The sequence below is a fragment of the Cavia porcellus genome, unplaced genomic scaffold, assembly GCF_034190915.1.
Source record: "Cavia porcellus strain 051 isolate PalLab524CR breed Dunkin Hartley unplaced genomic scaffold, mCavPor4.1 scaffold_13, whole genome shotgun sequence".
NCBI classification, from domain to species: Eukaryota; Metazoa; Chordata; class Mammalia; order Rodentia; family Caviidae; genus Cavia; species Cavia porcellus.
Window position 1 is genome coordinate 22960292 of NW_026947496.1, and position 72089 is coordinate 23032380.

The 72089-nt window shown below is 35.0% G+C and overlaps 1 long non-coding RNA gene across 1 annotated transcript; it reads right to left on the bottom strand.

The window, feature by feature from the left end:
- Positions 1-1507: 1507 nt before the first annotated feature.
- Positions 1508-59911, bottom strand: LOC134478408 (uncharacterized). The gene is made up of 3 exons (XR_010051028.1): positions 59757-59911; positions 6282-6339; positions 1508-1598 (listed from the first exon to the last, which is right to left on the bottom strand). It is a non-coding gene; the product is annotated as an uncharacterized LOC134478408 (long non-coding RNA).
- Between the last annotated feature and the right edge of the window lie 12178 nt (positions 59912-72089).

The following is a 72089-nucleotide window of genomic DNA, read 5'->3' on the forward strand; positions in this document are numbered from 1 at the left end:
ACTGCCTGGCCTCAAGGACTTGTTTTTCCTATTACTAGCTCTGTGATTTTGAACAAGTGACTTAATTTCTCTGTGCCTCAATTTCCATCATATGCAAAATAGAAACAATGGCCTTGCTTTTTAACAGTGCAATGAAGTTTAATTCAATGCTGGATAAGCACTAGAATATAGTAGGTTCTATTTAAATATTTCAAAGATTATTTGAATGTGCCACACTAGACTCATGGTAGAGATAAATAGGTAGCTGACAATCAACAAGTAACAGTGAGCAATTGTTGAACAATTGTTGAACAAATTGTTGAATGAATGAATGGGAAATAAAAGATCTTAGAAATTTTCAGGTAGAGAGGATATATGAGGATATGATTTAAAATGAGCTAATTTCATAGTAAAGATATTTTGAATTGGCATTTCTCTGTATAAAAAGTGTCAGTGTTCCAATCTGGTTAAAATAAAGTCTAAATCACATGGTATAGTATATTAATAAGGAAAGGATAAGGTTTACAGTAGTAGCATATATTTCCAAATCTTAGTGGCTTAAAAGAATAAAAATGTATTTTTTCTCTAGCAAAATCTGATAAAAGAGTTCTCCTCTGTTTCATCACTAAGAAACTCAAGCTATATTTATCTTATGGTGCTACCATCTCAGATCACCATGGTGGGGGAAGAGAAGAAGGGAACTTAACTTAGTTGCTCTGACACATGTCATGCATTGTTTTGACCAGCGATTTATTTCTCAGGGTCATCATGACCCAATTGTAACTGAAGACAGAAATGTAGGAGCCAGACACAGACAGTAGAGAGGCAGCTATCTCTATTACACACTGTGTGTACAAGACTCTGAACAATCTTATAGTAAGTAATCCCACCTTATCTTTCAAACCTACTGATGATTTGAGGCCTGTTAATACCATCAGATAATCATTGGATGTATATAACAAGAATGTTCTTGCTTAATAGTCTCTGGTTCGGTGAGAGAAATAAGAAATATAGAATATAAATTTTATCCTCAAGGAATTTACAGAGTACAGTCAAGGAATCATGAATACATAGAGTATACATAAGGCAATGTAGAACTAACTTCACCTGAGTGCTACAAATAAGGTATGTATAACCTTGGGTTCACTACAAGAAGAAATTTAGTATAAAGTATATGTTTGATTATACAAATGCTTTACTAGATAGTCTTTTAGCATCAGAAGGAGAAGAGTCCTGGTGACCATCTGCTTGATCAGAAAAAGAATACAAAATAGCTATCGACATGCTGGAAGACCAGAAGACCAGTCAAAGTTCAAAGATCTGGAAGCTCACTGCAGAGTCCAGTGCAATTGTGTGTTGAAAAGCTGAAAGATCTGCCTTGGAAGACTGAAGAAACTGGAGATGACGGTCTGTAGATCAATGGCAGTGAAACTATGACACACATGTTATTTTTCTTTTAAGATAAAAGATATTAATAATGTATGAGTTGTTTTAGTCAAAATTTTTAATCACATTATTGGCACTTGGTGATAAATATGTGGGCTAGGAGTTGCAGTTCGGGCACTTGTCTCTAAAAGGTTCGCCATCACTGTTATGGGTAATTGTGAAGACCAAGGCTCCTGCAAAGAAAACAAAGAGAAGACATTTTTTACTCTTTCTAGTTTGTCCAAGATGCAAGCCTACCATTTATTGACAACCACTTCTAGGGTAGGGCTCCTCTCCTCAGTTTGCAGCCTATATATCAACCATTCACCGGCACACAAAGAACTTTACTCATCTGCTAGGTGGTTCTTACTCAAATTGACATATGGCATCTTAAGAAAATCACTAAATCTCTAACAGTATGTGTATCTAAGTATAATTTCTGTTTTTATAACATTTGAGGTCATATACTTTATAAAGAAAAAAGTTTTATTTTAGTCCCTGGTCAGGGCTTGGACAGAAGTTGGCCTCTACTTGGGCTCTGGTGAGAGCCTCATGCAGCTTTAACTCATGGTGGAATGTAGAGGAGCATGTGGCTGTGAGAAAAAGAGGTAAAATGCACAGGTCACGCTAACTCTATGTTACTTTCATGGTAGCTAATCCAGTCCCACAAAAGTGAGAACTCACATAAGAGAAGCTGTGATTCATTCTTAGGAGTTCTACCTGCATGACCTAGACTTTCCTTAGAGGTCCTTATATAACCTGTCAGTACCATTACTTTAGAATCAATTCTTCACATGATTTTTCGTGGAGATAAACCATATGTGTGTGTGTGTGTGTGTGTGTGTGTGTGTGTGTGTGTTTATCCTTAATAACTTGAATAACTCAAGAAATAGTACTGATTGCATTTCTTTTTGTGTAATAAAATATCCTAAGTGAAAAAATAGCTTCTTTAATACATGGGATTAAAATAGGATGTTCCCAGTTTTCCTCTTGGAAATCTATTGAATGGCAGACAAAAAATAAAAGTGTTGATAAATCTGAAAGAACTTTTTTCTAGGTGTGTATATCTAGGTGTCTCTAATAAGTGATTGCGATGGACTGACAACTGGTGTTCCACTTGTAAGACCCAGATGAATTGAATCAACAAGGTAGTGGGTATGTGTGACCCACCTGAGGATTGTTACCAACATAAAAAGAACTGGGGAGGAAGAATTAGGGGTTGATGGTTCTCCTGTTGCCATTGGTTCTCCTGGAGGAGCTTGTCGAGCTTCTTTCCTGATATAAACTTGGCTGTTATCATCATCAGAGGATCTTGGGACTTTATTGTTGTTGCTGGTAGCAGTTCACTTTGGGGGAGCTCTGGTCCTTTGAGCTTGACTTCCCGGCTCCAGATGGGAAGATGTGTGCTGTTCAATCTCCAGGAGAAGCTTGTCACGTTGGCTTCCTGACATGAATTCAGCTGTTATCATTGTCAGAGGAGCTCAGGACTTCATTTTTACTGAGGACAGCTGTGGTACTTTTTAGGGGAGCTGTGGTTCTTACTTTGAGCATTGCTTCCAGGTTCCAGTGAAAATCCCTCAATCTTCTGTCACAGATCCTTCATCCCTCTGTCAGAGACTTCCTATCTTCTGCCACTGATCTTCAGGCCTTCCCAGCACAGATCCATAAAACAGACATGCAAGAGTCATTGTCATAGGCTCTAGCCCAGTTGGACTTGTGGAGGGTATTGTCATGGGCTCTAGGTCTTCAGCTGGACTCATGCAGCACATTGCCATGGGATCCAGGCCCTCAAATGGATTTTTGGGTCTTTAGTGTGTGGTCAGATTGAGTGACTACTGTAAAATAATTCTGTAAGTTATGTGTCCTGTATTAAATTGGTTTCCTTGCAAACCCTCACTACAACAGTGAAAATTTTCTTTTCCTTGATGGAAACTCCAGAGCTCAAACTCACAAGACATTTCCTGGTGAGTTTCAAGGGGAAAAACCACACCACAAAATCTAGCCTACAACAAAACGGTTGGCAAGGGATGCTCCTGAAGTGGTAAGCAGCTCTAGATTTTACGCTTCACCCTTGCTGTCTACTAGCTCCCATGGGGCATCTTCTCAAAGCTATTGCAGCTGGGACTAATTGTGCAACAGACCACATAAAATACGCAAGTAGCTATTGAATTTTTCATTTTAGCAACTACCACCCAAATTAGCAGCCTCCTAGTCCTGGAGACAAATTCACCTTTTTCCAAGGCCATTTCTGGTTACCAAATCATACTTTATTGAATTAGTTAAAAATTTACAGAATAGGGGTTACTATGCACTTATTTCTACAAAATATTTGGATTTCCAGTCTCAATTTAGAGCAGCATCTATCCCATCTCTTTTCCCAAACCTTATCCAGCCCACATTAGAAAACCCAGGAAATGATTAAGGTGTTCACAGACACCCCTTTTGCATTTTTGTTTCAGTCATTTTTACATTGCCCAGACACAATACCTAACACCTGTGATTTAAGGGAAGAAAGTGCCAGATATGGAGGTGCATGCCTGTAATCCCAGCATTCGGGAAGCTGAGGCAGAAATATCATCACTGTGAGTTTGAGGCCAGCCTGGTGCTACAGCCAGACCCTTTCTGACAGAAAACAAAAAATGGAGCAGAGGATTTTTTTAAAACCTCACAGTTTATAAAGGTTTCAGTATGTTGTACACTGTTTCCAAGTTGGAAAGCATAACGGTGCTTCCCTCATGGCTGCCAGGAAGCAAAGAGAGAAAGGAGGAGTTGGGAAGGGAGATAAAACTCTCCAGGCCATGCCCCCACCTCCTGCCCTTGCAACCCTTCTCCTCTGATCAGACCTCTCTTCCCAACACCAAGTCATATATTCCACCTTCACAATTCAGTCACCTTCCAAACACATGAGGTCTTTGGGGGTCATTTGAGATCTAAACCCTAACAATTTTCATCTGTGATAAAGGGAGTCTGACTAAAAGTTCTGACTCTCTGGTATCATACTAACTGATTACAACAAACACTCATGGGTCCCTTTTTATTTGGAAAATATTCTCTACTATTATGAATAAGGCTATCCTCCTACAATCTCCCTAAGAGCACAGAAGCAAATAAAAAAGCATCCTATCATTTCCACTGCACAAAGCTATCCTGGGCTCTGCTCATCAGAGGGTTCAATTTTGCTGAATAATTCTCCATAGACATGAATGATAAAAGAGGGGATTATTACCCATCTGTTTACCCTCTTGGCTTTTGTCCATCCCTTATTGTCTTTTCAAGCTGGGTGCATCCGAGTGCTTTAGCGAATGCAGGAAGACATCACCAAATATGAGCACATTCCCAGGACCTGGGAGTCTCCTGCTGCACTGAGGCAGAGTGACACGGAATATTTTGCCTTGGAGCATTTCAGCACACTGGGGCTAAAATAAGATGTTGAAAGCTAAGGCCATGACATCTGTGGCTGGGAAAGGGCCAACACAGATCATTTTATCTTCTGCTGTACACATGCAATCCATTCATCACCAGGCATCAAGATCTTGACTGAGCAGCTAGGAAAGACACAGAAAGCAGAGCCTGGTTTCTGCTGTCAGGATTGCTGTTTATATTAGTTTGCTGTGTTTTTTTCCTGCAATCTCATGGAAAGTTCTCTCAGACTTGAACAGAGCTTTGCTAGGGTATTTGTGTCAAAAAGATAAATTTAAATAGGAGTTGGACAAGAAAGAGGAGAAACTTAAGAGTATTATTATTTCTGACTTCGAGGTTGTAGAATTCACAAGAAATTCCCTTTTTTGGGAAATGGGCACAACTGTCAAAGTGTATAAACTAAACCAGAAAACAAAATAATTGTTTGTGATCAGATCACTTCTATTTAAATCCCATTGAGAAGGACTCATCAGCAACTCTGTTATAACCTGTTCTTTGCAATTTGAGCAGAATTAGAGATTATTATGTACAGTTTAAATTATAGTCAGATCATTTTCATTGGTGAAATTTGCCTTGCATTTATTTTATGAAGTCTACCAGTATTTCTTTGAGTGTTATTATTGATTGGAAATTGGACCCCTGCTTAATGTTTTCATCTCATATTCTTATAGCCAAGAGATGTAAAAGATAAACAATCCTCAGAGGTGTTGGAGAGTCTGAGTTCAATTCTAGATTGTGAAACTAGCAATTCTGTGGCCTTTACGTCTTAGAGCTTCCATTACCTCTTGTATAAAATGGTACAAGTCAGACAAGATTGTTGTCTAAAATCTTTCGTTATTCTAAAATTCTCTTTTCCTCCAAAGCATTTACTTTCATTAGCATTTAAATTACATATTAACCATTTCTCTGTACTGATTTTACAGCTATCCTAGAGATGTGTTTATCTTTGTCTTCATAAATGTAGTAGAGACTAAATGGAGAAAATGGCATGACCTCATTCCTTTAAAGACACACTATGCTGAGAAACTTCTGGATCATGTTGCTCATCTACTTTTCATTATAACTCTTTTTGGCTAAAGACTTGGCAGAAACAAACTCAGAAAGAAGAAGTTTATTATGGTTCATTTCCCACTCCACCTATTTTCACTAAGAGTGCACTGCTCTGATGCACGTACTTTGTAATTTATGTTTAATCTCTGTGGCACCCCCATGACCAGGATTTTGGAGCATTTTCATAACATCCTTGTTTTTGTACAATGAAGTGTTTTGATGCAATCCATTTTCAAGGTGCCTGAAGCACACTCACAGTGAGTCATCGTGATCTGATATGAAAACAACTCAGCAACACCAGATTACACACCCAGACTTTCTTATTGGGATCTTGTTTTCCCTTTCAGACTCAAACAGCTGCACTTCAGGGCCTGAGAGAAATGTGTAATAAAGTATAAACATCTTACCTTTGCTTTGTTTTCCTCTGAAGTTCTTCATGATGATATTATACTTGTATTTATATTTCTGAAGAATTAAGGAGAAGAGACAGTAATATACATTTATTGATCACTTCCATTATATATTCCAAACACCATGTGAGATACTTTATAAACTTATCTTTTCTATTTCTTTCTAGCAGTCTTTAAAGTAAGGAGTGTTATGTCATGCTATGGATAGGACTTAAAGGCTTGGAGATACTTTGGAAATCTATGAGTATTATACAACAAGGAAACGAAACCAGTCTTGAACTCTTACCATTTACTTACCAAATGGATTTGTGATTTTTAATTTCAAAACTATTTGTTCTCTCTGTGTTTTTGTATCTTATATTCTCTATTTCAATATCTAAGAATTTGTTTCAATTTTCTGTCACAGAATCATGCACAAATATGTTTAGATCTTTTACAGTTTTGTCTTCATTCCCTTGCAATTTCACAAGGAAGATCAAGGTATTATAGATATTTTCATATCTACCAGCTAGTCTTGACTGAGTCAACAATAAAGGTCTGTAATTTATCAGTCTAGAGTCATTTCCTGATAAAGAGTGCATTTGCTCTATACTTTTCATGAAAAATTGAAGGACCTAGTTCTTCTGTCTTTCATTCCATCTATCCATCTATCCATCCATCCATTCATCCACCCATTCATCCATCCATCTATCCATTCTTTCATCCATCCATTCATCTAGACTTTATTTTTGGAGCAGTTTATTTTCACAGCAAAATGAAGAGGTACACAAAGAGACTCCAGAATGCCTCTACCTCCACACATTAACAGTATCCCATGTTAACAATATCCTCTACCAAAGGGATATATGTGTTACAATTGATAAATCTATGTTTATACTTTATCTCCTAAATCCATACGTTACATCGTTTTACTCTTGCTGTTGTACATTCCATGTTTTGAGTCAAAATAAAAAGGACATGCATCTACCACTCCAACACTGTACAGAGTACTTTCACTTCCTTTGAAGTCTTCTGCATCCTCCTACCTTTTCACCACTTCCTCCCCAACCCTGTTAAACTCTGATTGTGTTATTATCTCGGTAATTATCCCTCTTGTAGAATGTGCTATTGTTGGAGTCATGCTATATATAATCTTTCCAGGTTGGCTTCCTTCACTAGCAACTTGTAGTTAAGGTTTATTTCTCTGTCTTTCAGTGGCTTAATAGCTCCTCTCTCATTGGAGCTAAAGAGTATTTCACTGTCTGGATATGCTATAGTTTCTTTGTTCACCTACATTTTGGTTGTTTTCAAGTTTTTGCAATTATGAGCAAAACAAATATAAATATATGTGACCAAGTTTTGTATGGATATAATTTTTCAACTTTACTGAGTAAATACTAAGGAGTATGATTGCTAGGTTGTGTGACAAGAACATGTCAGTTTTATAAGAAACATAAATGTCTTCCAAAATGGGTTTATAAATTGTATTTCCACCGACAGTGATGATGTCTGTTGTCCAACACCACTATCCACATTGGCTGTTGTTCATGTCAGTACTTAAGATTTTGGGTTATCTACTACTGGGTGACTTCTGCTTGTTTCACGTGACATTCTTCTGATGATTAAAAAGTGGAATGTTTTTTCATATGCTTATTTACCATCTAGTTATCTTTGATAAGCTGACTGTTAAAGTCTTTTGACCCATTTTGTATGAAATTGATTGCTTTCTTATTGTTGAGATTTAAAGTTCTTTGTACAGTTTAAATAAGAATGTTTTATCATATGTGACTTTTGGAAGTATTTTCTCCCAATTAGTGGATTATTTTTTCTGTTGCTACCATATTTAGAAATATGAAGTTTGTTGCTGCTGTTGAAGTCTAGTTATCAATTTTTTTTCGTATTTTATGACTTTAGTGTTTCATCTAAAAAGTCATCACTGTGTTTATGACATCTAGATTTTCTGCTATTTTATCTTCTAGGAGTTTTATAGTTTGCATTATACATTTAGGCTTATGGCTCATTTTTATTTAATTTTGTAAAGGGTGAAAGATCTGTAACTTTTTTGTTTTGCAAGAAAATACCTAGTTGCTCTGGTACTATTTGTTGCAAAGCCTATCTTTTGTCTATTATATTGCATTTGCCCTTTTGTCAAAATTGGTCACCTACATTTGTGTATATCTACCTCTGAGCTCTCTCTTCTGTTTCACTGATTTTTTTAACTTTAAAAATGTATTACAATAGAAGATTCATCGTAATTAACCCTCCTCCAACCTCGCCCCACCCCTCAACTGGAACACACTTACCCCATCATTCTTGCTATCCTCTACCCTTTGTTTCTTCTCTCCAGATATTGATCTCCTCATTCGCAAAGGATCTGTCTCCCTACTTGCTATTGTCTATCTTTTATTTTGCTCTTTGTTTATATCTTAGCGTTCTTACCTAAGGAAAAAAAAACATGCAATATTTGGGCTTTGTATCTGACTCATTTCATTTATTATTAGTCTCAAGGCACATACACTTTCCTACAGTATATTCAAGTTTATCCTGCAGAGTGGTAGGTCATTTTGTATAAATACCAGATTTTCTTTATTCGTCTGGTGATGGGCATATAGGCCACTTCCAAGACTTTGTCACTATGAATTGAGCTGCTATAAACATGGATATGATGTATTACTATAATATGATGACTTTAAATCTTTGGGGGAAAATGCCTAGGTCCAATGGAATTTCTAGTTTTAGTTTTGTGAGGAATCTCCATGTTCATTTCCACAATGGTTGTACCAATTTACAATCCCACCAACAATGTAGAAACTTCCTTTTCCTCATAGGCTCACTAGCTTTCATCATTATTTGATTTCTTGATAATAGCCATTATTTCTGCAGTAAGATGAACCTTAGAGTTGTTTTAATTTGCATTTCTCAAGTGTCTAGAGATATGGAATATTTTTAATGTATTTATTGGCCATTGGTTCTTCTTCTTAGAAGTTTTCATGCATTTTATTTGCTAATTTTTGACTAGGTTTTTATTTTTATTAACCTATTATTAATTATTATAAAATCGTCTTGATCTCTGTAGCCTTAGAGTTCATTATGAAATCAGGTATATTAGTTCCCTTTAATACTACCTTGGAAATTTTGTATCATCTTTGCCACTCCTTATAAACTTTAGAATCAGTTTCCAGTGGGGATTGCATCAAATATAGAGGTCAAATTGAGAACAACTGTCATTTTGAAAATATTCAACCTTTCTATTTATGACCATGAAACACCTTTCTATTGATGTAATTCTTCTTTGATTTCATTTATCACAGTTAATTTTCCTTACATAGTTCTTGAACATAATTTGGCAGATTTGTATCAAAGTATTTCATTATTGAGGTCCTCATATAAATACTTTTGTCTTTCAATATCAAACTCTACCTGTTCATTGCTAGTATATAGGAAAGTGATTAACAATTATATATTAACCTTGCATCCTGCAACTTTTCTATTCTTGCTTAGTTGTTTCAGGATAATTTTTGTTTGCTTGATTTTGTTTTGTTTTGCTTTTGACAGTGCTTCTAAATTTTTATATGAGAGGCCATGTCATCTATATATAAAGCCAATTTTATCTTTCTTCCCAACCTCACTGTTTTCTGTCCTTTACTAGTACTTCTAGTTTTATATAGTATATCCAGTATAATATTGAAAATGAGTTGTTAGGGGATATTATTGTCTATTGTTGATCCTCAAATGATTAAGAAAGCTTTCAAGTTTCTAATGATTTAACATAATGTTGCTTCTAAGTTGTTATTGATATTCTTTATCAAGTTAAGTAAGTTTTAATGTACTTAATCATAAGTGGGTGTTGGATTTTATACAATGTCTTTTCTTCATGTATTAGTCTATTAATGTGGCAAATTACACCCACTGGCCTTTGAATGCTTAGCCAGCCTTGTACAAATCTTATTCAGTGATAGTACATAATTTCTATTATCCAGTATTGAATTTGATTTCTTATGATGTGTGTAGAGAGGATTGTGTCTTTATTTCATAAGACATATTGCTCTGCAATTTTTACATTTCTTTTTCTAGATTTGGTATTAGGGTGATTCATTCTACTACTTTTTAAAAGATTATAAAAAATTTTTAATAGTGTTTCTTAAATGGTTGGATTTAATATGCTCTGTTTTCTTTTTTCCTAAGGTGAAAGCATAGATTATAGGTTATTTTATAATGTATGTACTCAGTTCTATAAATTTCCCTTTAAACTCTTCCTTTGTTCCATCCACAAATTTCAATGTCACTTTTTAATTTTTAGCTTTTCTACTTCTGATATTCCCATTACACATATGTTATAAATTAAGTAACTTTCTCACAGCCTTTGACTACTCTGTTCATTTTTACAACCATCCTTCTGTTTGAGTTTTTAATTTTTGGAGTTCTTTTGTCATATCATTAAGGTCAGACATGTGTTACCTCAGTCCTGGAATGTATGATAATCAATCAATCATAGCCATTATTCATTTCAGGTACAATATTTTGGTAACTTTAGTATTTCTTTTGGTTCTATCTTAGGATTCCCATATCTTTGAATACATTGCCCATTTATTCTTCCATGCTGTTTACTGTAGCCTTTAGAAACCTCATCATATTAATCATAGTTGCTTTAAATCCTGTTTGGAGAGTTCCAGCATCCCTGCCATATCCTGTGCTTGCTTTGAGTCTTCAGGTTGGGTTGATTTGTCTTCTGATAAGCCTTGTAATTTTTGTTTTGATATGTGGATGCAATGCTCTAAGTACAAGGCCCTGCCATAAATAGGCCTTCAGTAATGTGGGTAGTAAGGTGTGTGTGTGTGTGTGTGTGTGTGTGTGTGTGTGTGTGTGTGTTTGTGTGTGTTGGGGGCCCTGGAAACATGTTTTGTAGTCCTATAATTCTCAGTCTGTAGTGACCCTGTGTGCTTGGATGTGAATTTTACACAAGCTCCTAAGTTTTTTGTGCCTTTTATTGGATAAGACAGAATGGCTAGATTGAGCTGGAGTTTAATATTTTGTTGTTATTGTTGTTGAAGTATAGAGTTGTCTGGAGTTCATTATTTGTCTTCCCTTTAGTCAATAAAGTAATAATAATATGCCATAAATTAAGCTTCCAGGAATGCTTCTCTGATATATACTATCGGAATGTCTTTAAGTTCCTGGAAATAAATCTCAAAAAAAAAAAAAAAAATCAAGGGTTCCCTATGGCTGTGTTTCCAGAAATTTTTAGAACTGTTTTTACTGAGCCTCCAGCAGTTCACATCAGGTAATCCTGCACAGGTTTGATGTTTATGCAAGTTCTACTCATGAATCTCCCGTAAGCCATGACTTCCTACATTTTCCTGTCTCTCCAGTCCTGGGGGCAGTGGTTTCCTTGTGCTTTCATAGATACAAGAAGACTTTTTGATGTTTCAGGTATCAACATTTTACTTACAGTAGAGTCAAGGTGGGGACTTCCAGGTTCTTTACAAGTATAAGTGGATAGCAATATAATTCTTAGGAATTAAGAACACAAACACGTATATAAGAATTTTTGGTGGAAAATAACTGTTGGAATTTTGTGAGCATAATACATCATTATAAAGTTTCTGTTTTTTAAAATTTTATTTTAGAGAGAACAAAAGCAAACAAAATAAAACAGAATAAAGCAAGGCAAACCAAGACAGTTTAAATGCCACAGGATTTCAAAGCAAATTAATAGGAAATCAACAATGGTTACCATGTCTTGTCTTCAAAATAGCTGCCCATACCTTCAGATATAGTAAAATCAAATAAAACAGAAACTGAATAGAATCAATAAAAACAAGCCAATGAATGCACTAAAACACTTCAAAACAAGTAGTAAATCCAAAATGGCTACCATAATATATCTTGTTATTTTCAAAATAGCTGCCCATGCCATCAGATGCAACAAAATCAAACAAGATAAAACAGAATAAAACCAAACCAAAATAGCAAGAATGATAGAGGATTTTGAAACAAGATAATAGGGAATTAGCAATGACCACTACCTTCAGAAGGCAATCCCTTATATATGCTACACTGTGTATTGTTATCCTCTGAATAGATGATCAAACTACTAGCTTTAGGCCTGCAAAGTCAATGAAACACTAGATACTATATGTATTAAGCTGTATCTTACCTCATTAGCTATCATCACAGCCTGTATTTCTCCAGATCAGCCAATTGCTTACAGAGTGGGGGAAGGAACATTGGCTCTCCTTGTTTCCCTGCCTGAGTGCCAAAAGAGGTAGTGTCCGGCTCTCCCCAGTTGGCCCATGAATGGCACTGACTTACAGAAGGTCTTAGTTTCTTGTTGACTTTTTGTTCTCCTCCCCCACAGTGGGCAAATGGTGCAGATTCACAGGAGAGGGCTGGTGTCTGGCTCTAGTCAGCCCGCACATGACACCAACTCCAAGAATTTAATTTTTAAAATCTTCATAAGTGAGATGAAGCTTTGGGATTTTTTCTGTCCTTCATATAATTTTTATGATACACAATTGCATATCAGTAAAATATAAATTTAGAGACTAAAAGACCTCATCAATAGGCCAGGCCTATGAAATGTGGAACTTTCTTATAAATGTTAGGCCATGGAAAATCGACCCCAAAGGCAGCATACAAGTTGTGCACACATCGAGAATACCAAGATCAAATGCCTATCATTTCATAAGATGCCCACGCATAGTATCACAAAGAAAACATCCTCCACAGTGACTATGATAGGATGCTCAAAGGGAAGAGAAACTTAGATTCAATCTACGGAAACTTCTTTTGTTTTGTGTCATTGAATATTCGGACTTAATATTCTTTCTACTCTTATTTATTTTCAATTAGAACATATCCTAGTCATAATGTCTATCTCTACAAAGCAATAACTTATTATTTTCACATGTATAGGAACAAGAAATTCTTTGCATGCTTCTCAGCATGCCACGCTCTAGTGCTGAAGCATGTTTTGGGAGAGGGTTTCTACCTTTTCAACATTGCTAGTTACACTCCAGATCTAGCAAGGACTTTCTATGGTCTGAAATTATTCTAAGGTTTAGTATTTGAAATATGTTCTTATTTTATTTCGTTTTTCTTCTTAACAGTCTTTAGTTGTGTATCTGAGATGTTTAGAAAGGAATTATTGGCACTCACATTAAATAACACCCCAAGGGAAATGCTCATTTCTTGCTATTTCTCAGAGATGATAATACATTGATTTTTTTTATTAAAAGTTATAGGAAAAATGCCAGATTTGTTTAAATACAGAATATGAGTGATTCAATATTAGTACATGCTGTTCACTATGCTAGGAACACGAAAATATTGTCTTTAAAATATTTTGTAGGTAGTTTTATTGGTAGAAAAAAAATCAGAGCAAAGTCCTAATTGTTAAATTGGAATTCAAAGCCCATTCACGAATTAAATAAATACCATCCTATTCTTTATTTCACTGTGGATAATCCAAAGAAAAATGCAGACTCCCTCAGTACTTCTAAAACTTGACTACACATTATAGTCATGTGGGGAATATTTTAAACATGTTATTTTGGGGGGCTCTTCTCATCTCCTAAGTTTTAGTTAAAAATTTCTGAAGTGGTGCTCAGGATTTTAGTTATAAAATTTGCCCAGGCCAGGCTAGTTGATAGGCAATATTACAACCTTAGGCCACTCTCATCAACAGATACAACAGAAAAGCCACAACTATGTGCATTAGCAAGAATGAGAGAGGAAGACTGGCAAAGCAAAGCAAATGTCAGTTTGGTTTAAATATGTGGACAATTCTGGGAAATGGATATTATTTTCTGCTCTAACTCCATAGCAATAACATGGCATAACATGACCTTACCTTGGTGGCAAATAAATCTCCAATTTCAGAGCCACGACAAGAGAAGTTTGGTTAAAAATTTAATAATACCATTTCCCATATTAATACACTGAATGATGAGAGAAAGGTCAGGTTCAAGTTGGCACTGAGGTTCAGAAACAATGAGCATTTTTTAAAATGTGTACTTAAAACTTCACCCCTCTTCCTCCAGTTTATACACTGCCGATCACCTCCATTCTTTCTCTACCAGTGGACCACAGTTGGTAGATTCCTCTTCTGGTCCTTTTTCATCTCTCCTCGTTTTGGTAAAAACTTACCCACCTTTATCTTGTTCTCTTTAAACCTTCTGATCACAATTTAAAAAATACATTTATTTCTTATAATTCCTTGGGTCTGAAATGCTGCATACTTCTTGAGCATTCTGTACCAATCCCTATCTTGTTTATTATCTTTTCCTATGTTATGTTCACTGGTCCATTTTTATAGTGTTTTTTCTTATTTAAGTTCACTAATCTGTCACTGAAGTTTCTCATTTAACTCTCATCAAACTGTCTTTCTGTGAGCAGGAAATCTGGCCACCTGAAGAATTATACGCTATCAAACAAAACATGTTTGTAAGACCAAAACCTGAGCCTGCCTTAAACAAAATATTAATAAAGTGGGAATAATAATGTCTGCTTGTAAATTGTTTTATAATTTACAATGAATAATGAATTCCAAGCTGCTGCCATACATCAGCACATTCCAAATTTTAGAATCAATGTCCCCTGTATCCTTTAAGGGCAAGTTGCTTGTCCAGATGGTTATAATTATTTAATATCTCAGGCTTGGAACATATGGGATCTATTCCCATGATACTGAAGAAAGAAGGGTGTGAAAGTTTTTCTTAATATTCAGAATTACTCAGGAGGCTTTTATAAAATTTGTACCTATGTTTATAAAATTTATAATTGACAAAATATTCCAGACTCTTTAACCTAGAAAAAAAAAGTTTCATAAATGGATTTAGGAGGTACTCTTTTATTGATGAAATATGGATTATATTGAAAATATTAACATCTACCTCAGGTAAACTTCATGCTAGCACCTACCTCTGAGTGCCCTTCAAAATAGACTTTTTTCTAGGCATTTTAGGTTTGCAGCAAATGTGAGGAAGATGGACTGCCACACATACACAGCCAGTACCCTATGTCAGCCAGCACAAGGCTGGTGCATTAGTTATAAACAGTGGGTCTGTACTGACTCATGATGACACCTGAATCATAGGTCACTTTTTTGTTGTGCATTCTATGAGTTTGAACAAATGTACAGTGAAACATATTCCTCACCATAGCCATAAAAACATCTTCTATGGTCTGCCAGTTAATCTTCCCTTTCTGTGAACCATAGAAGCTACCAATATCCTTTGTGTCTCCCTACTTTGGCTTTTTCTAGAATGTCATATTGTTGCAATCATACAGTATGCAGCCATCTCACATTGGCTTACTTCTCTTTCATGTATGTGTTTAAATTTCTTCCTTGTCTTTTCATGGCTTGATAACTCATATGATTTTAGTCCTGGATAGTACTTCATTATCTGAATGTATTAATAGTTTATTTATTCACCAAAGGACAAATTTGTTGCTTCCAAGTTTTGACAAACCATGTACAGATTTTTTTGTTGGACATAAGTTTTTAACTCCTATAAGGAAATATTATAATGTGCTTTTATTAGTTTTTTAGAGTACCTTTTGTGTTGTTTTAAAACTCATAGCTACTGACATTTACAATATAGTATGTTAAATTACCTTGGAATCATAACAAAACTTTCAACTGGTAGATCCAAATCTCAAGCAGAATACTTCACCAAAAAGTGGCTATTTTGATAAAAACAAGTGTCACAATTTCACACATTTTGCTAGTGCATCCTATGCAATGGAAGATTTCCAATGGATAAAATCATTTATTGTTTCTTAGATATTATGATCACCAAAGTGATGCATTGAAGTTGTATCCTGGTTATATTGTGGTGGCAAACTGACTTCAAATATAAACCATCAGAGAATGCTTGTGACCTAATAGGGACATATGGGGCTGGAGGAATTAAAAAGCATGTTTCTGGGAAGGTGAAAGCCAAGTCAGTATGCTTACTATAATAGAGGTTATGAGTGAGAAGATGCAATTGTGACTGTAGCATGGTTTCCCTTTCTTGTATCTTGCATTCTACTTCTCTCTAGATGCACAAGCAGAACAGTGGTGAGCAGGGATTATATACTAAAGCTGAAGTTACTTTTATTCAGTTAATTCTTTAAGCATTTTGTAGAGAATTGGAGTATAAATTACCTTACTTCAGGAACTCCAGGCTATATTGTAACCAAAAGAGAAAGAATCATGTTCTGCCACTTTGTCACAGTCAGCCACACCAGACTTATCAATCAAATGGCCAGGGGGTGGCAGAGCCATGTGGTATCATTGGTGCTTTTGTTCTAGCTACTGGGGATCTAGGAAGAACTAAATAGATGTACTAGGATGCTAGTAGGCAGGCAGACGGGTGCCTGACAGGGCAGGCTTGTTCAAGAGCACATATTTTGGAACATCTGGTGATTCCCAGCAATTAATGGTAAGAGTTAGAAGAGGGCAACGCTATAGGAAAGTGGAAACAAAAGATAGAGGAGCCTGATTCCTTGGACAAACTCATGAAGTTGATCCAGAATGATAGTGTAGCCATTCCTCTCTATACCACTCAATAAGAAAGAAATAAGAGTGGTCTCTGTTTCTATTGCCACTTGAGTCTAGTACTTGCAGCAGATGTTGTATTGTAGTCAACCTCTCTCTCAGAGAAGGGCCACTCAACCAGTATTCTCTTTTTATCATCTGTCCTCCCCTTTGATTCTCTTCTGGAAAGCCCATGTTTCAGTTATTTCTTAAACTTCTCTTTTCTGTGAAAACATTTATGTGGCTTGACAAATTCACTGATGACTCTAATCAGAGTTTGCCGTAAGATACTAAGATACTGAACTTTTACATGGAGTAAATCTTACATTTTAAACAAGATTTCTTGTTATGTTCGAAAAAAGAGCGATGATGTAGGAATGTTAACATACTGACAGATCTATAGAGGTGACACTTTTGCACCATAGAATGTGGAAAAACTTCTCAAATAACATCTTTCCCATGCAACCACCCTTACTCATGTCTATTGCTGACCTTGGAGGTGCAATTGCACAACCTATGCAGGTGTCCTGCGCAGCAATCCCAGTACATGTCCAATAGTATCATTAACTTGAGTTGCTCCTCTCTGAGAATTACATTTTCCACAGGTGAGCCTAATATCAAGGAAAGACATTTACATGGTCAATACCCATGAGTATTCAGGAAAATACTGAATACAAATATGAAGCCATTTGACTCAACCTTAAATTGAGATGGAATCTGCATGAGCAATGACTGTTTCTTTATCTGCACCATATATTTTATGAGCTCTTCCTCTGCATGCTTTACATTGTTGTAAGGTGAAAGAGTTACACAATCTGAAGAGAAACCAGAGTATTTCTAATTTTTATAGCAGTATATTTCGCATTGATGTGATAACAAACACTATTAAGTGAATGGCTGATTCTAATATGAGGTCAATATCATTAGCTAAGTAAATATTCACCTGTTAAACTTTTTATGCATTTCTAGTTTCTAAGAAATACACAAATTACATAGAACACAGGTCAGCTACAAACATTTAAAAAGGGAAGTAAAGCAGAAAAAGTTAAGAGAAAATTAAAAAATCAATTGATATATTTTTGTACTCGGTTCTGTTTTCCTAGAAAAAGAATTCCTTTATTCAGCCTTCTAAGCTCAGTTAAAGAACCAAAGGTAGGGAAAAGCAATAGTTAATAATTGCTTTATTTTATTCAAAAATGGGAAAGCTAACATTGATAGAATTTTCTAGTAGTAACTTAGAATGTGGTAGAAAGCATTCCAGGTGACTGTGAGAGTCATTTTTGTTTATGACACTCTATACAAACAAGAAGGTCCACTGAAGTTAACTCAAGCATTGGTAGGTACAAGGGATGGATTTTCTAACCTTAATAACCCCCCAACGTGTCCTCCCCAAATATTTTCATATTTGTGATTTAGGACATCAACATATGAATGGGAACGACACTCTTCAGTCCATTGTTCACTTCTGTAGTTCAAATAATCACTGTCATAGAGCAGAATTCAAAATTTCTTATACTTTTATAGTACGAGGCTTGTATTTCTCTTTGCCAACTTTTTAAAAATTTTATTTAAAGAGAAAAAAATAGGAAAAGGGTACAAGTAATACAGAATTTTAAAAAAGTAGGAAATCACTAGTTAACAGATTACATATTGTCATCTTAGAAACAGTTGTGCAAGTTACAAAATTAAAACATACAAAGTGAATATTCAAACTGCAAACGGTTCTGTTCAACGATCCAACAAAAACTCAGCAATATGGTTATCTATCTTATACACCTAAATATACATGCAGTTACATCCTTTAGAGTACTTTCTTTTCCTCTGTTTTTTACAATGACAATTACACATTCTGGGTTTTATTATTCCCACAGTTCTTATTACTTTTGTTTGTTTGTTTGTTTGTTTTTGAAAATAATAAAACCAAATGTGACATAACAAAACAGTCAGTCAAATCAAAAGGGTGGACATAGTACATGATGTAAAAACAGAATACAAGGTAATCAACAATGGTTACCATCATACCGCTTGCTATCTTAACAAGAATTGCCTGTATCGTCAATTATAATAAAATTGAACAAAACAGTACAGAACAAAACCAATAAAACCGAAACATTGGAAATAAACAACCTGATGTTACACCTCAAACATCTAGAAAAAGAAGAGCAAGTCAAGCCCAAAGCCAAAAGAAGAGAGGAAATTATAAAAATCAGAGCATAAATTAATGCAACAGAGACTAAGAAAACAATCCAAAGAATCAATGAATCAAAGAGTTGGTTCTTTGAAAGAATAAATAAAATTGATAAGCCCCGAGCCAACCTTATTTTAAAAAGGGAAGAAAAAGCTCAAATTCATGCAATAAGGAATGAAAAAGGCAAAATCACTACAGACTGTAGAAATACAGAAGATCATCAACACCTACTCGAAAACCTCTACTCTCAAAGGTTTGATAACACAAAAGAAATATACAGATTCCTAGAAACAGATGAAGTACCAAAGCTAGGTCAAGAAAACTGCTGAATAACCCAATCTCTAGTAATGAAATTGAAAATGTAGTTAAGTCCTTACCTACAAAGAAGAGCCCAGACCCAGACGGATTCACTGCAGAATTCTACAAGAAATACCAAGAAGGCTTAATGCCTATACTCCTCAAACTCTTCAATGGAATTGAAAGGTAAGCAATCCTTCCTAAGTTATTCCTGGAAGGAAATATTTGCCAACTTTTTAATCACTGCGTATAGACATCACTACCTTAACCCTCCAATCCCTCATGTTGATATAATAATACTGGTTTCAAAATATCTCCTAAGCTTGATTTCCATACTTCTCCTGAAAGTCACCTGTACTCTTCTAATAACTTCAAATCAGAACTTGAAATCATCTTGGAATGAAATTTCTCCTATTTCTTGATTCTTTCTCTGCAAATCCTTTGCACATAAGCTTTTTCTGTAAGTACTTCAATTACTGTAATTCATTCCATTTATTTTTTCCAATAACATTTCTACATTGTATGAAGCATCCAAATTCCACATTTGCCTCACCACAGTGCATATACCTGTGCTATGGGAAAGCTAGAAAGGCAATCCGAGGCCAAGTTCTCCATGCACATTTTATGGAGAGCTCAATGGGACCAAAAGTAGTCAACAGACTCATATGTCAGAGTAAGAGAACAAAACTGAACCAAGGGGCCAAGTCTCATTATCCCTAGAGTGACGTTTCCCATTATACAGGACTCAATTTCTATCCTACTGCTGGATTTGTCTTTATCATTGCTGCCTCTGGTCACATCAGTTTATTTATAGTCTTCTATTGCCGGTTATGTTATGTGGGTGAGTATTTCTAATATCTAGTCACCTACATCCAGTTTCCCTTCAGTTTCAGCCTTTTTCTTCACTGCTCCATGTATAAAAGTATATGCTTATTATATAGATTTGTTTCCAACTTTATTTTAGACATGTTGATGTGCATATCTAACACTGCCTCCTTATCTGAAATGACCTACTCTTTTCCTTACCTATCCTTGGAATGTATTATTAATTATACCTTCTCCATGCTGCCTTTTGCCAGTCCCTTAATGGATGCATGCTTTCTTTAACTCACCTGCACCTTCTGTCTATGATTTGTTAGTGAAAGTTCTTAAAGCCACCTTGCAGAATGCCCAGTGTGTATTTGCCTCTTTCCATTTCACAGTCTCTGTTTGCTTACTCACCTTTATGTCTCATATGACTCGGCCCAGTTCCTTGTATAAAGTGGACATTTGATCATTGGTGAAGAACAGTAATAGAGGGTAATTTAAGGTATTGAGTGTATTTCATATATTTGCTTACTTATTTTTGATATATTTTCTTTAATCTCTTAAGATGTACATCTCATAAATACACTTGAAGGTAACCTTGAGGGCTGATGTACCATCAAGTTGTGCTGTAAAGTCTCCTTCCTCCAATGCACGGCAGGAAACAACAGAAACCATGAAGTAGAAAGCAATGGGGAATGACTATAAAATTCCAAATTTATGAACAGTGAAATAACGAAAGATTCTGGTACAAATGTCAAGGTGACAGGATTTCCATCCTTGTTTCCTCTCCAGAAACGGCATTGAGGATGATGAAATTGCAGAAATTGTAAGGATATGTGAATACATTAGCCCCATCGACCCTCCTCCTTGTTTTTCAAGGCCATGTTTCAAGACTTCCAGTGAATATCTATCTGAAGTCTCCGGATTAAACCCGAGCTGTAGATTGATAATATTTTCCTGTGATTACCTTCCTACACGATTTAATTTATAAATCACACTCCAAAGGGATTAACAAATGATTCATGTATACTCAGTACTTTCTAGTGTAATGCACTACTGTTAATCAGAATTCATTTTCTGTTCGTGTCTTTCACCTATGAATTGAATTTATTTTTGACTTTAAGCATTTATCATGCACTATGTTCTTAATGTTTTCAGTTTAGGATGTTATCACAAAACTAGTATTAATTTCTTTTTCTCTCTTTACAATAGCATGGATAAGAAGTTTGTTCTTATCATAAATCCAAGCAACATCAATATGTAATTTTTAGTTCATTCTCCTTACATCAAGAATTTTATTTTTTCACTGATAAAGAAAAACTTCATGGCATCTTTTTGTTATATATGAATTTCCAATATCAATCTCTGCACTTTGTGGTCACTTCAATAAGTAAAATAAGCGTGACTGAACTACAAGCACTGCAACACTGTGACAGCTGACCTAAGAACTGAGACTAATAAGTGAATACCAGAAAGGTAGCATATACAGAAAAGATACAATGGTCAAAAAGAGGCTTCACATTGTGGGTGGGAAGGCAAGACATCATGTTACACTGCTTAGAATGGTGCACATTTTCAAACATATGATTTGGCTTTGGGGTTTTCTGCTTAACATTGTGCACCCTGGTTGACCACTGATAACTCATATTTATGAAAAGAAAAACTACAGATAAAGGAAGATTACTGTGCCTTTTCACATCAAGTAGAATGAAGTAGACATGTGTGAGAAAATCAAGGCAAAACACTAAACAGATGCTGTGCTAACTACATCTGGACCTTGGCAGAAGCAATAGGGTCCCCAATTCTTTTGCTCCAGTGCATAGTGCTAAATTGAAAGAGTACGCCAAATCCCAGAAAAACTGAATTCATGCCAGGTTGAGTGGATTGGAGTCCAATTGCTGTTGAGTGCTTAGTAATAACAAGTGAATCGAGAACCTCAGCAAAGACTGCAACGAGCCCTAGCTGTTCCTCCCTCTTTCTGCACCCTGCTCTCTGTGCCTGTTCACAGGGAAGTTCACAGAGCTCCTAGAGAAGATGTGTGATCGTTGGTGAGGTAGAAGTAGGTACAGAAGAAACTACTGGTGCTATTTCAGAATAAGAATAAGGTGTGATCAAAGACAGAAGAGGGAAAAAAGCAAGGGCACTATTAAAATACACCCAAATATGAGAAAGGCACTGATTTTAAAAGATAACACAGATAAATCTACATTGAAAGGAATATAAAATCCAAGGAACCAATGTGGGTTCCCTGCCAGTGCTCTAAATTCACTGACTAATCCAATAAAGACACGGATTCAGTATATCTCTAAATTATTTTGAGCACATAATTATTTAAATTAATTTGAGTGGTTTTTTCTTAAATTTAGAGAGATCTTTTAGTATCTATAATATCATAGAACATGAAAAACCCGAAGTTCTGCAATTCTTTCAGTACCCATAATTATTTTTCTCCCATTATGTTTATTAAAATTAAAATTGTTTTAATTTTAATTTTGAAATAATATTATCTAAGCATTCTATTTTTTATTTAAAGAGAAAAAGAAAGGAAATAAAAAAACAGCAGTAAAAGGGTACAAATAAAACAGAATTTCAAGAAAAAATACAGTAAGATATCACTAGTTAATAGGTTACATATTGTCATCTTAGAAACAGTTGTCCAAATTATAAAATTAAAGCATATAAAGTGTACATTCATACAATGAGATTGCAGACAGTGCCATTCAGTGATCCAACAAAAGCTCAGTAATATGAATTTCCATCCTACACACTCAAACATAAACGCAGTTATATCCCTTAGACCACCTTCTTTTCCTCTCTTTTTAATAACAATTATACTTTTTGGGTTTTTTTTTTTACTCCCACAGTTCTTATTACTTTTTTTGAAAAGAATAAAACCTAACATGACTAAACGAAACAGAGTTGGTTAGAACAGAAGGTTGGGCATAGTATAAGATACAAAAATAGAATATCAGGTGATCAAAAATGGGTACCATTGTGCCTCTTGCTATTTTTAAAAAGAGTTGCCTATATCATCACGTATAATAGAATTGATCAAAACAATACAGAACAAGACCAATACAACCTACACTGGAGACCTTACAGGATTTCAAAAGAAGATAATAGTCAAACCATAATGTGCATCATAGTGAAACTTATTGCCTTCAAAGTGGTTGCCTATACCGTCAAACTTGATACTATCAAACAAAATAGAATATAGTAAAATCTGACAGAACAAGATGGGAAGAGCAACACGGTGGTTCATATCAGGTTAATAGGAAAACAAAAAAGTTACTATAATATATCCCACTATTTTTTCATTTAGTTTTCCCTTAATTGAAAAAAAATGTAAGAAAAAAATAGGTTAATTTTAAAAAGGGTAGAGATTGAGATAAAAGAGGACATTGTATTAGAACAACACAGGTCAGAACCGAACAATTTAAGCTTCATTGTGTTTCACCCACAGATAATCTAATAGTAGTCACCATAGTGCCCCCTTCCTTGTATTATTTGAGTATAACTTCATATACTGTAGCATCAAGCATATCAAGACAATCTGAAGCTATTCAAGAGAGTGAAGAAGTTACAGGGTATTTAGAACCAGTTAACAAAGAATAAATAACGGTTTCTATACTTTCTTTTTTCCTATAAAAATTTTGTTTATACTATCACAAATAGTAAAATATAGTAAGATACCACATGTTAAAACTAGCGTAAACAGATGTACAACAGCTTGATGGGACTTCAAGACAAGATGATATTAAATCAGCATTAGCTTTTATGATGCATTGTTTTCTTCAGAATAGCTATTTGTACTATCACTGATACTAAAATCGAACAACCCAGGTTAAAACCATTGCAATTTAATGAGTGATAACATTATATGGATTCAAACCAATATGATTGAGAATCATGATTACTGCATACTTTTATGTATTCTTATCATTTCTTACACTAGGGAAACTATTTGGTATTTATACATGTGAGTTTTATTTATTTCACCTATGAGTATGGCCTCAAGCTGTATCCATTTATTTATAAGTATCTCACTGTGATCATTCTTTATAGCTGAGTAGTACTCCATTTTATAAAAATACCACAACTTTTTTATCCATTGCTCAGTTGATGGACACTTGGGTTGTTTCCAAGAACTGGCTATTACAAATTGTGCTGCTATAAACATGGGTGCACATGTATCACTGTGGCATGGTGCTTTCAATTCTTCTGGGAATATGCCTAGAAGTGGAATAGCTGCGTCAAATGGTGTTTCCAGTCCCAGCTTTCTGAGAAATCTCCAGACTAACCTTCACAATGGTTGCACTAGTCTACACTCCCACCAACAGTGCAGGAGAGTTCCTTATTCCCGTCTTCTCTAGCATTTGTTGTTGTTGGTTTTCTTGATCTTGGCCATTTTTTCAGGAGTGAGATGAAATCTCAGTGTGGTTTTAATTTGCATTTCTCTAATGACCAGTGATGGCAAACATTTTTTCATGTATTTATTTGCCATTTGTATTTCTTCATCTGAAAATTGTTTATTCATCTCAGATGCCCATTTTTGGATTGGGTCTTTGAATTTTGGGGGTCTGATTTTTTAAAATTATTTATATGTTTTAGACAGAAGTCCTTTCTCTGAGGTGCAGTTCACTAAGATTTTTTCCCAGTTTGTGGGTTTTCTTTTTACTATGCTGGAGATTTCTTTTGACATGCAGAAACTTTTTAATAAGATGTGATCCCAGTTATAGACTCTGGGAAGTATTTCCTGTGCAGTTTGAGTCCTGTTCATGAATTCTTTACTTACTCCTACATCTTCAAGATTTTTACCAATTTGTCTTCTAATAGATTCAGTGTTTGTGTTTTAATATCTAGATCTTTGATCCATTTATATTTTATTTTAGTACATAGTGATAGACATAGGTCTAGTTTTAGTTTTTGGCATATGGAGAGCCAGTTTTTCCAGCATCATTTAATAAAGAGACTGTCGTTCTTCCAGTGAACATATTTGGCCCCTTTATCAAAGATAAGGTGGTTGAGTGTGTTTGTAGTTGTGGTTGTATCTTTTAATCTATTCCATTGATCTTTGGCTCTTTTTTGATCCCAATACCATGTTGATTTTACTACAGTTGCTTTGTAGTATAACTTCAAGTCAGGGATTATGATGCCTCCTGCCTTGCCTTTGCTGCTTAGAACTGTCCTTGCTATTCTAGGTCTCCTTACTCCAGATGAATTTTAGGAATGCTTTATCAAGTTCTATGAGGTATGTTGATGGTATTTTTATCGGGATTGCATTGAATCTGTATAAAAGTTTTGGGAGAATGGCCATTTTCACAATATTTATTCTTCTTATCCATGAGCAAGGGATGTCTTTCCATTTTCTGAGATCATCTTCAGTTTCATTTTTCAATATGTTGTAATTTTCCCTGTGTAGGTCTTTCACTTCTTTCGTGAGAGTAATTCCTAAATATTTCTTTTTTTTTTTTTTTTTGGTTGTTAGTGCAAAGGGTGTGGCCTCTCTTATTTCTCTCTGTGTGACTTTGTTGTTAGTGTATAGGAATGCTATTGATTTTTGAGTATTGATTCTGTATCTAGCTACATTACTGAATTTATTTATTATATCTAGGAGTCTTTCAATGGAGTTTTGGGGATCTTCTACATAGAGTATCATGTCATCTGCAAATAATGATAATTTAACTTCTTCTTTTCCTATCTTTATGCCTTTTATTTCTCTCTCTTGTCTAATTGTTCTGGCCAGTATTTGCAATACTATATTAAACAGGAGCAGTGATAAGGGACATCCTTGTCTTGTGCCTGATTTTAAAGTAAAGGCCTTCAATTTTTGGCCATTTAGTATGATATTGGCTGTTGGTTTTTCATAGATGGCCTTAATTATATTGAGGTAAAGACAATTTATTCCAATTTTCTGTAAGGTTCTTATCATGAATGAATGTTGGACCTTATGAAAGGCTTTTTCTGCATCTATAGAAATGATCATGTGATTCTTACTTTTGGCTTTATTGATATGGTGGATTACATTTATTGATTTATGTATGTTGAACCATCCCTGCATGCCTGAGATGAATCTCACTTGGTCAGGGTGTATGATCTTCTTGATGATTTGTTGCATCCTATTTGCCAATATTTTATTGAGGATTTTTGTATCTGTGTTCCTTAGGGAGATTGGTCTGTAGTTCCCTTTTTCAGTTGGGTCATTCTCTGTTTTGGTACTAGAGTAAGGTTTGCTTCTAGGAACGATTTAGGAAGGATTGCTTCTCTTTCAATTTCACTGAAGAATTTGAGGAGTGTTTGCATTAGGTCTTCTTTGTATTTCTTGTAGAATTCTGCAGTGAATCTGTCTGGGCCTGGGCTATTCTTTGTAGGTAAAGGTTTAATTACATTTTCAATTTCATCAATAGAAATTGGGTTATTCAGTAGTTTACATCTTCATGATCTAGCTTGGTTCTTCGTATGCTTCTAGGAATCTGTCCATTTCCTCTGTGTTATCAAACCTTTGAGAGTATAGGTTTTCGAAATAGGTGTTGATGATTTTCTGTATTTCTATAGGATCTGTAGTGATTTCTCCTCTTTCATTCTTTATTGCATGAATTTGAGCTTTTTCTTCCCTTTTTTTTAAAACAAAGTTGGCTAGGGGCTTGTTGATTTTGTTTATTCTTTCAAAGAACCTGCTCTTTGATTCGTTGATTTTTTGATTGTTTTTTTTGGTCTCTGTTTCATTGATTTCTGCTCTGATTTTTATAATTTCCTCTTTTCTTTTGGCTTTGAGCTTGACTTGCTCTTCTTTTCATAGATGTTTGAGGTGTAACATCAGGTTATTTATTTGTATTCGTTCTTTTTTCCTAATATGGGAACTCAGCGCAATAAATTTTCCTCTGAGGACAGCTTTCATTGCATCCCACAGATTCTGGTAGTTGTATTTATGTTTTCATTTGTTTGTAGGTATTGTTTAATTTCTTCTTTAATTTCCTCTGTGACTCACTGATTACTTAAGAGTGTGTTATTCAGTTTCCATGTTTTTGTGGTATTTTTGCAGTATCTTTTATCATTAATTTCTAATTTCATAGTGCTATGGTCCGATAGCATGCAAGCGATGATTTCGACCCTTTTGCATTTATTTAAATATGTTCTGTGAATTAATATATGGTCTATTTTAGAGAATGACCCATGTACTGCTGAGATGAATGTGTATTCTGTTGTTGTTGGGTGGTATACTCTGTATATGTCTATTAAGTCCATTTGTTCACAGGTGTGATTCAGTTCTTTTATTTCTTTGCTGATTTTCTGTCTGGTTGATCTGTCCATTGATGTCAATGTTGTGTTAAGATCTCCTATTAGAATTGTGTTACTGCTAACTTGGTTTTTCATTTCTGTTAGTACTTGTTTTATATAACTGGGTGCTTTGAAGTTTGGTGCATATATATTTAAGATAGTTATCTCTTCCTCTTTGAGTTTTCCCCTAACCAGTATGTAGTGACCTTTTTTATCCCTTCTGATCATTATTGGCTTGAAGTTCACATTATCTGCAAGCAGAATATCTACCCCCCTCTTTTTTTGGGATTCCTGTTGCATGAAGTATTGTTTTCCATCCTTTGACTTTCAGTTTGTGAGTATCCTTTTCGGTTAGATGGGTTTCTTGTAGACAGCATATGTTTGTATTTTGTTTCTTGATCCATTCTGCCAGTCTGTTTCTTTTAATTGATGCATTGAGACCATTTACATTAATGGTTATAACTGTTATATATTAGTTTATTGTGGACACATTATCTTTCTGCTGTTGCATCTTTATCTTTCTGTTCTGTTTAATTGTCTGCTTTGTTTAGTGGTTTTTTCCTAGATGTATCCAGGCTGTCTTTCAGTATTCTTTGCAGGGTTGGCTTGGGGACCATGTAGTTTTTCAGCTATTCTTTGTCATGGAAGTATCTTATTTCTCCATCGATTGAGAAGGACAGTTTTTCAGGGTACATCAGCCTAGGTTGGAAATCATTTTCCTTTAGGATCTGAAATACTTCACTCCATGCTCTTCTTGACTTTATTGTTTATGCTGAGAAGTCTGCTGTGATTCTGATAGGTTTTCCTTTGGTGATCTGTCTTTTCTCTCTGACAGCTTTTAATGTTCTATTCTTTTGTTAGATTTCTGGGATGGTCATTATTATATATCTGGGTGTAGATTTATTTTGGTTATGGCTATTATTTGGAGTTCTGTATGCTTCATTGACTTTAACATCATTTTCCAATCTTGTGTTTGGGAAATTTTCAGCTATTACTTCTCTAAATATCCTCTTGATATCCTTTATGTTGTCCCCTTCTTTTTCATTTATCCCTATCAACCTTATGTTATTCCGCTTTGCGTCTTCTTGCAGGTGTTGAATTGCTATTTCCTGATTTCTTGTTATTTTTAAAAGATCTTTCCTTTCCTGTTCACTGGCTGCAGTCTTGTCTTTGAGGTCTGAGATTCTATATTCACATTCATTGAGGCAGTTTTTACAACTTTCAATGGAGTTTTTGATTTTCTGTATATCTCTTTGCATCTGTTTTATGTATTCTGTTTGTTTCTTATATTGTTCATCCAGGGATTCTATCTTTTTGTTTAGGTCCTCCAATTTTTTAACTGTGTCTTCTTTAGATATGTTTAGCATGTCCTTCATTTCTTTTATCATTTCTTCTTTTACCTGAGAGATTATTTCTAGTTTGAATTCCTTTAAGGTTTCCCAGAGTTGCTTCTGTATATCAGTTACTATTATTTCAGGTATTTCAGGTTTGTGGCATATGTTTTCTTCTATGTACGTGGTTCCTAGGCTTTCTTGGGATGGGCTGGATGTTTGATGTTGCATTTTGGTCTTTCATTTTGTCATTTTCCTATATTTTTGAGCTTCAAGTGTTGTTCCAAGTGAGGGAGAGAGTTCCCCCACATGGGGACTGGGTTCTGCTCTGTGGCCCCACTCGCTGGGCATGGCAGGAAATCGCTGCCTGGCCCCCAGGCAACAAAGAGAATTACCCCAGACTGCGGTGAGATTGTGTACCTAGGCCCCACTCACTGGTCCTGGAAGCAAACCGCGCGCTGGTCCCCAGGCAGCAAAGAGAATTCCCCAGACTGGGGCAGGATTCCATGCCTACTCCACTGGCTGGTCCAGGCAGAAAACTGCGGGCTGGTCCCCAGGAGATGAAGAGAGTTCCTCCAGACTTGGGCGGGATTTCGTGCCTACGTTCCACTTGCTGGTCTCAGGAGGAAACCACACACTGGTCCCCAGGAGATGAAGAGAGTTCCCCCAGACTGGGGCGGGATTCCGTGCCTAGGCCCCACTTGCTGATACTCAGGAGGAAACTACACACTGGTCCCCAGGAGATGAAGAGAGTTCCCCCAGACTGGGGTGGGATTCTGTGCCTCAAGCATTCTATTTTGAAATTTGTCTTTTTCTCTTTCATCTATTAATTTTTGCTTTATTTTTATGTCAATAATAACAAATATGTCAGTTCTTTCTACTATTATTTATTATTTCTGTGTTACAGGTTCTGGTCATGTCAATTAGACAATGAAATTCAAGGCATCTAAGTTGGAAAGGATAAATAAAACTTCCTCTAAAGACATGGTGTTTTTATGGAAAATCCTACTGGGTTCACACACAAACACACAAACTTTTACAACTAAAATAATCTATGAAACCTAAATATTTGTGACCTTACATTATGCAATATCTTTCTCTCTTCCTCTGTATTTCCTCTTTTTCTTTTACATTTACTCTCCCACCCCCCACAAAATAGATTTTAAACCATCAAAGTTTCCAAGTCTTGTTAAAACAGATCAAAAATTTTCAAGAAAGTGAGAAGATAACTTATTTGCAAATCATACCTCTTCAAAATCTAGTATCCAGAAAATTCCAAGGAGTTTCCAGCAGCTTTTACATGTGAACTACAATATAGTTAAAGAATATGGCAGACATGTTCTACAGAGAAACACAAATGTCCACAAGATTACAAAAGATGTTCAATGTCATTAGCCATTAGGGAGACAGAAACCAAAACTATTATAAAATACTACTTCACTCCCACTAGAATGGCTAAAACTCAGAAACAGAGAGGATATCAAGGTTGAGATTATTGGAAATTTCATATCTTGCAGGTGGGATTATAAAATAGAGTGCCACAGTGAAAAAGATTTAGCAGTCACCTTATGCCAAAGTGAGTATCCCTATATGACTTAGTAATTTTAATTCAAGGTGCATATGCAAGAGAAATAATAACATACAAGCATATATTCTCACAAAATATTGCATAAATGGTCATAGTACCATCATTCTCAATAGCTAAGAAATAAAAACAATCAATATTTCTACTCATTGATAAATGAGTATACAAAATTTTATGTACTATAGAATATTCAATGTTAAAATTAAGTATTAATATATGCTACAAAATGGATAAAGGATAAAAACATAAAACCAAATGAGAAAAGGCAATCCCGAAAGACCATAGACAACAGTCATACAAAATGTCAAGAATGGGAAAATCTGTATAGGTAGAAATCAGATAAATATTTGTAGGGATTACAGGAAGAAATAATGGAGAGGAAACTGCTTTAGGAATAAGTAGTTTCTTTTTGGGGTGATGAAAATGTTCTATTATAAGTGTTCTACAGTAAGTGTTATTGATGACAGTACTGTACAATGTTGTGACTATAGTAAAAACTATTGAATACTCAGAGTAAGTTTTGTGATGCATGAATTATATTTCAGTACACTATTATATCAGTTTAAAAACCCAATAAAATATACTCAATGGAAAAAAAGAAAGTTACAGAATACAATAGTGTCACCTCTACTTCAAAATGTATGTTTTGCCATATATATATTTATGATTAAAAATGTGTATCAACTGGAGTGATTATACTGAACCTTTGAATACCTAGTTCTGAAGAAGAAAGCTGCACTGAGATTTCAAAAGGCAGACTTTTTACTCTTCATTGTTGATGCTGAACTCTGTGGGGGATTATTTCCAGGATCCCGATGAATATAAAATTTGGAGGGTAATCAAATCCCTTACATAAACTGGCATGTTACTTGTCATAACCTGTGTACACCCTCCCCTATACTTTAATTTGTCTCTAGATTACTTATAAACGATATGCAGTGCCAATGTAACTTGTTACATTGAATGTTTTGGAAAAAAATTAGAAGGAACAATGTCTGCATATGTTCAATACACAAAGTTTTGATCTACAGTTGGTTGAATCCTAAGACATGAAATCTGCAGATACAGAGAGGCAGCTGTACATACATCGTGACCTTTGAGTGTCATGTAAGGAGAGCTTATTCGTACGTTGCATAAAAACTAAACAAACATTTAAAAAGTTAGAAGATTTGGAAAATGAACATTTTTTACCCAGTTTTCAATACCAAGCAAGTTTTTTCCATTCTATGAAGCCATCCCTGAATTATAACATCATTTCCTGATTTGTTTTATCTGTATTCTTACACTGCTTCATTATATGCTACATAATTTAGAACTTAACTGTATAAATAAACCATTTACATTTGAGAATATTAGTAAACTGTAAAATGCAAGATAAATGTCATATCAACATGTTGAGCAATGTCTTTTGACAATGTCACTGTGAAATTAAAGAGAGTCGATAATGGTCAGAAATTAGCAAGAACCAGAGCTGGACGCCAAATGTAAGTCCTTAGAATAGTGACGTCAGAAGTCAAAGTAAGATTACTTTAGGTTGACATAAGTGCAAAACTCAAATTTAGCAATAAGTAAGAAGTGTTTGATAAGATCTGTGGCAAATGAGAAGGGGACTAAGAGATATTGGAAGTGGTAAAAGGGAGGAAAAGGGAATGTAAAAAGAATTAAGATGTATTATATACATGTTTAAACTATCCACAATGAATGTATTCACTTTGTACTGCAAACATGCACTAGCAAGCTTTTATTAAAAATATTTTTAAAATAAAAGAAAGCAGTCACTAGAAAGTCCAGAATTCACACAGAACAACCACAAAGCCCTAACTCGATAAGTACATTTCCAAATAGCCTTTAAGGCAACATCTTTTATACAGAGTCTTGTTTTTATCTCTGTATTCATGTTGTTTTTTATATGTTATTCTCTGCTTCTCAGAGCATGCAAAATTGAAGCCTATCAAGACTGAAAGATCCAGGGAAAATGTACATATCTATCATGCAGCGTCGAGATTATTGGATGGCATATTTGATGCATTTTTATTGATTTTATGAATAGATAATGACAGCAAGGTGGGGAATGGAAATTAGTTTTCTAAAAATATTATATATTGCTACAACTAAGGCAATACATTGAAATAGACATGATCAGCTCATAACACATGTAGTACCAGTCTCACAGAAATCTTTATATATATATATATATATATATATATATATATATATATATATATGACATGATCAGTAAAATAAAAGATGAATTTTATTGGTGCCTAGAATTATGTGACTGTTTTAAGAGGCCTGTATTATTAGACTCTTAAAAGTAAGCCCTCTTTCTAATGTTATTATAAATATCAAAGCACTAATGACAGAGTACATGTGCTGAGGGTAAAAGACAGAAATTAGACGATTCCAAAGAAATTAAAGATTTAAAATTCAGAAGTGACACTAAATAAAGGAAAAATACTGATTTACACAAATCAGAAAAGAAAAATGCTGTTAATGAAGAGAAGCACAGAGACAGAAAATGTAGTGTGCACAGCAGTTAATTACCCATTCTCCTACATTTTGAGTAAACCACAGAGAGCAAAAGAAAAATCGTCAGCAGCACCGTAGCTGAAATAACTCTTGAAGGAATAAAGTCGTCTTTTTCTCCACAGTACATCTTTGCCTTGATATCCCTCCTGGTATAGAAGAAGGTAAAACACCAGCTTTACCTTTCATCGAGTTACCTTGTCTCTCCACAGTTCTCAGATATTATTGAATATATTCATAGGTTTCCTTCTACATCTTTTTGCTGACAGTTGAAATGCACCCACCTCAAAGCTTCTGAAAGTCCAACCTACATTCATCAGCATAGATCTGTAGAATATATTACTGTGATGATGTAGTACATCTGTTTTCTCTTACCCCCATACTGATAAATGTTCAAAGTTATATCTACATACTATTAGGTGTAGGAGTAACAAACATCCTATGTACCCCTCTGTCCCCACTTCCTTACTCAGACATGTTTCTACTACTTAAATTATGACGCCATTCGTAAGTTAGCAATGGATAAGAGATTATGGACATTATGGTTTTGTTTTTCCCTTTTTTCCCAGTGGGTCTAAAGCCAACAGGAAATCTTCAATAAAATTCACCATGAGGCACATTTGTATGTGATTTTCCTTCCTCCAAGTCCCCTATCCTTCCTACCCTGCTGAGCAGTATACAGAGCAAAGGAATGACCCGTGGAAATCTCACTGCCATGTGGTGTCACAAAACCTAGAGAATGACAAACAAAAATGACAAATATTTAGCATCTCTGGACACCCTGTCAGGTACTTTCATATTCTCAATATTATTTTATTCTCTATTTTAGGAAATAAAATTTCTTTTCTTCCAAGCAGGTGCAAATACTGCTGACATTTAGAATACTCTTCAAAGACAGAGACCAAGGGAGCATCCAGTTTGTGCAAGGTCAGTTCTTACTAGAAATCAATATCAGAGGAATGTTTGGTGATTATTTCTGTTGTTGGTAACTGCATCTTCCTTTCCATCCCAATGAGACATAACCATATCAGAGTCATACTTCATATTCATCTACAGGAACATCTGGCCCATGTCTAACATTTAATTTCCACACCATTAGAGTCAAACAATACATGTACATCAGTAGATAATGTAATGCATTATCACGCAAGGCAGAGAATAGCAATTTATTAGCCTCATTTAAAATAGCCTTCAGCAAAAAGTAGTGCATCTTAATTCAGAGTTCTGAATAGAATGACATGTTTTCCAGTAAAATTCAAAGGTATATACTCAGGCATGATTTGGAAAAACTTTCCTGCATATATTATCTTCAGTATAATTCAAGGCTAAAAAAATCAATTCTGTTTTTTTTATGTTTTAAACCAATTCCATCCATAATAATACAAAAAGAGATAACTGCCTTTGGAGAAGCAAAAAAAGAATTCCTTGGAACACTAGTAGACCCCACATCTTTATTTCTTAGAAATTACAACTTCAATATGCAGGTTAGTCAGAATTTCTTTGGATATACATAAAATCACAGAAAATTGCCTGCTTTGAATCTAGTGTGAATTTTGCCTCTATTTCATCTCATAAAGAGATTTTCATTATGACTTTAGGTTTACAGACAATGCACGTATCTCAATTCTTCATGGGCCTTTGAAGAAGAATATTATAAATTTTATAAGGATTTAAGTGATAAAATCTTAGAAAATAGCTTAAACTATGCAGCCTGAAAAAATCATTGTAATTAAAAACAGACATTCAAATATCTTCTCTGTTCTTATTAATTAAAATCAACCTCTTATCTCTTACCACACACACTGATGTAGAAAGACAGACAGAGCTTATAAACATGGACAGAAAATCTTTCCATCTCCTGAAATATTGTAAGCCATACTATGTACTTACAGTGTGTATATGTTAGTATTCTGTAGCTATGAATTCTGTGACTCTCACCAAAGCACAGTCCTAACAGCTCAACCTCCAAAGTGATGGGAACAGTTCATCATTATGCTGTCTAGGTAGCAGTTAATCTGTCATTTGAACCTTCTTCCACCAGAGATGTGCAAGGACCAAAGCCAAGTTTTGTGTTCCTTTATAAATCATAATTTTTATGATATATAAATTTCAGAGTCATGGATGAAGTAAGACATACAAATACCTGGAGAACATAGTACAAACTACCCCACGCCATTAGAAAACTGAGGGAAAGTGCTTTGGACATGAAAGATTCTTTTTGGATATGGACAACAGAAAGTCTTCCAAAAGTGTCAGCTTTGTGCTGAAATTGGGAGGACAGGTTGACATACACAGACTGTCCCTGGCTCGAGATGGTTCAACTTGATTTTTTGATATTACCATGGTGACTGTACTTTTGTATTTTGCATTTGGATTTGTTCCCAGGCTCATGATATGTGTTATGATACTCTTTCCAGAGTCCAGTAAAATAATTAAAGGAACCAACAGTTATTGAATTCTTATTAGAGATTATATATTTTTCTCAAAACAATCCTAGTAGTTAGATTCCAGTATAAAACCCGTTTTATAAGTGGTGATGGGAATGTTGAACTAAAGAAGATAATCAAGATTAACCAGCTTCACCATAATGTATTTAAGACTCAAGCCAAGACTAAGACAGTATAATGCATGTTAACTAAGGAACATGAAAGTCAGAGTATCAACTGGGCCCAACCTCTTATAGTACATTTAGCTAATAGCTTCATTGGATTAATCCACTGGTGAGTACCTGTCCCCATGATCCAATTGCCTCTCCAGGACTTCCTTAATCCAGTCAAGATGACAGTTAAGGTTAGCTTCCACCAAAGGGTACAGCCTATACTATGAACTACTATTCACTGTACTTGGTAATGGCAGAACACACATTGGAATAAAGGTTTTCAAGGAAGAAAAATTTTTTTGATTAATCATGTCTCAATATGTACTCCCAGAATCCCTTACATAAAATAAATTACTCAATGATTCTTGATAGTATGGCCACAGAGAACATTTTACTTAGAGTTTTTGTGGAGTAGATTCTACATCATTGTATATATACAGACAGTGATCAAAAAGTACAGTGAATGTTTAATTTAAAAAAAAATACTTATTACAATAAAAGACACATTGCCAAGAATTATGGGGTGTGTTCAAAGTGAAGAGAAGTGTTTTGAGGAAGATTAATGGCAATGTGTCATTTTCTATAATAAATTTTTAATACTTTAATCAGTCACTACACTTCATAGTCACTACATTTCATCTCTATCTCTATCTCTATATCATCTATATAAGCTAAAATTGCTGAACATTTACAAAAATCTAGGAACTTTGCTCATTTTATCCTTAATCCTTATCACCCTATATTTTGAATACTATTGTTATTTTCACTTTACAAATGGGGAAACTGAGACTAGGGAATTGTAGATAACATGCTTAGGTAATACAGTTACCATGTAGTAATGTCAAGATTAAATTCAAGTAGTCAAATACAATTTTTAATCAATGTTCTATGCTGCTGCCTATGATCAACATATCAGTAGTAGGCTTGTAGAAGTTTTTTGGTGCTATTTCCTATAGAACTACTAAATATAAACATATTCCAAAATACAAGATAGATTTTCAGAAGCAAATAGCCAATATAATGGAAAGTGTCAGGAAGTTTTCAGCTAAATTTAGGGATAGATTTTAATGTTCAGAGCAGGAGTTTTCAACATGGGGTCTACAATGCACAAATGTGATGATGAAAAGCCAAAAAAAACCCCAACAATTTAGATGTTCCATGCTTTCTGGCAGTTCACAGGGCCAAATGACAGAAAAGTGTGTGTTATTATGTATCAATGACATAAAAATGACCAGGGTGAAAAATCTTTAAAGTTTCCTCTAGATAATAATTATAAATATAAAAAGTTTAGAAACAATAGCTCTGAAAAATAGATGGACTACATGTTCTTTAGATTATTTTCATAAGTGTTATTTCTCCAACCTGGAGATCTGATAATTATGGAGCATGAGCACATTTCAGATCATCCTCTCTGAATTCACTGAACTTACAGTCACCATTTGAATACAAATAAGTATCTATAATGGGGTAGATTTGACATTTTTACGTGAAACTGAATTGCCAAAGCTAATAAGGACCTAATGTATCTTTTGCTAAAGGGTGGCAAGTCCATAGAATATGTCAATATTCTGCTTCTGATGGGTTCAAAGTCAATAACATTTAAACACAAGAGTCATCACAGGCTCAAAATTCTGTTTCAAATAGGCTAATGTTTAAAGTACTAAGTTTACTTACTCTTATGACTTGTTTCTATGTGTTGCCTCATCCCTAGAGGCTCAGGCACTCATAGATGGGCTTTCTGGCAGTGTTTGGATCATGAACGTGTGATACTTGCTCATGTATGTGTGATAATGACTTAGTCCAGTGATTAGCTTAGCATAGTTCTGAGTGTGATGGATTTATTGAAAAGGGTCCCAGTTGGTGTGTTGAAGGCACCAGACAACAGGCTTGTAGCCTGGATGGAATAAAAATGGAAAGAGAGAAGGAAACTTGCTGCCTCCTGGTTCTGCCTGCAATTCCATGAACAATTTCTCCCCTGCTGTGCTGCACTACCTTGAAGTCAACTGACTATGAACTGAAAACTCTACATACTGTGAGCTAAAAGAAACCTTTTCTTCTGTAACTTGTGGATGTTGGGTATTTTTGTCTTAGCAAGGAGAAAAAAAAACGCAGAAATGTTTAAGTAATGTTTACCTCTTTTTAATATTGTGTATGTGCTTTATTCTAACTTGTCAGTACTAGAAATTGAATGCAGGGCCTTCACACTGAGCTAGCCATTTGTATGTTTTATTTGAAACAGACTCTTTATGATCCTTCTATCTCATCTTCCATGGCATATGGTTAACAAAAGTTTTGCTTGTTTAGGGAACATCATCTACTAATATAATAGCTTCTGATTTAGAAAAATTAAATCTTAGCTTTCTTTTCTGAAATGTTCATGTTATAATTTTGTGGTCATTAAAGCTAATTACTCATCCTTGAGTGAATATAGTTTTCTTCTCTTTGGTCTGGAATCTTAACCTTATAAACTAATAAATAAGCCTGTTACTGTTCATATACTGACATAAGAAACAAGAATCCTGAATTAGATGTGAAGATTTTGATTACGCCAAAGCAAGTTGTATAAGCCCAAACACATTTGCCTCAGTTTCTTTTTGGTTCCAAAATCCACAGGGGTAATTCTGAGAGTATTTATTGGTTACACATGCCATGGCTTTTCCAAGGAAAAATACAATTAGAATCTTGCTGTTTTATAGCAAGCTAAATCTCTTTCTCAGAGAGACACATTATCTCTTCAGAAAGATTGCTTTCCAGGGACAGAACACTGAAAATGCTCAAATAAAAAATGCTTAGATGTTTGAGTTATTTGCATAATCAGGGAAAGAGTAGGGTCAAAAGACACTCCATGTTCTGAGTTCAATGAGTTGTCCTTCCAAAGATAGGTTATAGTTCATGTCTAGATGTCCCCTCAAAACTTCATGTGGTTATAGAATTTTTTAAGAGGCGGCTAAATCTAGAGTGTATGGTTGATTCATAGTGCAATGCTGGGGTTAAGTATGGGTATTTGCTGGATCACTACACTGATTGGATTGGCATCACCTTTTTCCTAGAAGACTGGATACAATAAAAGGGACAGAAAAAGGCTTGTCTTAGTCTCTCATTGCTTTTTCTGTCTTCCACATCACCATGAACTCTTGCCCCTTTGTCATGGCCCCCTGTGTTGAAACCAGCCAGCCATTGTGAACTGAAATCTCTACAAACTGTGAGTTAAATAAACCTTGATAACTTTAGGTATTAAGTATTTTGTCCCAGCAATGAGAAAATGAACTAAGACATCCTCCATAGAGTAAACTGTCATAATTACTCACTTGGTTATGATATTCATTAAGTAATCAATTATAAATTATTGGCCTTGTATAGTCATGTTTGGAGACTTGGGAAAGCACATAGCATGCATATCTGAGTTGCAATGAAATTCAAGAACACTGACAAAGTAACAGAAGCATATTTTCAGATTAATTCTAGGCAATACTGTAAAGGGGAGCTCTAATTGCAAAGGAAGTTGGACAAGGTCAATTTTAAGCTGTGAATTTCGGGTTTCTTTGATATTATTAAGGGTCAATACCACCTCTAAATTTTCAAACTGTTATTTGTGATTATTTTTAACCACTTAATCTTTTGGAAAATGACAATTTTATTTAGTAAGAAGAGAATTTTTGATTAATAATATCAAAATTATTTCTTTACCAAATCATGAAATCCTTTCCTACATAAATACAAGTTATAACTCCTCTAATTTCTTGTTGATCACTATCAATTGTTGTATGTTCAATTTTAATTTAAATAGGTTTACTAACAGTTTAAACATAAATAGCTAAACAACTGACAGAATTTTTGTCTGTTAGAAGAAAAGAGGTCGAAAGTGAGTTATAATAAATTTTTTGATCCTATCCAATATCTCTGCACCAGAACATAAATTACTCATGATAAGTGCTTGAGTCAGAAAGGAAAACAGGGCTCATAGAATCCAAGAGAATTTCTATTTAAATTAAAATATGTGTCCCTCTTGTTCACAAGTGTATTTATCATGACACTCTTTGTGGCTCCTGTGTTTCTAAAATGATTTCTCTGCAGTGTACAGTGAATTGATGAGGTCTGGTGAAACCAGATTATCAAAAGTTGGGCTTTGCTCCTTGTGAATATCTTAGGCATAGGTTTATGTAGAAGTTTTCATTTGTTCTTCTTGGAATGGAAATTATTTTTATCCTTGCCTTGTTTTTATAATCATTTTGAGGTCCTATTTAGGTACTGAGGTCAACAAACCAAAGATTTAAGCTCCAAAGCACATTAGACTTGTAAAACCTTTATGGTCAAACACTGAAGCCTTTGCACTCAAAAAAAAAAAAAGTGCTTAAATTAAAGCTGTCTTGGAGCACCAGCAAGTTATGGGTTGGTGGGTTTTATAAGACTACTTACTATGCTATTCAATTAAAAAAGAGAAGTTACCATAGCAACATCACATCTAATGGTGCTTATGCTACCTCTGAGATAGAAAACACCTTCTTCTAGGGACACATTGACCAATACAGCCTGTTTTGGCAAGTATTATATCTAATGTTAAATGTTCAGAAAGAAAAAACGCATTTAAATAATATGAGAAAAATGTGTACATACTCTCCATTTCCAGCATCCAAATATTAAAACATTTTAAACTCATTTTCTATCTTTTTTTCAGTATTTTTAAAGATAAATCATTTTTGCTGAACTTCAGAGAAAATAAATTTTATTTTAAAAAGATAGCTATAAATGGAGTTCTGCTGATACATGTATGTGGAAGTATTTTTAATTTTACTCTGAGAGTCATTAAATTTATATAGTTTTCTATAGGAGTGACATTTTGATCCTGTGACTATTAATATGGAATTTGGATGCTAACTGTGGTGGAGTAAATTGTACATTAATTTCTGGTGAGAATGATCATGTTAAACTTTCATTTATTTGTTTAAAATAAAGCATTTAGTTAAATAAAACAATTAGTTAAAAATAGTTTAGGCAAATTTAGAGAATATAGAACTAATTTTCTCACAAATATTAAAGGAAAATAGAATTACATTATAAAAACACATATATTTTGTTGTAGAAAAGAGTACCTCTTCTGCCTTGTCTCTCAGATGATTCCTAAGTTACTGAATAGAACTCAATCCATTCTAAATTGTGTTCTAAACAGGCAAATGTGTGTTAATGAATATTTTTAATGGTGTTTTTAAAGAGTTTGTTGCAAAGAGGTCTATGTAGAGGCTGTCATTATGGCTTTCCAGATATCTTCAAGTATTGCAACCAAACATGATGGCACAGCAGGAAAAAAATACACAATTAAAGCTGCAATTATATACCACATATCTTGCTCATTGCATAAAAGGCCATATTTCCCTTTTCAGCATTCATGTCTTCTGAAAATACTTTTGAAAATAAGATATAATGTAGTTGTTGCATAAATCTTAGGATGTTCTTAACGTGCAACTGCTAAGAATTCATACTTAGGGCTCCATCAATAGAAAAATATCTTTGAACTAATAACTTTTTGGGAAGAAAAACTTTTGGTATTTTGACCATGCATCATATTTTCACAGAGAAATAATGTAATAAAAACAGTTTAGGCTCCCTGGAAGGCTCATAAAACCTACTTGATCTAAAATATAACAGGACTGCTTTAGATTGGCAATAAAATATAATTTGCTACACTACATATGTAATCAAAATATAAATCTGAATAATAAATCATTTTTATTACAAATGCTGATGCTTAATAAATTTGATTTTATTTCAGCAAAGTAATAGATTAATTAGAAATGTCTGTAACTTTAAAGGAAATTTCAGAGCTTTTGAAAAACTTACTTATTCAATAATTATTGGGGCTGGGGATTTAGCTCAGTGGCATAAGCACCTGCCTTGCAAGTGTGTGGTCGTGAGTTTGATCCCTGGTATCGATAAAAAAAAAAAAAAAAACTTTAAAAAAATAATTATTACCAGAATATCTTCTCTAGATTGAATAATACTCTAGGGGCTACAAGGATAAACAAGATAGATGAAGCTCCCAAAACATTTTTACAGTGGTAGAGGCAAAAAATATAGACGGAAACAGCATCTATCTATCTATCTATATCTATATCTATATCTATATCTATATACATACACACATACATACACATACAAAATATAGACGGAAACAGCATCTATCTATCTATATCTATATCTATATACATACACACATACATACACATATTTCATGCTGTCATATATATATATATATATATATATATATATATATATATATATATATAGAGAGAGAGAGAGAGAGAGAGCAAAGTAAATAAGCTATACGATCTAGGAGATCTGGGAGAGGCTTCTTCAGATAGAGCAGAGAGATGACTGTTGAATTGATGTTAGAGGAGGAAGCTGAAGAGATAAGTATGTAGGATTCATAAAGAGTAGGCATGAAGCCAGTTTCCTGTAGTGAAGGTTATACTTGGGAGGTGCAAGCACAGTGGCAGAATAGAAAGTTCCAGTCCTGAAGCTCCCATAGAAGTGCTTGTTTAAACAACTACTCATGGGAAAATACGTTTATGGGAGCTCAGCTGTTCCAACTGTAAAGTTTTAGACCAGTAATTAGAGTAAATTTGAAAGCCAGTTGCATTGACGAAGGTAAAAAGAATGATTTCACTTTAACTATGTTACCTCTCCTCCAAGGCAACTAGCTCAGTGCTAAATCCTAAAATTTCACCTTAAGGCAGGATGGGTGGTGAAAGCTGAGTGTAAGACTTACGTGTTCTGTGGGTCCTGCCCAATGCCCTGCCTAGGATGGAGTATGATTGAGTCATCTGGGGGTAACGAGGAACAGGTAAGAGGAGAAGAACTTTGTAGAAACTGGCACACAATTCTGAAAACCAACTGCAGGTCTCTCTGATTCAAGGGTTCCACCGATTCATTCTCATGAGCCTCATGAGTGTCTCACCAAAGTGTACACCAACTAACTGATGTGCCTCCAATCTAAGTGATCTACAGCCAGCTCCACTCTGCAAGACTGAGAGAAGGCATGCAGCTTTGAACTTTTGGGTTATTGACCTAGAGAAAATGAACAGAATGTTCTAGGAACAAAGCCTGGGTTTGAGAGGTTGAGAAAATCTCAAGATACCAAGACTCCACCTCATTTGGGAGGAATAAAACAGTTCAGATGAGTTATGCACATGTACCAACTCTCCACGAATATTGTAATCATTGTGAACTGAAACATATACTAGTAAAAATAAAAATTATAAAACGAAGAATCTGGAATAACAGCAGTCTCTTTAACCACTCTGATTACTGAAGGTATTTCTCACCCGAAGATGGTCAGTAAATGTTGGAGGTAATGTAAAGCAAAGATGAATGTAAACAGCAAAACAACTCTTTGAAGAATATGAAAAATAAAAGAAATAAGACAATAGCAAAGGAAAGATGTGAAAAATAAAGGAACTGTTGACAACAACAAAGGAAAAATTTCAAGCATCTGACTACAAAGAAATGAAATTTATATATTTATGAGTTGTGTAGAAGAAAACAAAATAAATGTGTTAAATAAACTCAGTGAGCTATAAGAGAACAGAAATTGGTAAATAAAATCATGAAAAATAATATATCAACATAAGGAGAAGTTCAACGAGGTGATGTAAAACATGAAAGGGAAAAAAAAAGCAGAAATTCTGTGACTGAAGAATACAATGACTTGGGTGCAGCTTTAAATTCAGAGTGTCAACAACAAAGGCTGTCAAGAAGAAAAAATAAGTGAAATTAAGGACAGATAATTAGGCAATAAAAAAGAATTATAAGGATTACAGGGAGCCTACAACATTTGTGGAACAACATCAAGCAAACAAAAATGTGAATTATGGGACTCCAAGGGGAACACAGAAAGAAAAAGGGTAGAAAGTTCATTTCAAAACAAATAATGGCTGAAGCTTCTCAAGTATGGAGTGAATATGGGCATCCAGATATATGGAAAAAGAACCACAGATTAGTACTAGATCTAAACAGGCCCAAAACAAGTAAGAAGGTTGAAACAATAATAAAGTGTCTCCCATCAATGAAAAATCTAGAATCAGTTAAATTTACTGCAACATTTTAACAAACATTTAAAGAAATAATATTGACTCTTCCAACAATTGAAGAGAAAATCTCTGAAATTTGTTCTGATATATAGCGCTAACCTTACACCAAAGCTGGAACACTACAAGAATAAAAAACCCTCAATAAAGTATTAGCAACATGAATTCAGCAACACATTAAAAGAATTATTTACTCTAATCATACAGAATTTATCGTTAGAGTAAATGTGATTCAACAAAAAACAATTAGTAAATATAATATACCATATTAACACAAGAAGAGTACAAATCATATGGTCATCTCAATATATGAAAAAAAGGAGCTTAAAATCAAATGTCTTTCATGATTAAAAAAAAGCACTCAACATATTAGATATAAAAGGAATATTTCTCAGTCCAATAAAGGTCATATGTGTGACCAACCCAGAGCTAACTTCATACTTAATTTAGAAATTATGAAGGCTTTCCCTTAAGATAAGTGTAATGAAAGGATTTTTACTCTCACTATATCTATTAAACATTATATTTGAAATCCTATTCAGAGTGACTAGCAAGAAAAAAATACAAAAAAGACTTCCAAATAAAAATAGAGAAGCAAAATTATCTCCTCTTTGGTGATAACATTATATTATTAGGCATAAACGTTAGATACTATAAGTTAATTAATTTAAAAAATTGTTAGAAACAGTTTTAAAAATCCAGTAATGATTAAGGATACAAAATACACAGGGCAGGGGATTTATGCTCAGTAGCATAAGTGCCTGCCTAACAAACAAGAGGTCATGAGTTTGATCCCCAGTACAAAAACAAAACAAAACAAAAATAAACAAACAAAATAAATATGTAAAATTAATAATGTTTTAATGGCCTAATAATAGATAATATCTTACAAAAAAAGAGAGAGAAGCCCCATTTATGATGGCATAAAAGATATTTGCAAATTAAATTAACCAGGGGTGTGAAAGACTTGTACAGTGAAAACTATAAAATTTTGATGAAAAATTGAAAGACACACAAGTGAATAAAGAGATCTCCCATGTTTATGAATTGGAATAATTAATATTGTCTAAATTATCCATGATAACCAAGATAACCTACAGATTCAAAGTAATCACTATAAAAATATCAGAGACATTCTTCCCTATACTAGAAAAAAATCTTTACGTTTCTGTGGAGCCACAAATACCTCACTGAAGCAATCTTGAGCAAAAGAACAAAGTCAGAGGCATTACTCTATCTGATTTCAAAATATATTGTAAATCTGTAGTGTGAAGACACCATGGTCATGCATAGAAATAGACACAGTGCAACAGGATAGAGAGCTCCCAAATAAATCTACGTATTTGTGATCAGTTGATTTTTGGTAAAGTTGCCAACAGCATACAGTGGGGAAAAGACAATTTGATTGTAAATTAGTGTTGAAAAATTACACATTAATATTTACGAGAATTAAATTATATGGTTTTCTCATATAAAGTTCATATAAAAATGAACTCACTATGGATTAAAAATTTAAGTGTAAGGCCCAAAGGTATAAAACTACTAGAAAATATGCACACTACACAAGGTGTGGAAACAACTTCTATGTTAATCAATAGAAGAATGAAAAGAATGTGTTCCTAATGACAATAAAATATTGTTAAGACTAAAATTAAGGACACCTTGCCTCTTGCAACCATGTGGATTAACCTAAGTGATACTACATCAAGTAAAATAAGTGGACCCAGAAAAAGGAGTATTGCATGTTATTTATATGTAGATCATTGCAACCTGAGCTCACAGAAACAGGAAATAGAAAGATGATTACTTGGGATCGTGGAATGAGGGAAATAGGGAGATACTGGTCAAAAGGTGTAGTGATAAACTGAACATAATTTCTAGAGACCTAACTTTCAACATAGTATTTATAGCTAACAATACTATATTGCTAGTTCAAAATTTGCTGAGAGATCTTATGTTATGGGTTATCATCACAAGTACTACTACTACTACTACTAAAGGAAATGGGAGATGGTAAGAAACTTTGGAAAACAGACATGTATGTCCTTGATGCTCGTGATGATTTTTACTTATCTGCAATCCACTAAATTTCATGTGTCAAATATATAGCACTTTTTACATGTTAATCAATCTTCACTGGTGTTTTTAAAAAATAATTACATAAAAATGGAATAATAGTGTAATGGATCAGAAGTAAAAGAGGCCAGAATGACAGGTGCTAGATGAAGAGGAGAGTGGTTTGTATAATATTGGCTAGGGAGTAAATCAAGCAAGGTTGTTGTATAGGCCATAGGGAGTATTTTATACTGAGAAGATACTGAAGTAAGACATAAAATTACTAATCAGGGTAGCAGTGCCATCAGACAGAACACAATATCACTTCTTTGAACACACCACTTACAACTCAGGGCCCTCACTCATGTAAAAAACTTTGGATTGCTTCCTTTTTGTAAATATTTCTCAAGTTACTTTCTGTAGTCTCAGCTCACATTCACAATCCTTGCATTTTAGGAATGATCGTTTTGGAGCTATGTAGAGAATGGACAGCTTCATGTTAGCAAGTTTACAACAACCCAGGTACAACACTACGTTCTATTTCAAATGTGAGGAAATGAAAGAATTCAGCATGTATTTCCAGGGCAATGGAAAGTATAGACTCTGATGATGATGCTTAGATTTACTTCTAGCAACTAAGTGGATGCTGGTGTCATTTAAAATCAAGAAATTAGCAGGACTAATTTAAGAGTAATGGATATGGAGAGGAAAAACAAAAGTTTTGTTGGTGCTATATTAATCAGGAAATTACTGTTAGATTTTACTTTTTATTGGTAATATTTGTGATGCATAATATTCATGTTTATTCTAGGAGATTTATGCATATATATCTCATCTTGATAAATTTTTATTCCCCTCTCCCTCATGCTCCTTCTTTTCCTAGACACCCTTCCCTATATCTAAAAATCCTGCCTCCCTATTTTTTTTTTTACTATTTCACCTTTATTTTGCTCTTTAACCTATTTGGGTTTCTCATGTAAAAGGCACCAAGTGGTAATTAACTTTTTGCACTTAGCATAATGGTCTCAAGATTTATCCATTTTTTCTGAAAAACACGTGGATTTCTAGAGCACATAGCAGGTATGCAGTAGGATAAAGCAGTCTGGAGCTATGTTAGCTTTCCATAACTGTAGCAAATAATCTGAGTTAATATGCTTTTAAAATGAAAACGCTTATTTGGCTTATAGTCTCATAGATTTTTAGTCTATGATCAGGTAGCCCTATAACACTGGGCCAATCATGGGGCAATATAACATGATGTGACCCACAGTGAGAATAAAGACGTTAAGACATATTCATAGTTACGAGGACTCAAAGGGATACTAAGTCCATCCACAATGCAGGTTCATTTGAACAAAGGCCTTGATCCAGGACCCAACCTGAATTTTATTAACCCATGAAGAAGGGAGAGTCTTGAGGATGAGTAACTGAGAGAAAGGCTGAAAGTACACGAGTGCTATGAACAGGGTTAGATAAGTGGCCTGAGATCACCTCTGCAATATTTAGGGGGAAAGATATGCAGAAAGAGTAATCTGCATAACACAACTGAAGTAGTAGCTAATGTTTTGGGGTCTGTGCTTCAGTTCTGATGTGTAAACTTTCCTGCTCTGGGAGCTCATAGCCTCTTACCTCAGTGCTGGATCCCAGTTGACAGCATACAGCAGTGGTTTTTCATCCCACCTGGCTCAATCATTTTTTGGGAGTCAGAGGGTGGGAAACTTCAAAGATTATGCATCAGCCCCTCAACCAGCCCTACTTACGTTGCTTAAAGCCAACTGGAGGGATGAAGAAATGGTCTACCCCCTCTATATGTTTCAGTACATGGAAATAGGGCCAGGTTTAGCCAAAATGGAGATAATTGCTTTTTATTCAAGACAGTCATCCAGGTGGTCCTCCACATAAGGTCCCACAATCCTTTCAAGCACATAGCCCCAGTGAATTTATCCTTAGTGACCTAAGGATCTCTGGCTAGGCATTATTTCTTAAACATCTCACCACTTTTCAATATAATACTTTCTTGGGACCAGGTCTTTAATACACAGCTCTTTGAAAGACATTAAAGGCTCAAATTACAACAAAAATTCTAAGGAGGTGGCATATATGATTCAATGAAGATTAAGATTAAAAGTTTCCTAACTGTGGATAGCTAGTGTATAGTAATGTAAATCACTTCAGACTAGAATAATTTGGAGGACTAAATGATGCTGCTCATGGGTACTTAAGGATAACTGGCCAAAATCCAGAACTGTGCTGTCCACTATTGATGGAAAATGGGGGGCAAAATGTCTTTGAAAGGAAATGCTGGTAGTGGTGAGTAGGAATTCTAATGAGGGAAATGAAGAACAAAGTTGTGATAATTTAAAGGTGACAGAAAGGATAGATCCGAAATCTTATAAGTCCAAAAAGCATTATATTTGCATGACTTTCACATTGCTGAGAGAAAATACTTGAGACTTGAAACTTACAGCAGGAGAGGTTTATTTTGGCGTACAGTTTCATAAGTTTCCATCCAAAATGTTCATATGGGGAGGGAAAGAAGAGTGAGGGGAGAGAGAAAGGAAAGAAGATTAAATTTAAAAAATTAGAAAAGAAGGAAAAATGCAAAGTTTTTATAAATGAGAAGAGGAAGAGTGATTGAAAGGAGAGTAGGGAAATGGGAAAAATAAAAGAAATGTTCTATAGGTATAAATTCTATATGATGAATGTGATCATTATATATACCTAAAATGTACCAATAAAATGTGATTGGTAAAAGAACACCACCAACAATGTTTCCATTGATGTTTAGCAGGCTTAATTCTATTACGGTCTTCAGGGAACCCAGACAACCGAGAAGCCAGGGAGGCAGCCAGAGCCCTCCAGCTCACTCCCCCAGCAACTTGCTTATGTATCATGAACATTTTTTATTTAGTAATAGATAATGAGTACAAGGGAAATGATGGAAAGAAAGGGAAAAAATGAGATAAAGCACAAAGCTTAAGAAAAGAGAGAAGTTTTTTGGAAATTTGTGTCAGAAAAAAAACAAGCAAGAGGATACCAGATTAAATGGCAGAGAAGAACATATTCTTAAAAAGACATCTCAGCATAGACCAGTGAAGGCTGACAGAATTCACAGGTCCCAATTCTGGAAAGAAGGAAATGTAATAGAGTTAAGTCCTAGATTCAACAAAATATTTGGAATTGAGTTCTTTTGCTCTAGTTCATGTAGAGTGTTCTGGTACTCAAATAGAGAAGTTCATGTCATGGCAGATTCTCTAGCTTAGAAAGACAAAATAGACAGTCCGTATGCCTTCCCCCAAAAACCAACCAATAAACAAACAAAATAATACACACACACACACACACACACACACACACACACACACACACACAAGCTAAATGAAAATAGAAAATTCTTAAGTGCCACAGAAAATGAGTCCTAAGTTTTATCCTCAAATTTTCTCTAACAGCATCGTGAGTCCTGAATTTCCTATCCCTCAGCAAAGAGGTTAAGAATTTAGAAAAAAAAAAAAAGTAGTTAGTAAGATGTTAAAAACTAGATTGAAATGTATACTTTGTTCATGCTCAAAATTTGTCACATTTGAAAGACAAATTGCAAACTTATTCTGTTCATCTGGAAACTGAAGGTCAGATTATAAAAGGTACCCAGCTCATCTGAGGAAGCAGGGTGGGGATGTAGAGTAATTTTGAGTGAAACATTATTTTCAGAATGTGTTTAAGAGCAAGTTGCTTCAGGAAAATTTGACTGTACTAAAACAACCACATTAAGCCGGCCAAAATAACACAAAAAACAATAAAGTAAAAAAGAACACCGCCCAACTAACAGCAGCTGACCATCATGCTAACCCTCACCATTTATGAAAAACACTGAAATATGTGATGACAGTGTATCAGAATTCCCTGGGTTACTGTTTTCAATAATCTCCTGAAAAAATAGAAAATGCATTTTATTTTTAAATTTTGCAATAGTACATGTTTGCCATGCATGTTATAGTCCTCAAGGGGAATTTGTACTTGTACATAATGTCTTAATTCTTTTTTTCCCATCCCCCTTCCATCCTTTCAGTCCTTTTTCCCTTTCCTATTTACAAAAGCTTTTTCCTTCCATTGTCTTTTATTAAACCCCTTTCTTCCCTTTTTCCTCCCTTCTCCCTTACTTTCCTTCTTATTTGAACAAGTTCTTTCTACTTCCCTTTATTTTCCATTTTTTCCTTATTTATCATTTGGATTTCTTACACAAGAGAATGAAAACTTTAAACTTGTGTGTCTGATTTATTTCACTTAAAATTATGGTCTTGAGATGTACCAATTTACCTAAAAAGGTCTCAAGTTTATAATTCTTCATGGCAGAGTAGTTCTCTCAGGTATATAAATACCACGTTTTATTTACCATTCACCTGTAGATGGGCATTTGAACCCTTTCTAAGATTTAGCTATTATAAATCATTGTGCTATAACCGTAGATATGCACATCATTGTGGTACGATGCTTTTAACTCTTTCAGGAAGATCCCTAGAAGGGGAAGACCTGGGTCAAATGAAACCTCTAGTTTTAGTCTTTGAGGAATCTCCATACTGATTTCCAAAGTGGTTGTACCAATTTGCAGCCTCATCAACAATGGAGAGTGTTTTCTTTTTCCCACAGCTTCACCACCATTTATTATTGGTTGATTTCCTGATAGTAGGTATTTCATCTGCAGTGAGGAGGAATCTCAGTGTTGTTTTAATTTGCATTTCTCAAGTGACGAGTGATATTGAACTTTTTTTTCATACATTTATTTGCTGTTTTTACTTCTTCACTTAAGAGAATCATTTCATACTAATGTTTAAAAATAGGCCCAAATGGTTTCATATGTGTGGAGTACTGGTCTTGACGAATCGTTCTGTCTGGTCCTTTTAATTACTTTTACTTTAATACTCAAAAGTGTCTATACCTAAAGAAATATTTCATTTCTTAAGTAGTATCTCTGTGCTTTTCCTGATATTCTAGAATATAAAACAAAGCATTTATTACCTTTTCTATTTCAATAACTCTTTGCAACTGAAACGCACTATTCATTTTGAATAAAACATGAGCAACTTTCTTAATTCTGTATGACTAAAACAACACAATTTGGAGACTTTTCTATAAATGAAAATTAGTATATATCTGAATCGCCCAGTCTGTTCAGTTCTCTTGCATAATTTTTAAATTAGGTTGTTTTCTTATTGCTGAATTTCAAGAATTCTTTGTACATTTTAGATAAAAATATTTTATTAGGTATATGTTTTACAAACACTTCTCCTGGTTTGCAGTTCATCTTGGCTATCTTTTGCAGACTATTTTTTCTATTTTAATTAACTCTAACTAACTTGATGTTCAATTTGTAGATCATGCATTAGTATTACATTGAAATGTCACCAACAAATTGAAGGTCATGTGGATTTTCATCTACATTACTTTCTGGGAATTGTATTGTTCTTAATTTTGTATTTATATCTATGATCCATTTTGAAGTAATTTTATGAGATGAAAATTCTATGTCTAGATTTACCATTTTCCACGTGGATGTCTAGTTGCCCCAGTAACATTTGTTGAAAAGATTTAACTTCTCTTCACTGTATGGTCTTTGTTCCTTTGTAAAGTTCTGTTGATCAGTATGGGTCTATCTCAGGGTTCTATTCTGTTTCATTGACCTATTTTTAAATTCATTTCCCCATAGTAATCTGTCTTAATTACTATAACTTTGCCTTGAGGTTAGGTAGTATAAGTTCTCCAACTTTGTTCACTTTAGTCTGTATTCTTTTCTTTATTGTTTCTCATGTACTGAAAATATATTTTAAAATATTCTTTTATTCTTTTCATAAGCTTTTACCTTTTCCACAGTGCTTATTGTGGGAATAGTTGAAAAACTTATATTGTTTATTTATTTTTCCTTAGTTTGATATCAAAGTAATTTTACTGTTAATTCTCTTTGTCCTGATGGGAAGAATCTGGTCATTAAGCTTAGTTAAGGAAAAGAAGACAGAATGAGAGAGGGAAAACGAGAGAAAAGGGAGGAAAGGAGAAAGGGGGAGAGGGAGAGGGAAGAAAAGACTGTGGAGCAACCGGAACTCTCATTCATTGCAGGCACAAATTGAAAATGGTATAGTCACTTTGGGAGACAGTTTGGCAGGTTATTTGTTTGCTTGTTTATAAAAGTAAGCAAACTACTTGTATATTTTGGTAATCATACTCTTTGGAAGTTGCAGAAAAAAGCTTGAAAAATTATGTCTATCCAAAAACTTGCAAATTGATGTTTTTAGTAGCTTTAATCATAATGCCAACTTGTAAAGAATCAAAATGTATTTCAATAGAAAAATGAATAAATTAACTGTGATACTTGCAGACAATGGAATACTTTGAGCAACAAAGGAAACATTTTCTGAAACTGTGAAAAACAAGCAGGAAAATTAAATGCATGTAACTACATGAATGAAGCTATCTAAAATGCATACTGTGTTGTTTCAATATTAAGTTTTGGAAAAGGTGAAACTATGGAGACAGTAAAAAGATCATGGCCTCCAGGAGTCTGCAGAAGGAAGGGATGGTCAGGCAAAGCATAAAGTGGTTTTAGGGCAGTAAAACTACTCCATGCTATCCTGCGGTGGTGGGTACATATTATTGTGCAAATGTCAAAATTCTTAAAATGAATTAATGAAAGCAGTGAACTTCAATGTACCCTGTGGACTTGGGGTACATAATTCCAAAGTTTCTGTACAGAAGCTGATTCCTTATGAGAGATTCACCACGATGGCCCAGAACACTATGGCCCAGAACATTGGAAAGTCGTGTTATGTGAGGACACAAAGTGTATGATGCTGTGAACTCTTTATATGGACAACTTTGCATTAAACATGAAACTACTATTAAAAAAAACCTGAAGACTAAAAATCAAAGCAAAGTGCCTATGGTATCCATTGCTGAAATGATCCAGTCATGATAAGGGTAAGTGAATCATGGAGTTGCTTCAAAGCCCAGGTACTGCAGAAAGGGAACAGTTAGCTCCTGCAACCTGAAACCAGCTTTCAGAGACCCTGTGGAGCAGTTGCTTTCTACTGTACAGCAAGTGAGCAATGCAGTCATCTGCTCTGGGGCTGGTAAGCACATCCATTAAATTGAACACCCTCTTCTGGTAGCCCTGCTATTTTAACTCTCCATTTGTATGTGGATTTCATGATTCTCATTTCTGAGCCTTTCTATAGGTCAGTTCTATATTTTTTCCTAGTTCTCATATTTTGTTTCCCTTAGAAAGTGGACCAAAAGTAGAAATCAAGAGTTTCTCAGAATTATTTCAAACATAGATTTCAAAAACTTGGCATTGCTCTACATCGCAGATAATAAAGATTTTCCCACAGGGGCACAGGTTGATAATTCTGCTCTTGTTTATATGCACTGGAACCGGGCAGAGAGTAGAAGCCACATATACTGTTGCAGAGGGAGCTAATAAATAGGGAAGAGGAGGAGGCTGGGCTGATTCATGTAGTGATGGATTAGGAGACTTCAGTATGAGCTCATGTTTAGCTTCATGTGCAGAGTACTGCACATATAAGCACACATGAAAATGTGTATAAATAATTTAATACAGTCATACTTATTTATTTGCTCTGTCAGTTGAGGTGACATAAAGCAACAATAAGCCTAACACCTGGATCTTTGTTTCTAATGCCATCTTCCAATTAAAGAAATCAGGCCAAGTGAGCCAAATGACTGGTACAAAGAGTGAGACTGGAGATATAGTAGATGAGCCTCAAGTATCTTACACTATCAAAGAGTAAAGAACTGTTCACATGTAGACAAACCCTTTTATGGTGAAATTGTGTCAAGATACACAAAGCCAACTGAAGGAGCACTCAGTGGCCAAAGCTAAAACAATTAGAGGGAAAAAAACAGTAGTGGATGACAAGCAGAAGTATAAAATAGGTATCTATGAGTTCATACTGATTTAAGTGAATATTTCAGTAAAGAAATGGCAGGATAAGACAAACCTCTCATGAGAAATGTTTCCATAAAAGAATTGTTTTATGCCATAGCCAATGCAGCTCTTGAAATTCCCAGAGGACGAAGAAACAAAGACAAGACCTTTGAATACAGAAAGCAGAGGTCAGCTGGAGACCCTGCTCTCCTAGTCGGAGAAAAGGAACTACCCAATGCACCACTACAGTGCATTTATTTATACACTTGGCAGGTTGGTGTCAATGGAAAATGCTCTGCCTAACAACTGATTCAACTAGCTCCCCTCAGGTCCCCTGTATTCTCAGGGCTGGAATTATTACTTGTTCACTGGGCTCACTCTTCACACGTGATCAATCTCCAGCTCAGTGCTGCCCTCATGGTTTCTCTTTTGCTGAGCTGGGGATTAAATCCAGGCTTTCACCATGCTAAGTAAATGCTCTATCCCATCAGAATAATTACAAATAAATTATTTACCCTAAATGATGGCCAGGGAATTCCTCATTCAGTAAGCATAGCTGTGCATAATGACTTTCCTTCAAAGGGCACAGTAAGGAAAGGGAAAAATGGGTAACACTGGTATAGGGAAACCATACAAATGGCACTAAAAACAACAGTGATGTCATTTCAGTAGTGTGTATATTTGACATAAGATATTATATGATAAAAATGACCTTTTGCTTTTGTAACCTTTATCTACAAAATGCATAACCCTATGCTAATCATGAAAAAAAAAATACCATGCAGGTCTCAGTTAAAGGACATTTTACAAAATACTTGATCAGTAGTCTGCAAAACTGTCAGGATCATCACAAGGTCATCACAGTACCTGACCAGTATTCTGCAAAACTGTCAAGGTCATCTTAAATCTAGGGAACTCTAGCAGCCCAGTAAAACCACAATTTATGTAATGTTGCATACTTAAGAGATTTTGAAAGAGGAAAATCACAAAACTATGGAAAGTATGGAGTGTACCTGATACCAATTAATCAATGTTGTTTTCTAATGTAGCAAATGTACCTTAGTAATATCACATATTGCCAAGATAAGAAATGATTCTAGATTTGTGGGAACTCCCTAAACTGCCTTTACTATGTTTCTATAAGCATCAAACTGTTTAAAAATAAAATCTCACTTGGAAAACAGTATTCTTTCTTTAGGGAAAATAATATATAAATTGTGCTAGTTGTGCTTGCCGAAAGAGAAACCTACTCAGTGACTTCGAAGTGATTTAAAAGAGTGGTTTTAAAGACCACAGTAAATGGCTAAGAATTACTACTGGAGAAATAAAGAAAGTTTGTATTTGAAATTATTTAGACACATGATAAAACCAGTCTTTAAAATGATGGGTCAGATTCTCAGAACGGGTACATAAACCAATGAGAAAGTATTACAAGAGTAAACTTTAGACTTGTGCATGGTAAAAAAAAAAAATCCTCTTTGAATAAAGAACTGTGCTTCTGAGCTGATCTGTGCAGGATAAAAGAAAGTCCATTTGTCCATGTTAGTGAGCAGATTTTCACCAAGTAGCCATGGTGAAAGAGTGATATCTCAGAGAATATGGCCCAGACCATGGCTTGGGAAATGCAGAAGATGACAAAACCAATCAGAATTAGGTGACCAGGCAGATAAACAACATGGTTATGTAGCCAAGTATATGAGTGTGTTAAGATATGTGAAATCAGATGGGGAAATCTAATACCTAGGGACACATGGAGGATGAGAACTATGGAAATTGTAGACACAATCTGAAATTAAGACCTTAGGATCTTGAGTTCAATCTGTGTCCACCACTTGTTGTTGAGCAGATTTTCCCCAAGTAGTGATGTTCAGAGTGACATCTAAGAGAAGATAATATGGCCCAGACAATGGGAAATGAATGAAATGCAGGATTTCTTACCAGCTCTGCAGCTCTAGACAAGTTATAGCAATTTTACTTCATCACTTGACAAATGGATATAATGAGATTGCATACTTCAAAAGGTTGTTGTGACTGTTAACTATATAGTTTTAAGCATTATAATACTGTTTCCCTTGTAAGCATACATTTAACAAAGGGAGATGCTATTATTATAATTGTTTCTACTCATAGATTTTAAACGATGCCTGCAGGGCCAACAGTCAATAAGGAAGCACTAAGATGTTTTCTGACACACACTAGAAACAGGTTTGTAAACATCTCATCCTAGAACGATGGTGGTTTGGCCACAGAGTGTGGGATTTGGCTTGTGGTCAGTTCATTTTTATTGCTGTCTTTTGCTGATGACCTAGGTGGTATTTGCCTGTTTCTTATTTCTTCATCTTTTCTCTTTCAGATTTCCTCTTTCTCTATGTGAATGGAAATTCAGCAATAATCACATTTAGCCATTGCTTGAAGTTTTAACTTTGAAACTAATGATGATAACTCTTCAATCTGTATCTGAGTTATGCATGTATTCTGTGTTCTTTGGAGCGATGCTCCAAAATGGAATTTTCATGCTTCCAATATTTCTGGGAAATAATTACTTTATTCTTTCATTGGGAAAAAGTAGTATCCAATAAAATGGATTTTGTTTGTCTAATTCTGCTACTAAGTGTAATGAGTCTTGAAATAATGAAATGAAAATATGTTACTATTTGCAAAACTCACCTCTGGGGCAGAGAAGCAGAAAGATGCAATTTAAACTTACACAGCTAAAGTTTAAGATTTGGATCTGTTCCTAGCTTAGTAGGTATGCCTCCTAGTCTAGATCCTCTTGAAAGTAGATCTGAGATTATATCTTAGGTAAGGTAGTTGAGGTAGTGTGTTACAGAATGCGATGGCAAAGAACAAGTACAAAATGCAAGAGGAAAGAAATTGGAAAGAAGGAAAAGCTACCACCAAATATATTATCAAGCTGGCTGCCCAAAAGAGAAGCTCAAGTTCTATTATACCAGAACTTCACAGTGATATTATGAAAGGAGTCTAAAAAAAAGTGAAACATTCATCTCTTGGCACCCATACCTGTACGTTTTAACTTACCTGCACTTATGGCCTGCACAGGTATGAGTGCTAGGCAGGGTCTCAGAAAAATATCTCATACTTTGGCCTCAGAGAAGTCTTAGATGAAGAAGTAAAAGGAGTAGAGTAGGCTTTGCCTATTGTACCTGTTCAAATCTGTTGAAATCAGCATTGGAATGATCAAAGAAATGAATGAAATGCATCAATTGGTGAAAGATGGTAGTACACTGTGTAAAGTCACTGGAGCACTTGCATTCTCCAGGGATCAGTTTTTCATGTATTAAGTATAACTCAACTTAAACCAGCAACTAAACATGTAAACTCACTCTTCAAGCACACTTGTTAGAATAGAATCATGGAGAAAACTGAGTTCCTAAACTGAGCTAGAGAGACTTGGACTCACTATAGTTGAAAAAAGTCTACATTTTAAAGCATAGATTCTGTTTGTGTCAAATGAAGTCTGACGTAAACATTTTAAACAGTTAGATAAAAGTAAGCTACAAGCTGTCAGTCCCAAACCTCACATATAAGGAAACCTAAGACCCTAGAACTCAGAGATGCCAAATTTAGGTATACTGATGCAAGTGCCCACTGAGGTCTCTTCATTGCTCTGCATTATTCGGTGACAAAGAGGACAAAAGAGATGCCATAGGTTATAGACGCTGCTACACCTTTATCATCTAACTTGAGTAAGGCAAAGGGCAACCCAGATTAAGTTTTGAACTGTCAAACTCAAAAATATTTCTTGAAACACATTTACATGTTATGATCCTTGAACTTGAAGATCAATGAGTAGAAAAACTCTTGTAAGAGCATGTAAACAATCCATCAGAGAGTGGCAGAAGATATCTGCAACATAAACCTCTTTGGCAAAAAAACTGGAACGTTACCAAGAAGATACGAAAATGGCCAAAAGTAAAAGATGTTTAGTTTTGCTACTAAATCAGAGAAGAGAATATTAAAACCAAAAATTGTGCTATTAATTTATCACCAGAAAAATAAAAATGTAAAACAGAATGGGAAATCCAAATATTGATGAAACTTAGCATTTCCATACATCATGGTCTAGAGGTTAAATTAACACAGCCACACTGGAAACCTATGCAGAAGTATCTTCAAAAGCTTGAGTTACACATGCCTGGAGATCCAACAGTTCTATTTTGACACAAGTTCTAGTGAAATGTATGAATATAGTCACTAAAAGAATGTGAATGGTCGTAGCAGTACTACTAGCAACTAACTAGAAATATGCAATATGTTCATGGACTTTAGAATGAACGAACAAAAAGTAAAGTTTTGGTATTGACACTGCATAATTCTGTAAATCAATGGGAATAAGAAAACTACAACTAGCTATAATAATATGGGTGAACCTCAGAAAGGTAATATTGGGCCACACTTGCAAGAACACACACTGTATTATGGTATTATGATGTTCATCTTGATTGTTGGCTTGATTATTTTGAAGGCACTTCATGTATGTCTAAACAGGCCATGACAATATGACCTTGTCTGCTTTACCTGTTCCCTGTCGCCTTTCTTTCTGGCTGTTCCATGGTGCTCTTTCTGGATTGCCATGAGGTGAACAACTGTTCTCTGCTATGATTTGCCATGATTTTACTGCCTTGGAGCCAGCTGACCAGGAGAGAAGCCTCTTAAAAACCATGAGTCAAAGTAAATGTACACTCTTTTAAATTGAACATGAAAGGCGTTTTGCAAAGCTACAAAAATCTTACCAATCACTTCATCTACTTAAAATTTTAAAACAGGAAACATTAATATATACTATTAGAAATCAAGATAATGGTTACCCTTATAAAGTTAATGCATGCAATGGAGCATGCGGAATCTTTGGCAGAGCTGGGTTATTCTGTCTCTCTATTTGTGCATTGGTTATGAAACTGCATACTTGTGATGAATTTAATAGAATTTATCAACACCTGCGCATATGCATGCATATATATTCACACATATATACACACATAGAACTCAGCTATTTGAAAGAAGATACTTACTGATCAGCTAAGTACAAGTCTGAAAATCACTGAAAAACTTGATTTTCTCAGATTGAAGATCTGTCTGAATGAATTTTTCACAATAGATTGAGAAATATAAATCTGATGAGTTTGCGATGAATATCTTTATGAATATAGGTAACTCATTATTATTGCAGCTAATAAATATTGATCTGTTGAGATTTTTAGGAGACATTTTAGCTAGGAACTTAGGATAACTAAAATTTAACAAATATTTTCACTTCAGAGAGTTTCCAGATTTATTCATAATTTAAGTAATTCATGCTATGAAGTAGAAAGCACTCAATACCATAAAAGGAGCAACAAATATTGCAAGGTTTAGAACAGGTCACTTATAAGAGACTGTATGACGTTTTCCTGGTGGAGGGAGCATTTTGAGTTACGCTTTTGTAGCGTATTTTAAACATGTGAAGACTGTGGGTAGGACCAGCCAAGGACCTCATGGAGCCAGGAAAATGGGAAAATGGGACAACCACAGGGTTTTGAAATGAGGACATTCATTCATCTAAGATTAGTAGATCCATTTATTTATTATTTAATTTAACAGAGGTTCATTAAAGTCCTCATATGGGCCAGGAAATACAACTATGAATTTATGTTTTCTGTTCTCCTTGCTTGGGTACATTATCAAGTTTAAGGGAAGGAAATGAGTAAATAAGTCATTTGAATAAAGTGTGGTGCAAGTTATGATGGGAGATGGGTTTTGTGGAAATTCAGAACAGAGTTGTACAACACACTAGTATGTTCTCAGAAAGACTCCCAGAAGAAAAGTCATGCTGTCATGGCTAAGGACTGAGTAGTAAATTTCTGCTGCTAGGCTGCTAAGCTGATAAATTTGAACAGTATGGAATAAATAATTTTGTTTACATTATAGTCTGAAGAAAATAAATCACAGAACCAAAACAGTTTTCAGTTGGCTTCATTGCTCTATTACACAAGATAGGAATTAAGAGTTGAGAAGATCAGTTATCAAATTCAAGTGAGAACTATTAAGAGTCTGAGAAAGCATTGTTAGAAAAATTCAGCCACAGATACTAAAGGTGTTGAAACACAGAGAATTTTTCACTGGCTTTACTTTGGAAAAGGAAATGGAAAAGGTGCCATGACTGTGAGCCCCGATTAGCATCTGTCACTTGCAAGGAGAAAACCCCCGGGAGTTATATTTGCAGTGCTGGCCCACAGAAGGGAAATGAATGGTTCTAACTACATTAAGTTAATAAAGATATCTACTCACTCCGAAGCCCTGTGGTTTGAACAAGGTGATTCATTGTTCCAGTTCACTCCTTTTCATGACTTGACATAGTCCTTGCCTGGTTCTACCCATAGCTGCCATATGGGTAAGTTAGCTCACACTGGTACAAGCATAACTCAAAATGCTCCCATCATGAAACTGTCTTTGAGTCTCTGAGACATGAGTGACCTGTGATACTGCTAAACTCTTGTATGCTTGGTGTAGATAGGACGTGGGTGAGGCAGCAGCTATTGAGGAGAAGAAAAATAGTGGCACCAGACTTGGGTGTACTTATTTCAAGGAGAACTCCTTGATCAGGTGTTATAGAGAGTGTTGTAGTTTGGCAGAGTGTACCAAATTCGGAAGTATAAATTTAAGAGCCTTGTAACAAATGGAATCATTTCTCAAATCTATTAAACCAGATGAGTTTGTCAAATGTCATAAAATTTAGTGAAAAATTACAAAAGAAAACAGGAGAAACTGGAACTGGAGTGGGGGCCAACAGTTACAGGGTGTAGGAGAAAAGACAGATACAACAGAGGAGGAAAAAGAGAAAAGTTCCAGGAAATCATTAGAGCAGAATTTCAGAAAGAAAAAGTATGTATTTAATGTGTGTGAAAATGGGGACAACTATTTGGAAGAAACTAGAGACAATTAGATAAACAGTGAAGATCTCCAGTGGACTTGCTTTGAAAATGTATTTCTTTAAACTGTTTCTTTTTGAACTGTTTTGTTCTGTTTTGATATGTTTAATCTTACCTTCTTTAACATAAAAAACAAGTGTGTAGGAATGATAATCATATTACTAAGTTCTTGTTAGATCATTGAGCAGACTAAACGATATAACTGCATGTATATTTAAGTGTATAACATAGATAATGATATTACTGAGTTTTGTTGAATCATTGAACAGAGCTGTTTGCAGTCTCACTGTTGGAATGTCCACTTTATAAGCTTTAATTTTGTAACTTGAACAATTATTTCTAAGATGACAAAATGTAATCCATTAACGAGTGATTTCCTACTGTTTATTTCTTTCTGTAAATCTGTATAACTTGTATCCTTTCTCTGCCTTTTTTTCTTTTTCTCCTTAAATAAAATTTAAAAAAAAAAGATCATTGAGCAGAACTGTTGGCAGTGTCACTATTTGAATGTCATTTTACATACTTTAATTTTGTAACCTGAACAGCTATTTCTAAGATGACAATATGTAACTTATCAACTGGTGATTTCTTACTGTTTATTTTCCTGTAATTCTGTATTATTTCTACTCTTTTTATATCAATGTATTTTTTGTTTCTTTCTCTTTAAATAAAAAATGAAATAAAATAAAATACATACATAAATAAAAAAGAAACATTCTACAGCATCAGTATGACAGGAGTTTCATATTTTTCAAGACTTGCTTAAAAGAAATACTGTTTTACATATATTGCTTTGGGTCAGGCAATGTGTGAAAATAGAATTGATAGCAAGATATGTGATATTTCTCCCCTAGTCAGCCTCCTGTATATTGAGATAACTGATATTTTAAGCCAAGAGCTATGAGCATATTTTCATAGAAGTCAAGATTTCAAGAGAAAACCAAATCATTTGCAAATGGTCCTTGGTGAGCAAAGACATAGTGGCTCTGCCTTAGCGCAACTATATACAATGGCTTACTTTAATTACAATCTAAACTAAAAAGGTCATCAATGGTTTAAAAGCAAAGTGTCCATAATTTTCTAAAAAATGTTTGTGACAGCACAAAAGGAATCTAGAAACAGGTGCTAAAAACCAGGCCAAGTCATGTGGATGCCTATATTTTAGGCAGTTGTTCATCTCAAGTACATAAAACAAAATGCCCCTCTGAGAGCAGAAGTCTCTTTTCAGAAAAAGAAAACACTTCTATTAAAATATTGGACATGCTGTCATGTGTTAATGGCCAAGTGCCTCCAACCTGTCCTTTATCCTTCTAGGCAGATGCACATTCCTTAGCAGTACTTTAAGTAACATGCTCATATATCCCACTGCTGCTGTTCTGTTGGCATGATTATCAGGACTATCTCCTTGCACTTTCAAACATGTTCCCAAGAGGATGTTATGTGCTGGGATTGTTCTACTCTTAGGTCTCTTACACACTCACCAGGGGATAACAATTCAATGTAAGGGCTCTGACCTTAGGCAGACCAGACTTTGAAGGCAAATTCATTATTTTTGTCTAATATTTGGAAAAGTACATTATTGGGCAAGTTTCATTCTCTCTGGACCTTAGTTTCCTCAAATGATAAAGGAGAGTAAATATAGAACTTATCAAATAAAATGATTACAGGAAGATGATATCCATAAAGAACTGAAACCATTGCCTGGAACATACAGAAACATCTAATAACTGTTATTAGCTATCAATCTCATCACCATTCTTGCCATGCCCTATGTAGAATAGCCCCATAGATTGGAGTTAGTTTGAGCTCTGATGACTTTTGCAGTTAATGGCCTGCTTCTTAATGAGGTATGCCCATTACATAGTACCAAGGCTTTACTCTGAGTAGCATTTTCCCTGGTGTTAGGCTCAGGAGAGGGACCCTAAATGGTCTTTCTCCCATGTGGGTTCATCTTTGACCTTAATGTAGGCTCCTGGACCTGGTCTGAAGAGACAATACAAATATAAGTAACACACTCAACAAGCCACACAACCAACACTCTAGTTCACACTATATACACTTATAAGGAATATTGTTATTGTCGCATGTACTATGTGTGTAACAGTGAGTCTTGAAACAGTAGTCTTTTTTCTTTTTTAGTTCTGAAATTCTATTCTGTGATTTGAAATCTAAACCTAATTCTTTTCATGTACCTCTTCAGTGGATGTAATCATTCAACCAACCAAATACTAATCCAAATTATTGTACTTACGTTTGCATAGCTTCCCAACTCAGCAAGCAAGCAAACAAACAACCCTTTTTTTTGTTTTCAGTAAATTCTACCATCAATCAGTTTATGCCATAAGTCTGGGTCTCAAAAATTTCTTGCAATCAATCAATATGTGATGCTATAATACTATTACTTCTTTTGTCGTTATGAGACTTTTTCTGCATGTAGTCTTACTACCAAATTCTCTTTGACTGATAAAAATGAGACCAACAGAGTCATACTTAATGAAAGCAGGTGTTGTTTCAGCATTAACAATTGTTAGCTTGTGGTTTGATTTTTAGAAATCCATAGGACTTCTTGATGTCTCTGCACATCACTAATTTTGGGGGTTTTTGAAGCTATATATGTTTATGCTTTTAGTTTGTACTGTATGTCATCAGCATAGAAGATGACATTTGTGACTGCCTCTGAGAAAGGCACTGAGATGTTTTCTCTTTAACTCTGTGGCTGGTTCATTTCATCTGGGCTGGGGTAACCAGCCTACTTTTGTGTCTTAATCTGTTTTTGTTTATGGGACAAAACACCTGACACTGTACTTTAAAGGATGAAAAGAAGCTTACTTTGATTCCTGATTTCAGTCCATATCAACTAATTCAAAGGCAGGAACATCATAGAGAAAGAGTCTGGTAGAAAAGATACTCAACTTGTGGCATCCAGGATGCAGAGAGGAGAGGAAGAGCCAACAAGGAAAAATCAGGGCTCAGACACAGTGCTCAAGTCAAACTCACATGACCAACCAGACACACTTAAAAGTATGTTTTACTAATCTTCTTGGCATCTCTCAGAACAGTTGAGTTGGCAATCAAGATGATGATATAGCTCATCTTTAGATTGTCTGAGATTTGTCCACTGTAACAAAAAGTGCAGAATTGAACCTCTCAATATTTCTATTTTGTGTAGGGACTTGGCTAAACACCCATTTTGTCACCAAGAGAGAACCAAGCACGAACTTCAGGTTTGCAACTGACCAGTTGGATACCCTCACACAGGTATCTGAACTTTTTCACCTTTAAAATTGAGATCATATCATAGAAGCCACCATATAAGCCTGTAATGAAGGTTATAGGAAATAATAGAAACATTTAGTCCATGCATGGAACACGGTGCTTATTACATGCTAGCCATTACTCAATATTAATTTGTCATATATCTAGAGCATTTTGACTCTCATAACAATAGAGTGCAGCCGAGGCTCAAATCCTACCCCATGGTATATCATTTTGTTTTTCCTCAATCACCCCATGCTCAGTGGAGAATACAGACTGTCTTTAGGCAACTTCTACTTCTGTCTTTAAAAAACATCATTTTTGTGAAGATAGCAAGCAGGGAAGGACTGATGACAAGTCACTGGGCTGGAAATAAAGGGCTAAAAGAATGCATTTAGGGACACATGAGTTTCAAAACCTCTCAGCATATCTATGAGACTTTATTTGGAACCAATGCCATCTGTTTACCGGATGTCTGTGACAGAAATGTGCCCATGAATTCGGTCTCTGCTTTTTTTTCACCCTTCAACTGTGCAGTGCAGCCAGATGTTCTTGTGTTTCAGACACAACCACATCCATCAAGTTCTTTGCAGGACTAGATCATTCATGCTTGTGTAACTTCATTTCTCCAGCAGTGAGACTAGTGGGTTTGTTTATCCACTTTTTTTCTTGATATTTTTTTCTTATGTTGCTTAAATTAAATTAAAAGTCAGCACTGTCAGTAATTAACAAGGGTGGTACATTTGTAAACCTGGATTTGCCTGGTTGCCAGTAGAGAAAAATCCCTCTGTTCACTGCCAAAATTGTGTTTACCAGGCACTGTTAGTGTCTTGGCAATGCTGCTTAGGTTTTGTCAGAACATAATGTAACTGTGTAAACGATGTCCTTCTGAGATGTGAGCTGACTTGTGTTATTCCCAGACTTAAATATGCTGTGAACTAATTAACACCAACATGAGAGGAACACTCAAATATTGTCACCTTTTGAGTAACCGCATGCACACATCTCTGTACATGGGTTTCTGTCTCCTAAAAAGTGAATGATTTGGGGCTGGGGATTTAGCTCAGCGGCATAAGTGCCTGCCTTGCAAGCAGGCAGTCGTGAGTTCGATCCCTGGTACCGATAAAAATGAAAAAGACAAAAAAAAAAAAAAAAAAAAAAAAAAGTGAATGATTTTGGTTGTTATCACAGGAAAAGAAAATACTGGAGAGTAAGGCCCTGGCACTCTGCTAACAGACACTCTACCACCCTGGTATCTATCAAGCCTGGGAATTTTAGGGTAGAAACCTTATAAGATGTGCATTGTAAATATTATACAACTGGACATAAAAGAGAAAGATGTGCCCTTAGGAACAGTAACATCAGGAAACTTTAGTTAAGGGGCTAACTCGAACACATGCTGGAAAGGATTTCTTTCTTCTTCTGCCTTATTGGGCCATTTGAATTCAGGGACTCCAGATCTCAGATGACCTTTGTTTTTATGATTCCTTGAAGTTGATACATCCTGGGATGTGAGATCAAAAAGTGGTGTTGATTTCTCCTGCTCTTGTTCTGAAATGACCCTGACAATGGAAATGGGAAATTCCAAATGCCCAAAAGAAAGAAAGTTGAAGAACAGATCAACTGTCTTGACAAGAAAATGCTTACCTTTAAACATGCTAATAAAAATATTCATTTTTCCCTTAAGAATTTCATCTTATTGTTGATCACCTTGTATTATGTTTTTACATTATCTATTATGTCCACCCTTTTGATTTGACTGACTCTGTTCTGTTATGTCACATTTGGTTTTACTTTCTTCCAAAAAAGTAATAAGAACTGTGGGAGTAATAAAACCCAAAAAGTGTAATAGTCATTGTACAAAAGAGGGGAAAAGAAAGTGCTCTAAACGATATAACTGCATGTATATTTAAGTATATAAGATAGACAATGATATTACTGAGTTTTGTTGTATCATTGAACAGAACTGTTTGCAGTCTCACTGTTTGAATGTCCACTTTATATGCTTTAATTTTGTAACTTGAACAAATATTTCTAAGATGACAATATGTAATCCATTAACTAGTGATTTCCTACTGTTTATTTTTTTTCTGAAATTCTGTGTAACTTGTACCCTTTTTCTGCTTTTTTTTCTTTTTCTCCTTAAATAAAATTTAAAAAAAAAAAAAGAATTTCATCTTAGTCCAGGAATGCATAGACCAAAAAGCCACCTTCGTGCATGTAGTCTACAGGGCTGGCCCAGAAGAACTTTCTATGATCATGGCAAAGTTCCCTTTTCTATCTAGTATGACAGCTTCCAGACTCCTTGATGGCCAGTGAGGAATGGAATTGAGTCTGGTATGCCTAAGAAATCATGTTTAATTTCCTTTCATTTTAATGGGTTTGCATGTGAGTACTTACACGTGGCTGTAGCCATTGCTTTCAGGTATCATCAGAGTTGTATGACATAGGAAGTATGGTGTTATGTATATTTTTGCAAACTTTCTTAGAGTTTGATAGAACAGAGGGCAGGTGATTCACAGAGCTACTTCTGCATTTTACCTAGTGTGATGGTTTCAGTTGAAGATTGTGAAGAAAATTTGGTCAAACTCAAATAGATACTTGAAAAGGGAGCTATCTACTCAAGAACCGAGATTTAATAAAATTAATTTTTACTACCTCATCAAATGCATTCTTAAATGAAATTCATTTTAAAAAGTATTTTGGTGTCACTGACTGGTTTCGTGGCAAGACATCAGCAACTGTACCCAACACGTTTCTATGCCAAAGAACACATGCAATGCAATGGACAAAAATAAATAATGTTCAAGCTTTATTTTATAAATCTTAAACCTTTCAGGCCCATTGTAATATTTTCAAGGACCTCAAAATTCTGCAAACTACACTTTTAGAAGTGTTATAAAATCTAGCCTTTCCCATCTTGTGTCTCTGTCCCATACATCCAATCTCTCTCTCTCTGTCTCTCTCTGTCTCTCTATATCTCTCTGCCTGCCTCTCTGTCTTTTCTCTGTGTCTCTCCTTCAGTCTCTCTCTGTCTTTCTCTCTCTTCTCTGTCTGTCTGTCTGTTTCTCTCCTCATTCTGTATGTAACAGAACAGTTTAACTTAGGTTTATTCCCTTTGGAGTGAATCAGTAATAAGAATCTGCTTTTTTTTCTTAAGCTTTCATGTCATATGCTCACCAAAAATAGTTTCCAGCTCAAAGGGAATTCTGCTGTTATTGGTAAAATTGTTACATTCTTTGTTTACTTTCTCCATGTATAGTCATATCTGCCAGTTCCTATTTCATTGTTATGCTCAGTGTTTTCAATGTGTCTGGTGGAAAAATTCACCAGGCTATTTACCTGAAAATAATTATCTATTTCTTTGTCTCTTTGCCTACCTATCTTTGTTATAAGATTGTGAATTCCTTGCAAATAAAACAAACAAATGCAAACTGAATGAATGAGCCTATGATGTATCAAATCTACACATAACTCTCCCACATTGACTACTTCTGTTTTACATTTATCTTCCTGGTTTTCCTTTCCACAAAATCACTGAGGATACACATTTAAGCTGAGCAGCATCTTTGAGTATTTTCTCTTTTTTAGTTTAATTTATGTAGAAATCATGAGAGTAGAGCCAGTCTTTAGAGAGAAAAATGCACAACCACATGCCATTTGAATAGAAAACTACTAAGCAATTGTGGTTAAAATCTTTGACAAACTGTATTTTTTAAGTGATAGGAAAAGTAATGACCTTTAAAAAAGTAGTGACCTTCCTGATTCTCAGTGTAAGATTTGGTAAAATGAACTTTATGCTAGGGGACAATAGCAATATCAATAGCATGTGTTATGAATTGGAAACTGGTGGTCAACTTAACACCAGCTGGATTACATCACCATGGTGCTGAGCGTAGATGTTCTACCTGAAGAAAGTTGCCAGCATAAACAGAGACATGGAGAAGGAGAAGAGAGGCGTTGAGGTATTGAGGCATTGAAGCATTGAGGCATTGTGGGTTCTCCCACATGTTGTTGTTTGAGCCGTTGGTTCTCCTAGGGAAGCACTGATCCTTACATTGAACATTGCTTCCTGGCTTGGGAGGGGAAGGCTTAATCTCCAGGATGAGCTACTCAAGCTGACCTCCTGGTATGTACTTGACTGTGCTATTCATCAGAGGAGCTCGGGGCCTCCATGTCGCTGAGGATGGCTGTAGTGCTTTTCAGAGCAGCCCTGGTCTTTGTTTCGAGCATGACTTCTTGGCTCCAGCATAGAACCCTCAACCTACCAGCACAGCTCCTTCACCCTGCTGGCATAGACTTTCTAGCTTCCACCACTTACCTTTAGGCCTTCCCAGCACAGATTCATAAAAGAGACCTTTTATGGTATGAGTCCTTCTTGTGGCCTCTGGATCTCTACCTGGGTCTTCATCTGGATTCATACAGAGCATTGCTGTGAGATTCAGGCCGTTGGTTGAATATTCTATGTATTTAATGTTGAAGATAGGTTTCCTGCAGTTCCTTGTGTTAACTCTGGGTGACCATCATAAAATAATATTATAAATTCCATGGCTTTATTCTAATTGTTCTCTGCTCAACCCCTGACTACAACATCATATTTAAGGAAACTGCCAGGACTTTAAAAGAAGTCTTCATGACTTGGATCTACTAAACATTCTAGAAAGCTTCTTCATGCTAAAATTTAAAGACCTAAAGATTACAGACCCCTCTCTTGGCAGAGTCCCCACCAGCTCACAATATACAGGGATTCAATGTATTATCCTTTAATTATGGTGTTTGTTTTTGGACTCTGGTTAGTGATTACCTAAATTCTTTAGGATCCATAGCAAAGCAAGTCTGCAGGGCATTTAAACATATTCCCAGTATGGGAATGCAAAGGAGAATGGATTGGAAACCAGAACAACCAGCAATGAAACATGTACATTAAAGGCTTTTTGCTCCCTTATGCAATATGTGCTACTTTTGTATGTAAACAGATTTTCCTAATGATCAGTCTGAAAAGAACTCTATAAAATATGAACAAAGTGTGCTAAGTTACAGGTATAAAAATCACATCTTCTAACAGAAGAATTATGTAGTTAGTTTGTAGAACAAGAATAGGACTGAAAATTAGATCTCTCTTAGTCCTGTTTTTGTTCCTGATGAACTTGAAAATGCTTAATTTCTTTTTTAAAATTTTATTTAAAAAAGACTAAACAAAACAGAAAAACAGGTGGAAATAATACATACCTTCAAAGAAAAAATAAACAGTAAGAAATCACTAGTTGATGATTACATATTCATCATCTTACAAATAGTTGTGCAAGATACAAAAGTGAAACATACAAAGTGGGGATTCAAACAATGAGACTGCAAACAATTCTGTTCAACTATCCAACAAAACCTTAGTAATATGGTTATCAATCCTACACACTTAAACATACATGCAGTTATCCATATCTTCATTTATGTTGAGATTAAACAAACCAAAGCAGGTTAAAATCACTCTGAACAAAAAATAATAGAATTGCTGGATTTCACATCATGACACTATGAGATCAGCACTGGGTACTGTAGTGTCTCTTTTTCTTCAAAGTAGTTGTTCATTTCATCATGCATTATAAGATCAGTTCTTGTAAACCATTTATAGGTTCTACACATGCATGAAACAGAATGTGTATCTCCATCCTTTCTATATTAGAGGGAGAAACAAAATAAAGCATGATAAAGCAAAACATATTCCTATAAACACATGAAATTAAAAAGACATAAAACCGCTGTACAAAGTGTTCTATCACAGTTACTGTGTTGTCTCTCTCTCTCTCTCTCTCTCTCTCTCTCTCTCTCTCTCTCTCTCTCTCTTTTGTCTTTTTCCTTTTTATCGGTACAAGGGATCGAACGCACGACTGCCTGCTTGCAAGGCAGGCGCTTATGCCGCTGAGCTAAATCCCCAGCCCCCTGTGTTGTCTCTTGTTATCTTCAATAGAACTGTCTATATCATCAAACATAGTATAATTGAATATAGCATTATATAACAATATTAATAAAAACACAACTTTGTAGATAGTGTAAAACTTCAAAAACAGGTAATAATCAAACCAGAATGAGTATCATAGTGAATCTTGTCATCTTCAGTGTAGTTGCCTATACTCTCAGACTTGATACTATCAATCATATCTGTTTTGAATAAAATCTGTTAATACCAAACAGCAATCAAACAAACCAGATTTAACTAAGATCAGTCATGATAAAACAGTATAATTCATACAGGCCTCCAGATTAAGTTAATAGGGAATTAAAGATGATTACTGTACTATATTCTCTTATTTTTGGAATAGCTATCTGTGCCCTCAGATCTAGTGCAAGTAGACAAACTGGGACAGAATATAATCTATCTAAGGAGAGCAGTGTGAGTAATGTGGGTTTTAAATCCTGATACACTGTTAACAATATCTTTTGCCGTCTTTTTCCTCCCCCGTCACTCCCACAGGGTGCGCTGTGCATTTTTGGGTCTTACCAACACCCTCAGTTTTTTAGACTGGAGGGCAACCTGCTATTTACTTAAGTGGTTCCGAACCTTCTCCCTCCTGGATTTGATCTCTAGTTGTGTTCCTTTACCTATTAAAGCCTGTCTTTCCGACCTATATGCAAATACTGGTCTAGTTTCCCCTATTACTCTCTACTTCCCTGTCGCATAGAGCATTGTTTTCTCATATTTGATTTTTGATCCATAATCCCTTTTTCAGGTTAATTATATTTTCTATAAAGAGCATCTCAGGGGACCCTACCTTCTGATCTACTCTGCCTGTGTTTATCTTTTTTTAATTTAGTGTATCAAGGCCATCCATGTTAGAGAATAGAGCCAACCTTCTCTTTCTCATTTCTGTTGTGCTCTTTCTGCCATTAGTTGTCTGCTTTTCTTCTTCATTCCACTTTCTGCTCCATTCATTGAGGCCTCTCTGCCATTGTTCCTGGAATTCTGGTACTTTACTCTCTCTCTAGAATGTCCTTTAGTATTCTCTGTAGAGTTGAATTGGTGGTTGTGAATTCCCCCAGTTCCTCTTTGTCTTGGAAGCATCTTGTTTCTCCATTAATTTCTAGAAATATCTTTGTATTTTAGCCTCCTACTCTAAAACATGTGACTTAACCACTGTAGTTATCTACTTTTTCTACATCTTTAACAATGTCTTTTCTTTGTTTCCATCTTTGAAATGTAGTTTTCTAAATTCATATAATATTTTGCTTGCCTATTCATGAAACAGTACATAGTTTAGCATTGGCTTTTACATACATAGAGTCTCAAAAATCACGCTAAATTTTAATTTGCTTGGAAACTACTATTTGTGCAGTGATTAGGAGGTGCACAAATGACTATTAATGTATATATTATTTACTTTTCATGTGCACTAAGGGAAATACATTATTAGAAATCTAGGGTCAGAGCCTTTTACAATTTGCAGTGCATGTTTTTATATGTAATAAATGATTTATCTTTGGATTAGTACATGCACCTATCAAATCTTAATCATTTTTTTACTTCTTTTCTCCCTCTGTTTTCCTCCCATCCTCAAACCACCCTCAGATCTCCTCAAAATCTATCTCCCTGTCTCCTACAAGTTGTCTTTTACTTTGCAGAGGATCTTACTTCCCATTTGGTGGAATAACTAATATTGTCTAGCATTTCAGTAAAATACAAAGTCAGTGGTGCTGTACCTGACTTATAAAAAAATAAAATGAAAGTCACATATAAGATTTCTGTCTTTCTAATAGTCTCAACTATGTATAAATAACTTCACAAAGTCATGAAATTTATTAAAATTTTAATGGTCAGGACAAGATAAAAAATCTTACTGTTTTCTAAGTTCTTTGTTTCATTGAATGGGACACAAGAAACATGGATTTATCTTTGCTCAGATATGGGCACATCACCAAATGCTAGCTCTGGAAGAAGTTACCATCAGCTACTTTTCCGTTTTGCTAGATTGGCTACTGGAAGGCATTGTCCACTGCTACAGCAGATAAGCTTTTATGAGTCTCACTGAGGAAAGATCTAGCCCACACCTCTACTTATGAAGTATGATTTGAATTTTGGGATAGTCATTCTATTTGCAATAAAGCAGTTTGATTTCTATGTCTTTCCTCACATCATGATTATCACAGTGACATGATCAACTTCTTGAAGGAAAAGTAGATTTTTAAGAAGCAAACAGATCAAAAATTATCAAGTGTTTCATAAGATAATTGTGATAAAAATAATTTTGTCTCACAAGACAGTTGTGATAAAAATGACTTAGTAAGCATGACTGAGTTGGTTGCATGAGTTTTACAATGAGGCCACTTATTGCATTATTAAAACACAGTTTTACTCAGAAAATTTGTTAGGAATTAAATTTTCATTTCCTTATGAACAGATCTATGACGTGTCATTTAGCACAATAAAATTTTTTTCTTTCTCAGG